At 35.9% G+C, this 72089-nt stretch overlaps 4 protein-coding genes across 4 annotated transcripts in view; all 4 read left to right on the top strand.

Moving 5' to 3' along the window:
• Positions 1-1938, top strand: part of LOC130214735 (urokinase plasminogen activator surface receptor-like) — a 5218-nt gene extending 3280 nt beyond the window's left edge. The window contains exons 3-5 of the mRNA XM_056446544.1: positions 517-648; positions 840-950; positions 1054-1938. Coding sequence (XP_056302519.1) covers positions 517-648; positions 840-950; positions 1054-1241 — 431 coding nt within the window. The 3' untranslated portion in view covers positions 1242-1938. The remainder of the gene's footprint in view (positions 1-516; positions 649-839; positions 951-1053) is intronic.
• A 19060-nt stretch (positions 1939-20998) lies between these two features.
• Positions 20999-22032, top strand: LOC130214740 (urokinase plasminogen activator surface receptor-like). Its single transcript, XM_056446549.1, has 3 exons — positions 20999-21219; positions 21387-21497; positions 21589-22032. The coding sequence occupies exons 1-3, from the start codon at positions 21105-21107 to the stop codon at positions 21777-21779; spliced, it is 417 nt and encodes a 138-aa protein (XP_056302524.1). The 5' UTR covers positions 20999-21104; the 3' UTR covers positions 21780-22032.
• Positions 22033-24906: 2874 nt separating this feature from the next.
• LOC130214741 (urokinase plasminogen activator surface receptor-like) lies at positions 24907-32075 on the top strand. The gene is made up of 4 exons (XM_056446550.1): positions 24907-25121; positions 31318-31449; positions 31634-31744; positions 31837-32075. Exons 1-4 carry the CDS (start codon positions 24977-24979, stop codon positions 32022-32024), a joined length of 576 nt encoding a protein of 191 aa, XP_056302525.1. The 5' UTR covers positions 24907-24976; the 3' UTR covers positions 32025-32075.
• Positions 32076-52585: 20510 nt separating this feature from the next.
• LOC130215204 (prostate stem cell antigen-like) lies at positions 52586-56924 on the top strand. Its single transcript, XM_056447112.1, has 5 exons — positions 52586-52634; positions 54006-54122; positions 56209-56346; positions 56511-56624; positions 56734-56924. Exons 1-5 carry the CDS (start codon positions 52586-52588, stop codon positions 56922-56924), a joined length of 609 nt encoding a protein of 202 aa, XP_056303087.1.
• The last annotated feature ends 15165 nt before the right edge of the window (positions 56925-72089 follow it).

Below are 72089 nucleotides of genomic sequence, written 5' to 3'. Positions count from 1 at the left end.
CTTCCATTCTCATTCTACAGTTAGTCACCATTTGCTAATCATGTGATTACACATGTGATCAATCATGTGATTGGCTTTTCATCTTTTATATGAATTTGGCCATTTTGGGAAGTGAGCATCAACAAACATTTACAGTGGAATGGAATCTGAGTCTGGGCATATTTTTACAGTCTACGGTACAAAAACCTGGTAATAAACCGCCAGTACTTTAATGTAATCTTACAGACTTACAGTACAGTAATAAATGTTTTGTGCCGATCATTATACAATATATTGTTTCTACTAAATTGTCAATAAAAAGTCACAGGAGAGTTAAATTTACAACATCAAAAGTCAGGAGAGCAGAGATCAAGATCCCATAACTCAATTCATAACTGTACATAAATTGAAAACAGTGTCGAAATGTATAAAAATGTAGATTTAATTTATTTTCTACCAGTCTATCACAGTTTCTAAAAAAAAACACTATGCTGTTTTAAAATAACCGCTCATTTCTGTATTATTCTTGTATTTTAGGTGGCTTTACCAGTAAAACATTGGCTAAAGATTGTGCTGCTGGTTGTGCAACTGGGTCCATGAACCTCGGCGTTTTAATGATGTCTTCTGAGTGCTGTAACAGTGACCGGTGTAATGTCAATGATGCTCCAGGTATTATACTTCACTGACTATATCCACATGACTGTCTTTTCAACAAGTCAACACTCATTTTACATTCAAAAGACACTCAATCCTAAAATAAAATGTAATGAAATGAAGTGCATTTTCAGTTGAGCACTTATTTAATACAACAGTTAAAGACGTTCAGAAAATAAACAGATACCTTTTCTTTCCGCCTAAAGATCCCAGCACTGGCGTTCCCAATGGAAAAACATGTTACACTTGTGATGAGAAGAGCTGCTCAAATGTACTGAAATGTTCAGGCACTGAAGATCGCTGCATTACAGCAAAAGGTGAGAATCTGGAAAAAGAAGAAATTCATTAAATCAGTTTTAACATTTGACACGGATCACAGTCTCGCTTTGATTAAGCTTTGTTTTGTTTTCTGTTCATCAGTGACTTCTGAAGGCCAGACCACAGTCGTAAAAGGCTGTGCTTCCAAATCTATTTGTGATGCCACATCAGTCAGTAGAGTTCAGCGCATCTCCTGTTGTTCAGGGAATCTGTGTAACGGAGCTAAAAGTGTCACTCAGAGCTTCCTGATCCTCTGTTTTCCTCTGATCGCCTTCATCCTGATGCCCTGAAGACACATTCAGTTTCTACAGTCTGACATGCTTTACAAACAATACTGTAAATCTACATCTCTCGAGCACTGATTTGAATTTTACATACATTTTTTGTGACATTCTGAAATGCTAAATCTTATTTTTTTGAAGGCTGCTGCATTACAAAAGGGATATATATATATATATATATATATATTTTTATAAAAAGCTAAATGAAAACAATACGTTTCATGAGTTTACATTACATTTATATAAATCAGAGGACCAATAAGAGTGGAATCACTTTCAGAAAAAACTATTTAGCACCTGCTCTAAATAAAAACACACTTAACATGAACCTGATTACCAGTTTTACAGCCTAAATGAAGAGAAGTTTCAGAATTATTTTAAGACATTGTAGTATTGCTGAAACACATTACAAAGTCTCTGAAGTATGTAGTACTGTGGAGTTAAACCGCTAATCACCTTTCCACCAATTCTGCTTTCAAGATTTTTTGGGTGGGGCTTAACCGGTGGCTTGATGATGCAATGGAGCCAACAAGTGTAGCCCCACCCCTAACACTAATAATAACTACAACGTCTTAATGTCAGTGGTTCTCCCTCTCAATCTTGCGTTACAATCCCCATTCATTACTACAGTCTACATATTGCTAGTTTTCAGATTTTGTAGTTTAAAAACTGGGAACGTACACAATAAAAACACTTGATAATGCAAGCTGTGTCATTTTCTCCTTTTTCAAAACGCACCAGAGATTGAGCTCTAATGGTGTCTAATGCTCGTCTTGAAGATTAGGAGGTTTCAACTCAATGCAGTGCTGATGGTTCAGTAAGTAAATTTTTTCTAGGATGGATTAGGTAAGTTTTATATCCTCATTTGCTACTCCATAAAATACCCCTAGAATCAAAAGGTCCATAATTGACCATATTTGGATTGGTTGCGAAAATTATTAAGCTCCTCTCGATGTGCAGCTCTCACAGACACACACACAAGGCAAGGCAAGGCAAGTTTATTTATATAGCACATTTCATACACAGTGGCAATTCAAAGTGCTTTACATAAACAGAAATAAAAGAAACAAGTATAAGAGAAATAAAAACAAATAATAAAAATGGTAAAAAGAAAAATAAAATAAATAAAATAAAAGCTTATAAAATGTGTTATAAAAGAATTAAAAAGAAGAGAAAAACATAGTAGTTCGATCTGTCGGACGTAGCACAGTGCTCATTCAGTAAAGGCACAGCTAAACAGATGTGTTTTCAGCATTATATACGATCAAAATTGGCAAAATAATCATACTTCATTTGTCAAAAAACTCTTAAAACAACGTAGATGCCTAGTTAAATCTTTTTAACTTAATAGGTGGAATTTTGCCTACAGTACATGGCTCCAGAGAGCTGTAGTGGATAAAGCCTATTCTAAATAAACTTAACAAAAGAGACAGATAGAGATGTATTGTGTTGTATTTGTATAATTACAGGAATTAATATCAACCTCTGCATGAACAAATGATGTTTAATAAGGCGTGTTTATTTAACTCCAGAAAAATGTCAGTAAGAGCTGTGATACGACACGATTCAGCATTCTACATGTGTTTGTTGAAACACACAGAGCAAATTTGACCATAAACATGATAAATTATCTAAAGATACAGTCTCTACTGTAAAAGTCTTTTACTTGTCTCTTTGGTAAAATAAACAATCAAGCAAACTTTATGCCTGTTCAAGGTGGAGCTGAATGTGAATATAATGGAGCTGAATGAATATAATCTGTATATCCTGCATTTTGCATCCTGACACACGTGAACAATAATATGAAGTCAGTTTGGTTTCTTTATTATTCAATCGAAATATTTAGTTCAAGGGCAAAACTAAAGATATTTTAGTAAAAAATAAAAGATTGCAGCTGGAAGGGCATCCGCTGTGTAAAATATATGCTGGATAAGTTGGCGGTTTATTACGCTGTGGAGACCCCTGATGAATAAAGGGACTAGGCCGAAAGAAATGAAAAAAAAAATTGCAAGTAAAAAGTTTCAACATAGGTTCATTGTGAAAACGTACCCCTGTATACATTTCTGGAGAGCGCGAATTATGTAGCCAGAGCTACGTATAGCTGGATTTCGTCTTTAAAATGAGCACTATGGGGCGGTATGATGGCGCCGATGGTTTATGTTTTTTTTTCTTGCAACCAGCTGAATGCTTCCCTCCACGTGGACAGCTTTTCCGTTGTCCCCAGTTTGCCCAGTAGCTCACCGCATACATCGGTGGACTTGAGACGCAAAGAGGAGTTGACCGAAATGAGGGAGTTTGAGTCAGCTGAAAAACGATTCCAGAAAGCAGGTAAAACAAAAACAAAATGCAAAGAATAAAATAAACAAGTAAATAACAAGGTGAGAATGTGGTAAGATCTGAAAGTGTGATAAAAAAAAAATCTGGCAGCAGCGAGGACTTTTCTTTTTCGGGATTACTTTGAAAACATTGTCGGTTAGGTTTAGGGAAGGGGGGGGTGGGGTAAATTGGTGCTTTTTGAAAACTTTATCGGTTGGGTTTAGGGAAGAAGATGGGGGGGCCAATCGGTCGGTCTTTCAGTCAGTCGACAGCGGCCTCTGGTGGATTTACGCAAGAACAGCAAGTGCGAATGCCACTCACGAGAGAAATATGAGATCTGAAAAAGCGTACACAGTGGCCTCTGGTGGATTCGCAAAAACAAAAACTGCAAAAAAAACGTAGCTCCTGGGACGTATTTCGCAATCTCCAGAAATGGATATAGGGGTACATATCAATAATGAGCCTGGGTTGAAAAGTTTTGTTAAAACTATTTTAATTTTGTAAATACTTTAATTGGTAATAAAATTCTTTGCATTTAAAAAAATCTCTTGCCTTTATATGAACTTAACACACATTTCATTATGCACCTGTGAAATTTACCCTTAGTTCTGCTGTCACATTTTGTGGATGAAAAAAAGTTTGCTTGCAAATACAAATTTTTTTTTTGCGAGTTGAATTTTTTTTTTACTTAAAAGGTTTTGAACCGAAAATGTACAGCAATACAGCGGGCATTGTCTACTTGATCTTTCCTTATTGGTCACTCACAGATTGGCTACACCCACTGTTTCCTGTGACTGCTGTAGTGACTGACTGACATTGTATTATGGCTCGTTTCCTCTGACTGGTACGGTACGATACGGTTCGGTTTGGTACGGGTCACCTTTATCAGGCTTGCGTTTCCACTAACAAAGGTACCCTTTTGGTGGGCATGGTGTATGACAGAAAGTTTCAGTTGACATTATTCTAGCTCGAGGAAATGTCTACAATAAAGCTGTACGAGTCACTTACATATCATATGAAACGTACTGTGGAATTCAACGGTTACATGTTTTCAGCTACGTCTCTTTTTTTCACTATCATCCACAGCAAAGCGAAAAACGAGTCTTTCCTAATGTCATCTTCAGCAAAGTACAATAAATACAATAGCATACTAGTGAAGTAATTGGCATACTGTGAAGAGTCACACTCTTTATACTCTTCCATTTGCCAAACTCTCAACCAGTGGTGATTTGTTTACTAAAAAATGGCATGGGTTTGGAATATCCCAAGCTGAAATTGTGTCACAGCCTGCCCCTGTTCACCAGGATTTTGCAAGCATCAGAATGAGGAAATAATTTGCGTTTCAGACTCACAATGTGTAATTCTGAATTCTGAAATAACTAAAAACCAATGATCTTTGTTATTGATATGTAAAAGTACTTGCATAGCAATCTTATGTGTATAGTTATGTATCTTATAGTACATGTAATTATGTATATATATATTTTAAATAGCTCTTATGTCAAGTGTTGTGTTTGTATTTATGATTAAATTCATGTAGCACCGTTGTCCTGCATGACACAACATTTCATCCCACTGTATATGTCCATATAGTGGAATGACAATAAAGCCTGACTTGATAAACTTTATAATACTGTATCTTGTGCCCGACTACTTTAGACTTGCCAGAAATATTTCCAGTTGCAGATCATAAAAACACGTGCAAACGATAAACTCATTCTGTTTCTCCTTTGCCGTGAAACCACAAATCACATGTTCTGAACTGTAGTGCCTGGTCAGCCATGATATTGATGTTTCAATGCACATCCTGCAATGTGACTATTGCATATGTGTCTATTGCAATGTCAAAGCTGAAATGATATATTGTGTAGCTCTAATTCAACTGAAACGTAGGCTTTTAAATTCTCACTGTATATACTAAGTACAAAAACAAGCCAGTCTGGATGGAATGTCCGATGCTATCTCAAGCCAATTCATAACTTTTCTTGTATCAATTTGTACAATCTGATTTGACATTTTAGTATGATTTGCTAATGCTAATGCGTTTAGAGCAGGGGTGTCCAAACTCGGTCCTGGAGGGCCAGTGTCCTGCAGATTTTAGCTCCAACTTGCCTCAACACACCTGCAAGGATGTTTCTAGAAAGCTTAGGAAGAGCTTGATTAGCTAGCTCAGGTGTGTCTGATTGGGGTTGGAACTAAACTTTGCAGGACACCGACCCTCCAGGACCGAGTTTGGACATGCCTGGTTTAGAGGCAGGGTTTTGTGCCATGCCTACTTTTAAAAATCGTACACATTTGTATGACTGAACTTGAACGACTGAATTAGCCACTAAAATGACACAACGTAAAATAGTTACGCTTCCTCTTGAGATCAGAAGATGTTTGAAGAACGATGTGGCAAAAACTATAATAAAATATTACAAATATTATATATAAAACAGTAACACATTTTTTAAAATATCAAGTTTCGCTTTTCACTGTACAACGAAAGCCATAGGTTTAAGTATTTTAAGTTAAATACATCTAGATTACTTGTAATTCCTAACAACCAATTAACATTAACTGCCAGATATATTACTTTAACTCAACATCACTTTCCATAGCTACAATTATGTGTTGAATTTGTTTTTGTATCACTTATTTGCACTGTGATAAACTGTGATAAACTAAATCATAATGATTTTGAACAGGCTTTCATTTCAGCATGAGAGGAAACAAGAATTGTGGGCAATGGTGTAGCGGAAACAGCCCGCCCGCAAGAGTGAACACATGATCAGAAACCATGTGTAGCAACTCGTGATTACATGTAATGCAAAAACTGCACATAATGTGATAATTATTATATCATTATAGTAATGAAATGTTGATAATGGAACAATTTTCTGTAAATGTAATAATATTTTGCTCTTATATGACAATTATTACTTTATGAGAAACGTGCATTAAACACTGCAAAAATATTGTCACATTGTCAGATCTGTAATAATCTTTTTAAACCTAAAATATGTTTGTTTAAACACTAGATTTAAATATGCATTTAGTAATAACTTCATATGTACAGTATGAAATACATTTTCTAGTAGCACATTGATTTCTTTGCTTCAGATTTGCCATCATACACCCTTTCTCTAGTTTATTTTGAATTAAAAGTATTGATTGCTGTAACAATTAATTTTCTTTCTTTTTTAACAAATAAAAATCGTGATTTATTTTTTTTGTTTCACCTTTAAAAATGTCCAAACTTTCAACAACCAGAATAAATAAAGCTAGAGCCTCAACTCTTGATGCGTGGAAAGCAGCGGCAGACAAACTGGCAGAAAGACTCACGGACAATAGAAATTAATGTGATACAACCTGAATCTTTAAATTTCTGATAGTCTGTTTGGATTTCTACTTACTTTATTTAGTTTACTACTATGTGTGTATGGATGTATATATATATGTGTGTGTGTGTGTGTGTGTGTGCGTGTGCGTGTGTGTGTGTGTGTGTACATGTATGTATATGTATGGGTAGGTATTTATGTATGGGTGTATTATTTTCTATAATATTATAGACTGTAAATAAACTCTGTATTTATTATGTTTGTGTTTAAGATATGTGTATATTATGTTTATATGTACAGTGGGTACAGAAAAGAATCACCCCCTTCAAAATAATTACATTTGAAGCTAATCTGCGCTGGTTGGTCCAATGACCCAGTCTGTTGCGATTGGTCGACAGCACTCAGCACGAGACAGAGAGAAAAGCCCACCACGGTTATGAAGTAGCAGCCAGAGAGTATATGAGAGCCCAATGCAGGAATGAAATATATACAGACCAGCATATTGCTCTACTCTTAAACCTAACCCCAAGCAAGAACAATGACAGACATTCAGTATTAATCCACACAGTGGCAAAAGTTGAACTATTTTAATAATTGACCGCGCCGTGTTTGTGTAGGAAAAGCTGATGGTGGCATTAGCTGTGTTGGAACAGCTTATGGTGGTATTAGCGACAAACAGCAGAGGATCGCCAGTTCAGAAACGCATTTAAATCGGTAAGGGAAGAAGCACACGTCACGTTTATAACGTGGTTTTGGATGCAATATGTGAACAGCCCCATACAGATTTAACCTGAGAGATACAGCACAAGCACTGATCTATAATAGATACGTGATTACAAGCGGTGCGGGGCCATTACAACTTCTAACACATAATTAAACACATATTTTGCAAACTAAAGAAAACGAGGCAACAATTTTAATGACACTTTCATGTTATGATCTGGAGGAAGAAGAAACTGGCCTGTATGAACTGTAAAAGTTACTGACAAAGTCTCTGCTGCTCCTTTAATAACAAACGGCCGATGAATCCCACGTTGCAGCGTAGGTTATTGTATCAATCATCTGAAAAATGACAGGAACAAACACAGCTCTAGGTTGGCTATACTGTGGTATTGTTGTGAAAATGAACTTTAACCCTTTATTCCCCGGAGCCAAATCTCCATCTGTCAGTGATCATCATCATTGCGTCATGATCAGTCCCGTGATCTTCCGCGCCTCTGCTAGTGTGTGGAGGGAAAGCACGTGCACATTTCATGGGAACTGGAAGTACATAGTGATGTACCGTATCGACGTTGATGCGATCAAACAAAAGATCCGAGCCCAACTTGATTCATTTATTCGACTCAGAGTCAACCATTTCACTAAAGAATCAATAGTTTTAAACATGCTGCACTTTTAGATTTAAACCTCAGCTGGATGTTTTCATTCACATTCATTTTCAAAAAACCCATAATAGGGGCTCTTTAAAAAGAACTTGCATTTAAATCACTGCAATATGACTGTGGATACACTATACAGTTGTTTATTGTCATATCGGCTTCAATAGCTATTTTATGGCAAAAAAAGCTTAAATTGACAAACATTTACTAAATAAAAAAATTCTATGAAGCAATAAAAATACATAAATAAATAAATAATAATAATTTAAAAAATTAAAACGTTTCTTTTAAAGATCTATCCATTTAGGAGAATGTGATCATTACTAGTACTACTACTAATTTGAATAATTACCCACCTTACTTTGATACTTGGCCGAATAAAAGTATGTACGACTGCATGGTATTGATATACGAAAGAACATTGTGTATTTAGGATACACACTGTTAAATTCACTTAGACAACATTTTTGCTTCTGCTTTGAAAACATTCAGTCTATTTGTCTTGCAAAGGAATTAAGCAAATAAAAGAAAAAGGAACCAATATAAATGATTTTTGCAATGCAAAGTCACGTGCAAAGATCAAGTCAAGGATAGTTGAAAGAGAAAGGATGAGACCTGGGGCATGATCTGTTCACAGCAATGATATTTACAGAGGAGCTAACACATTTAATGGATTTCTAAAATGTGCAGCTTCCTGTAGCTGATTATCGCACACACAAAAAGCTTAATAAAACAAATGTAAACATTAGAATTCTTATTTTTATATTGTATTTAAAACATGTCCTGCCTTTACACCACTAAAATAGCATGCTGTACAGTTTATATAAAAATGTTTATTTTTTAAATATAATTTTTAGTGTACATATTTAAGCTCTTATGATGGAATAATCAATGCTTGTTTAGATCTATTTATTTTTTCCCATTTTGTCCTCACTGAAATGTTGCTTATATACAGTATATCAAAATTATAAAAGCGTACGCTTCAAAAAAAAAAGATGTTTATTGTTTGTTCAAACTATTTATTTAAAATGAGCTAAACACAATGCTTGACTTTTTGGGCACACTACTTAATTGTTTTATGTTCAATCCACTTAAATTTGTAAAAACTAATAAGTTAACTAAATTACTTTAAATTGTCTCAACCCAAATCGATTGTGTGGACTCTAGCATTTTTATAGTGTGCTCTTAATTTACACATCTCGCTCATTTAAAACATAATTACTAAATTAATTTTGCTGGCCTGTTCCACATATCAATCTATTTCTAACATCAAAAAGTGGTTAATAGTAGAATGTCATGTCTTACAAAATCAAGACTTCCTGTCATCTATTATATCACTACAAAAGTTATTTGCATAAACTGCATATTAATGCTGCCTGCCATATCAGTCATTTACAACTGCTTCTGGTTGAACTGGATAAACTTATTCCCAGATATAATCTATATCGCACTATTAGATCCTTAATGCCATATACTGTATGACAACAGAGACTTCTTAAAAATCTACATGTGCAATGGACCAGCCAGGGCCCTGAACTAAATCCAATTAAGCATCTCTGGAGAGACCTAAAAATAGCTGTCCACCAACGTTTACCATCCAACCTGAGGATCCCTAAATCCCGGTGTGGAAAAACTTGTTGCATCTTTCAGAAAGACTCATGACTGTATTATATCAAAAAAGAGCTTCTACTAAATACTGAGCCTGAATACTTAGAACCATGTGATATTTCAGTTTTTCTTTTTTTAAAATCTGCAAAAATGTCCACAATTCTGTTTATTTCTGTCAATATGGGGTGCTGTGTGTGCATTAATGAGGACAAAGAAATGAACTTAATGATTTAATGGCTGCAATATAACAAAGAGTGAAACATTTAAGGGGATCTGAATACTTTCCGTACCCACTGTACATCAGCCGCAACAAACACAATGCCAATCACAGTGAAACTTGAATAGAAAAATTAACTAAATTTGTGATGTGTACGGAGCAAGTCAAAGCTGGTCCCAGGCCACAACTAACCGGGAAACACATTAGCTTGTAAAATCAAGGCATTAAATATACCAAATGTATGCAAATGTACATTTATACAACACAAACAGGCTGTATTTTCAGGTTTTTTTGCAAGTGATCAAGAATTTTACAAACCACAGATAGACAAAACTACAGTGCAAAAAGTAGTTGACTTTAAAAAGTGAGTAAACATGTTGCTCTTAAACTGTTTAGTTGACTTTACTTAAGAAAAGTGAGTAAACACGTTGCTCTTAAAGTGATTAGTTGATTTTACTTAAGTAAAGTAAGTAAACACGTTGCTTTAAAGTGATTAGTTGATTTTACTTAAGTAAAGTGAGTAAACAAGTTTCTCTTAAAGTGATTAGTTGATTTTACTTAAGTAAAGTGAGTAAACATGTTGCTTTAAAGTGATTAGTTGATTTTACTTAAGTAAAGTGAGTAAACATGTTGCTTTTAAAGTGATTAGTTGATTTTACTTAAGTAAAGTGAGTAAACATGTTGCTTTAAAGTGATTAGTTGATTTTACTTAAGTAAAGTGAGTTAACAAGTTTCTCTTAAAGTGATTAGTTGATTTTACTTAAGTAAAGTGAGTAAACATGTTGCTTTAAAGTGATTAGTTGATTTTACTTAAGAAAAGTGAGTAAACGTGTTTCTCTTAAAGTGATTAGTTGATTTTACTTAAGTAAAGTGAGTAAACGTGTTGCTTTTAAAGTAATTAGTTGATTTTACTTGAGAAAAGTGAGTAAACGTGTTGCTTTTAAAGTGATTAGTTGATTTTACTTAAGTAAAGTGAGTAAACAAGTTTCTCTTAAAGTGATTAGTTGATTTTACTTAAGTAAAGTGAGTAAACATGTTGCTTTAAAGTGATAAGTTGATTTTACTTAAGTAAACTGAGTAAACGTGTTACTCTTAAAGTGATTAGTTGATTTTACTTAAGTAAAGTGAGTAAACATGTTGCTCTTAAAGTGATTAGTTGATTTTACTTAAGTAAAGTGAGTAAACATGTTGCTTTTAAAGTGATTAGTTGATTTTACTTAAGTAAAGTGAGTAACCATGTTGCTCCTTAAGTGATTAGTTGATTTTACTTAAGTAAAGTGAGTAAACATGTTGCTTTTAAAGTGATTAGTTGATTTTACTTAAGTAAAGTGAGTAAACATGTTGCTTTTAAAGTGATTAGTTGATTTTACTTAAGTAAAGTGAGTAAACATGTTGCTTTTAAAGTGATTAATTGATTTTACTTAAGTAAAGTGAGTAAACATGTTGCTTTAAAGTGATTAGTTGATTTTACTTAAGTAAAGTAAGTAAACACGTTGCTTTAAAGTGATTAGTTGATTTTACTTAAGTAAAGTGAGTAAACAAGTTTCTCTTAAAGTGATTAGTTGATTTTACTTAAGTAAAGTGAGTAAACATGTTGCTTTAAAGTGATTAGTTGATTTTACTTAAGAAAAGTGAGTAAACGTGTTTCTCTTAAAGTGATTAGTTGATTTTACTTAAGTAAAGTGAGTAAACGTGTGCTTTTAAAGTAATTAGTTTGATTTTACTTGAGAAAAGTGAGTAAACGTGTTGCTTTAAAGTGATTAGTTGATTTTACTTAAGTAAAGTGAGTAAACATGTTTCTCTTAAAGTGATTAGTTGATTTTACTTAAGTAAAGTGAGTAAACATGTTGCTTTAAAGTGATAAGTTGATTTTACTTAAGTAAACTGAGTAAACGTGTTACTCTTAAAGTGATTAGTTGATTTTACTTAAGTAAAGTGAGTAAACATGTTGCTCTTAAAGTGATTAGTTGATTTTACTTAAGTAAAGTGAGTAAACATGTTGCTCTTAAAGTGATTAGTTGATTTTACTTAAGTAAGTGAGTAAACATGTTGCTTTTAAAGTGATTAGTTGATTTTACTTAAGTAAAGTGAGTAACCATGTTGCTCTTAAAGTGATTAGTTGATTTTACTTAAGTAAAGTGAGTAAACATGTTGCTTTTAAAGTGATTAGTTGATTTTACTTAAGTAAAGTGAGTAAACATGTTGCTTTTAAAGTGATTAGTTGATTTTACTTAAGTAAAGTGAGTAAACATGTTGCTTTTAAAGTGATTAATTGATTTTACTTAAGTAAAGTGAGTAAACATGTTGCTTTAAAGTGATTAGTTGATTTTACTTAAGAAAGTGAGTAAACGTGTTTCTCTTAAAGTGATTAGTTGATTTTACTTAAGTAAAGTGAGTAAACATGTTGCTTTTAAAGTGATTAGTTGATTTTACTTAAGTAAAGTGAGTAAACAAGTTTCTCTTAAAGTGATTAGTTGATTTTACTTAAGTAAAGTGAGTAAACATGTTGCTTTAAAGTGATTAGTTGATTTTACTTAAGAAAAGTGAGTAAACGTGTTCTCTTAAAGTGATTAGTTGATTTTACTTAAGTAAAGTGAGTAAACATGTTGCTTTAAAGTGATTAGTTGATTTTACTTAAGTAAAGTGAGTAAACAAGTTTCTCTTAAAGTGATTAGTTGATTTTACTTAAGTAAAGTGAGTAAACATGTTGCTTTTAAAGTGATTAGTTGATTTTACTTAAGTAAAGTGAGTTAACAAGTTTCTCTTAAAGTGATTAGTTGATTTTACTTAAGTAAAGTGAGTAAACATGTTGCTTTTAAAGTGATTAGTTGATTTTACTTAAGTAAAGTGAGTAAACATGTTGCTCTTAAAGTGATTAGTTGATTTTACTTAAGTAATGTGAGTAAACATGTTGCTTTTAAAGTGATTGGTTGATTTTACTAAAGAAAAGTGAGTAACCATGTTGCTCTTAAAGTGATTAGTTGATTTTACTTGAGAAAAGTGAGTAAACGTGTTTCTCTTAAAGTGATTAGTTGATTTTACTTAAGTAAAGTGAGTAAACATGTTGCTTTTAAAGTGATTAGTTGATTTTACTTAAGTAAAGTGAGTAAACATGTTGCTTTAAAGTGATTAGTTGATTTTACTTAAGTAAAGTGAGTAAACATGTTGCTTTAAAGTGATTAATTGATTTTACTTAAGTAAAGTGAGTAAACATGTTGCTCTTAAAGTGATTAGTTGATTTCACTTAAGTAAAGTGAGTAAACATGTTGCTTTTAAAGTGATTAGTTGATTTTACTTAAGTAAAGTGAGTAAACGTGTTACTCTTAAAGTGATTAGTTGATTTTACTTAAGTAAAGTGAGTAAACGTGTTGCTCTTAAAGTGATTAGTTGATTTTACTTAAGAAAAGTGAGCAAACATGTTGCCTTATTTTAATTTAAGTAAATGTGTATAATTATTAAAAATTAAGTCAACTTAACAATAAGTTACAGCAGGTTTAATCACTTTTTTAAAGTTAAGTCAACTTGACACTTTTAAGGCGACAGGTTTACTCACTTTAAGTAACAAATCACTTCTTACAATGTACATGTAATGAATGAAAGTCAAGTATTTAGGTTTACTTATTTATTTTGTAACTTATACATTTTTTGGTCAACATTTAAGATACATTTGGTTGCCGTGTGATATAATCTGCCCTAATAATGGAGTCTGGTTATATTTCTTTTTATTTACCAGTAGAATTAAAGTCCTTTTCTTGAATTTTGTGGTTTCATTTGTGTTTTTTTTTCTGGTTTCGTTCATTACACTTCGAAGCACCAGAAAACCAGAAAAAAACATTATTCTCTACAGTTGTCTCGTTTATTTATTTTTGGGCTTTTTTTGGGGGGGGGGGGGGGGGGGGGGGGGGGGGGCATTTAAAGATTATTTTGAAATATTCTGCCACATTTTTATTGACTGAACTAAAACCAAAGCATGATTTCTGCAGCTGAAAATGCATGTGAGGTACTGTTGTAATGGTGCATTGAAGTCATGTTTAAAAGATCCTATATAAAAGTTGAACTCACACAAACATCATGCAATTGCTTAAGGAAAACTCCGGATTTGAAATGTTTACCTGGGATTTAAAACAAATGCAAATGGTTTTTACTCTATCCACCTTATTTTGCAATGCAGATGGAAGCTGTTTTCTGTCAATGTGATACGATTCATTTGCCGCTATGGGTAAATTGCTAGGATTAACAAACAGAAGTAAATGGTCAAATTGATTGCAATACAAACCAGTGTGTTTAGGACTATAGCAGGGAAAATAAGTATTGAACCTGTCATGTTTTTTCCTGGTATTAATATTCTAAAGCAGCTGTTGACATGGAATTAAACCAGATTTTGGTGAAAAACCCAAACAATACAAACATAAAGATTAAACAAAACAAAAACAAAAATCTGAAAATAAGTTCTGTGTAAGAATGGAATGACACAAGGAGGAAGTGCTAAACTACTGAAATGTATTTAATACTTTATAAAAAAAAAAAAGGCTTTTTGGTGATGGCAGCTTAAAGACGCCTCAAATATGGAGAATGAAGTCACATGAATTGCTCAGGTGTGAGTTTTTCACAGATTTCAACAGTGTAAAAATCTTGATGGTTCTGTGAGTCTTGTCTATCAAATCTGATCTTTATTTTGTATTTTCTGTTGGATTCAAGTCAGGTGATTGGCTGGGCCATTCTACAGCTTGATTTTCTTTCTCTGAAAGCATTCAAGAGTTTGCTTGGCTGTGTTTTGGATCATTGTCTTGCTGAAATGTCCACCCTGGCTTCATCTTCATCATCCTGCTAATGTAGATGTTGGACTGAAGCAGCAAATATTAATTTACACTGATGAAGGGCGGAGGGTTGCTGAAGAACTACTGAGAGATTCACTGCCTTTCTACACTTTCCTTTCTTCACGTGTTCAATTTTTCCCTGAGTCATTTCATTTTATTACACATAACTTCATTTGTAAACAAATTAGCTTTGTTTTCTTTGTATATAAATGGATTTCTTTGGTTGTTATCAACATCTGGTTAAAATTCCAAGCCAACAGCACCTTTAGAAATATGTTTTCTGAGAAAAATGGTGACGGGTTCAGTACTTATTTTCTCCGCTGTATATTAAAAATGTAAAATTATAATGAAATCATGACCAGTTTGCATCATCATTCAGCATAACAAGCTGCTTTGAAAAGAATGGAAGTCGACCCATTTAATGGGATAGTTCACCCAAAAAGGTAACTTATCTCATAATTGTAACTTTTAGTGATTCAATGCTTTAAATAATAACTATAAAAAGGTAAAGCTGTCACAAAACCCAAATTAAAAAGCTGCATGGCTATAATAGTAGCTTCTGTGAGAGAGTGAACAGGTATAAAAAATAAATAAAATAATAAATAGATAAAAATCACAGCTTTCCTATTAGTCAGAGTTAGAGGAAGTTAGTTTAGTCTGATAGTTAACGGAATTAAAAAGTAATCTTTTTTTTGTTGTTTCATATTGCATATTGTACTCGTACTGCAACATGATGGGGTGTATCATATCGACTCAAGCTTCACACAGGTGAGTGGGCTTGACAAACCACCTGTAAAAGCATTCTTCTCTATACATACATACATATACACACACACACACACACACACACACACACACATATATATATATATATATATATATATATATATATATATATATATATATATATATATATATATATAAAACACTTCCCTCTCCCAAGTCTAGCACTTAATTATCTGAGCACAAACATTTCCTCTGTATAATTAGCACTTCTTGTTGAATCGCGGAATGCCTCCTCAACTTTAAGTCACTTTAGACTTAAGGGCGCCTGCTAAATGACTAAATGTAAAGTATCGGTAGCTGCTTCATATGCATCTTTAATGTACTGTATTGTTGGCTAAACATTTAGATGCGTATTACATTGGCCTCAGTTCTGAGATGCACATCCCTACTTTATACTGTAATGACAGAGAATTTATCTTCCAAAAAACATGTCATACATAATAAATACATGTCATACATAAATAATTCTATTTTAAAAACAAATACATCCCTAATTCAAGTACTTACAAATCTATTACAATATTTCATATAAAAAAACATTAGGTTTTAAAAGGGCACCCATGATGAAAATCCTCTTTTTGAAGCTGTTTGGACAGAACTGTGTGTATGTATAGTGTACACAGTCATATTGGGGCAATAGAAAGACAATAAGGCTCTTTTTTTTAAATTTCCTGACGTTAAAATAGGATCCAAATCCTTCCCTTTTTGAGGCCCACCGCAACCTGATGTAGGAGTGCGTTTTCCCCGCCCACCGAATTGATTGACAGCCGCGTATTAACATGTCTCCGTAGTAACGCGTATAATCAAATCAACAAGACAGAGCATGTGCAAAGCAACCAGGATTAAAAGATCTGTTCAGCTCTCTGTGATCATCAGTCATCATCAAATGTGATCAAGAATGAGTCTTACAAGTTTAAAATGTTTTTAAAACAGTGCATGTTTGTAATGAATTACAGTGATTTTACCGTCTTTATCAACACATCCATGTCTCAGTACAATTATAAAAGAAGACGCTTCTATCATGGTCTGTGGACGTTAAATCATGTTTATTTTCTACATTACCATAATGGATATCCATACAGCAGTGGATATTAACGTGTATCCTGCCACATTTAAAACTGTGCAAAGTTAAACATGCGCTGTGTGTGTGTGTGTGTCCGCTGTGTGTGTGTGTGTGCGTACGTGAACTTCTTAACGACATTGTGTGTGACTCGTTGCCAAAAAACTTGAATTAACTCCACAACAAATGCATCAAATAATCATTGGGACAGTTCTTACTGTAGTATTTCTCACAAACGTTACGTGAGACCTGCTTCCTTCATGTCTGTCACTGTGCTGTTTATCTGACACAGCCAGAGACTGAGACACACTCTGACAGGTACGTGAAAGAACTAGCATTAAAGGCACAGGCAACAAAAACAGCTACATGGTGTCCAGAGCAGAAGATCCCAATATTCTGAAAGTAATAAATAAATAATAAATAAATAATCTGAAGGGTGTTTTGAGCTGAAACTTTGCAGACACATTCTGAAGACACAAATAACTTGTATTAAATCTTGAGAAAGGGGGTAAAATAGGTGCCCTTTACATTTTTTTATTAAATTTCCAATAAATAAAAATAAATAAATGAAAATAAGCTAACACTTAATTGCTGAAATTGTCACAGTCCTTGCATGACCATGTCATAAAAATCCCTGTTCTTGAGAAAGGGAAATTTACAGTTGTGATTAAACAGCATGTATTATGTGAGGGTCATGTAAAGAATTACACTGAATTGATTTATAACACAGCATACTTATGTGCAAACAGAAACCAGTCTAGACTTGGCCTAACAAAGCTTTTACATTAAACTTCCACAGATTGTAAGGGACAGCTGAAACGTTTCTGTTCAAACAGAGGTATCTAAAACCTTTCTTTGCAAAACAAACGATCCAAACAAATTTCTTTCAGTTGAAGAACCAGAAACACACCCATTAAAACAAACAATGACTCTTGTTTCAAAGGTATCCACAGTAAATAAAGTCACAGGTTTAATTATTTTGCTTTAAATCTACAGATTAGGATTGGATTAACAGTAACTGCTGAATAAATATACCTGCGCTCACGTTTCTGATTTTAGAAATGCATTCAGATTCTGGTAAACTTTCATTTTCCTCCAAAGAGCCTCCCCTCTTTTGAATAGTTATAAAATGAGCTCTGCAGATGCGTTACTTCATTCTCCTCCTGATCAAAGATGGATCTGCAAATCTCACTCTTTCTTCTGCTCGCATTTGTCACCGCAGGTACAGTACAAAGACAACTAATGTTTATAATGTTAATAATTATAAATACAGATCACTGATGTGTCTTTGTTCCACCACTAAAGGACAATCTCTCAGCTGTTATGAGTGCTTGGGAAATAATTGTGACAATCAGACACCAACAACTTGTCAGAGTGGATCCTCTGAGTGTCAGAGTATAACAGTGGAAACAAACATAGGTAAGTCCATTGAATTTGACTGTTATTTTTGACTGATGGAGATGCTGATAATATTTATAAATGATATTTTTCACAGACCTGCTGTCAATTTCTGGTATGCTAACACTACAATTAGTATATTTAAAAAAAGCACACACATTAAAATAAAATTAAGCTTTTTAGATATTAGTTTCCATCTGTTAGTTTTAAAAAGCCCCTAGTATGCATTTAAAAAGGTCATATTTTAGTTTTGGGGGTCTCCAACAACATGCATGCAAGTTTAAAAACACTTTCATTGCCTTATAATATGCATTTATTTTTACCTATCCCATATGATTTGTTCCCAAACCCATCCTTTGCGTGAGGCTAATCTGCCGTGCTTGGTCCAGTCTGCTGTGATTGGTCGACTGCGTTCAGCATGAGATGGAGAGAAATGCCCACCACGGTTATGAAGTAGCACAGAGTATATGTGTGAGCCTAATGCAGGAATTTATTAAAGAAATGCAGTTATACACCAGCATATACTCTATTCTTAACAATAACCCCAAGTAATAACAACGACACACATTCAGTATTAAATCCACACAGTGGCAAAGTTGAACTATTTCTAAAACTGACTTCGCCACGCGTGTGAGGGACAGCTAATGATGGCCATAACAATGACAAACAGCAGAAGATTGTGAGCACAAATTGCATTTAAATCGGTCAAGGAAGAAGCATCGTGTTTTCAATGTAGTTTTGGACGCAATATGTGAGCAGCCTCAAAGATTTAACCTGAGAAATACATTACAAGCACTGATCTATAATATATAAGTGTCTACAAGCCATGCAGAGCGATTACAAGTTACAACAAATACATATTTTTCAAACTACAGAAAACGAGGCAACATTTTTAATCACACTTACAGGTTCTGTAGGAAGGAGAAACACTTACAGGATCTGGAGGAAGAAGAAACAGGTCCATATCAATTGTGTAACAGTTACTGACAAAGTCCCATATAGTAGTCTTTGTTGATCCTTCCTTTGATAACAAACAGCTAACGAATCCCGCGCTGCAGGGTCAGTTATTGTATCAATCATCAGAAAAATGACAGGAACAAACACAGCATATGGTATGCTATGAACTGTAAATGAACTGTAACCCTTAATTCCCCACAGCTGCATGTCTGGGAATCTCAGTGAAGTTAATCTCGTCATGATCAATCCCCAGTTCAAGTTTTACCGGATCCGGCACTTCATATTTGGCGATGTCATGTATCTATGTCAATGCGTTGCTAGGCCTATTTTAGGGGGGCTGTGGCCCATCTATATTTCTACTCAGCCCCCCTAAAACTTTTGTGATTAGTTCATAAACTGTACTCTAAATATCGTCTCAGTCCCCTTTAAATTTGATATGAAAACAGCGGAAGAATTCGGCTCCTCCCTGTCTTTTGTTTTTCAGTTGATCAGCAAACCACAGCCATGCAGAGTGAGAGCACAAGGTGTGTGTTTATCGATAGATTGTTATAATATCTGCTTATTTGCAGTTCTTTGCTATAGACACACTTGTATCACTTGTGCCCCAATGTCAAGGAGGAGCAATCGGGTTTCCCATCTACAGTTTCATTGGTGCTCACCTCATAATCACAGCTGTTTCCTTGAAAAAGTAGCTCTTATCGAACAGTTCGCTATTTTAATTTAAAAAAGTATCTACCAATACAAAACACGTTTTGTGTTAGTGCATGTGGCATTAACTATACCATACAGTCTTGCACAGAAAGGATTAAAAACAGTGACAGAACCGCTTAGTGAATATGCTCGTTTTATCTGTCACAGTCACTGACAAAGATAGAAACATCATGTGTTGTCTTGAATTTAAAAATAAATTGAATTTATTATTTTGATTCAGATCATAAAATAAGTGAATTAGCCTGTAAGTTTAAAAATATATATTTAAATTTGCCGTTTAATTAGAAAAGTGGCAGTTTTATTTATTTAATACATGTACTTGAATATAGAAAGTGTTTTTTACTACGCTAAACAGGTGTGTTGAGCCTATTTGGCTCATTCAGAACTCAAATCTCTGTTTTTGCAGTTCAGTGGAATACTGCTAGTTTAGCATACAACCCTACCATATTAAACATTTGAACTTATATTCATTTAGTACTATTAAATAACTACTTATAAATGTCCAAATATACCAATATACCTTATACCATATATATATATATATATATATATATATATATATATATATATATATATATATATATATATATATATATATATATATATATATATATATATATAATTTATTTTTACCTCAGGAGCTGAGCCCCCCCTAAAATAAAAACCTTAAAATTGTGCCTGCATGTGACTCTGAGTTGACTCAAAAGAATCAGTAGTATTAAACAAGTTGCACTTTCAGATTTAAACCTCAGCTGGATGTGTCCATTCACTTAGAGCTGTGTTACACACTGCATGGATGGTCATTTTCAAAAACCCATAACAGGGGCACTTTAAGGATATCTATACGCTTGTGAGCTCCAAAACCGTGACACAATTCATGTTCAGAAAATATAAAACTGATATCAACATCCAAACCTTGTAGTTTGTCACTTCAACGTTGATCAACGTTTTTTTTTTTCACGTCACCTCATACTTCAGTTTCTCATCAAATCTTGACCAATCAAACGCTCTCTAGTATCTGGCATGCCCCACCCGCTTCAAGACACTTCTCATTTGCTTGTCATTTGATGCGCTTGAGCTCAACTACTCTCATTGGCAGAGCTGTGATAAAACAAAACGCTACTGGCTGTTTTTTACAGGGGAGGAGCTACTCTGTGTCCCACCCTCTCTTCATTTCTCAATAGAGATTACGTCAAACATCGAATAAAAAATGCTCATTTCCAAGCACTTTGAAAAGAATATGTAGCTGAATTAACCATCTCTTTATGATTCTTGTTTTTCAGCTGGCATTAGCTCTGAAATGAAGTTTAAAGATTGCTCTGCTGGTTGTTCAAACGGGTCCATCAACCTCGGCATTGTAAAGACATCTTCTATGTGCTGTAACAGTGACCAGTGTAACGCACAAGATGCTCCAGGTATTGTACTACACTGATTACTTAAATCTTTTAATTCATGACACAGTAAATGAAGGGTGCCTGTTGGTTACAACATGATTGCAAGCAGCTGAAGAAGTGTAGCTTCATTTGATTTTATATTATGTGCATGATATAAAGGGATACCCTTTATTGTTCTTCTCCTGTAGATCCCAGCACTGGAGCTCCCAATGGAAACAGGTGTTACTCTTGTGATGAGAAGGGCTGCTCAAATGAACTGAAATGTTCAGGGAGGGAAGATCGCTGCATTAAAGCAACAGGTGAGAATCTGGAAAAAGCAGAAGTCATTAATTAAATTGGTTTTTGAGCATTTGACACAGATCACACACAGTCTCCCTTTCTCTTCACCAGGGACTTTCGGAGGCCTGAAAATGACTCTAAAAGGCTGTGTTTCAAAATCTATGTGTGTTGCCCAACCATCAGGTAGTGCTTTAGAGAGCATCTCCTGTTGTTCAGGGAATCTGTGTAACGGAGCTGAAAGTGTCACTCAGAGCTTCCTGATCCTCTGTTTTTCTCTGATTGCCTTCATCCTGATGCTCTGAATTCAGTTTCTACAATCTGAATATAACTTTCATTCTCTCTGTAACATCTCTGATTTGACTGTGTTTGCTGTGACATTCTGTTGCAGCATTTTATGAAAAAGCTTTATAGAAACCTTTCTATAAATAGCTTATTTTATGTGAGTAACAAGCTAAACATTATAGTGTAACTGCTATTCATCCTACGGTGAAGGACGGGTGATAGCTTTTGATAACAATGTCAGTTTCAGTCTTTAATTTTTCAACTAACGCTGTAAAGGGCTCTCTTTCATTTCACTATAATATTTTAAAAACATTCTTAATTTAAATTGTATAGTTTTATAATATAATTTCTATTTATGTGTTTGATAGTTACATTAGGCAACAACAAATTGTCAGATAGTTCACATCTAAATAAACATGGAGCTACTTTAGAGTCACGTCTTCTTGCTTTAATAGGTGAGATGACTGAGAAAAAGGAGACCAATGTTGGCAATGGTTTGTGTTCAGGTTAAACAATGTCAACACAAACTTTAATAAACAAGTGTCTCTGGGACTCGTCTCTGATTTACTGATGTTGATGATTTTTTATTTCAGTATTGAAATTAATGAACAGAGTTATACACTTAAGGACCATCACTACAAAGTTCAAAATTAAGCGAGTTTTTCCCTTAAAACAAGCAAAATAACCTGCCAATGGGTAAGCAAGATAATGTAGTTTTCACTTTGATACAAGCATATTTTTCTCATCCCAACGGCAGATTATTTTGCTTGTTTTATGGAAAAACTCACTTCATTTTGCCATTTTATTTCTAAAAACAAGACAATATTTTTACATGTTAAGAAATTCCTTCTTGATTTAGGAACTGTTAGATATTTAGACTAGAAACAAGACAAAAACTCTTTTTGAAAAGCATTTTTTTTTGCAGTGTAGTCGAGTCAAAATGATTGCATACAGAGCCTTTAAACAAGTGTTCAGTTGCTTCTTTGTTGAGTGATTGTAATAGAGTGACGCCTGGTGGAGAAGAATGGTAAAACAGGACTCTCAGGTAAAAATCTAAAACTTTTTGTTTAGTTTTTTTGTCATTTTGATAGTGGTTTTGATTTTTGTTTTTGTTTTTTGTTTTCTATTTGGAATTTTTGCAAAATGCCACATCTTTTACATTTACATTCAGTAATTTAGCAGATGCTTTTTGTCCAAAGAGACTTAGAATTTTGGAGGTATTCAGTGATTCCACAAGAGGCGGCAATACACACAAGGAATGCTAATTATACAAAGTAACTGTGCCCAGAAGTGCTCAGAAAATTAAGTGCTAAAGTAAAGTGTTTTTAATAGAGAGAAGATGTTTTTCAAGCCCACTTACCTGTGTGAGGCACACTTTTAGAATTGTAAACACACTAAGATAAACATGAATAAGGAGAGAAATAAGATAATTGTTGTAATCTCACTAGAACACTTTCTGGCCAATCAAACGCAGCCTGGGGCATACATATTAAGGATCCCGTGTGCTGGTGACTTGGATGGGCAGTGAAAGTTTTTTTTCTAATACAGCATGACTTAACAGAATTGTCACAATATTTTCTGGCTGCTTAATATGCATTTATTAAATGTATAATGGGCGATGCGTTGGTGCAGCGGGTAGCGCTGTCGCCTCACAGCAAGAAGGTCGCTGGTTCGATTCTTGGCTGGGTCAGTTGACATTTCTGTGTGGAGTTTGCATGTCTGTGTTTGTGTGGGTTTCCTCCAGGTGCTCCAAAGACATGCACTATAGGTGAATTGGGTAAGCTAAATTGTCTGTAGTGTATGTATGTGAATGAGAGTGTATGGTGTTTCCCAGTGCTGGTTGCAGCTGGAAGGGCATCCGTTGCATAAAACATATAAGTGGTTAAGTTGGCGGTTCATTCCGCTGTGGCGACCCCAGTTTAATAAAGTGACTAAGCTGAAAAGAAAATGAATGAATGAACATATGTAAGAGGCTGAATTATCATATGATTTTGTTTATATGACAAAACATGTCTTTTTGACTCAAGAAGGTCCATACTGACTCCAACGGCAGATACTGATAAGATCAGGGCCTGGTGTGTGGACTTTGGGAGTTATACGATGTGGTTACATGTTGATTGGTCAGTTTGAATGTCTCAGTATTTGGGCTTTAGTCACATGGTCAAGAAAGATACAAAATAGGTGGTAAAACGCTGCTCTGCCTCTTTTCCTGGCCTGTCTTTTCCTGGTCTGCTTTCCTCCTCTGCTCCTCTCCTCCTCTGGAGTCTATCTTCTCTGACTCTACTGCAATCAGGTTAACTTCTGGGCCTGCTCTCTTTGTCTCTCTCTCCCTCCCCCTGTGTCTCTCCTTCTACCTCTGGTAACTTTAATTTTACATTTAAGCTGGGTACAATTTATATCATATGCTTTATCATTTCATATTTGATCATTTTAATTATTTTGTAATTAATTCAGTTGTAACCATACAGAACTATTGTCATTAAATCATTTCATTTTCAAGTATTTGTGAATTACTTTTGATTTAACATCAACACTTAACTGTTCCATACTGCAATACAATACTATCACCTAATATCAATGCTCTCCCACATTTATAGCTATTAATACTGCCCATTCGGCAATACTGCTGTGGTTTTAAAACCCATTCTTACACACACACACACACACACATATATATATATATATATATATATATATATATATATATATATATATATATATATATATATATATATATATATATATATATATATATATATAATCTGATTCTCTTTCAATTCTGGTATGTTAGTTTTAGTTTTTATATGATGAAAAATTCCCACAAAGCTGACAAAACAACAATGCCAGATTTTTCTGAATATTATCTTTCTGTGTTCTACAGTACAAAGAAAAGTCATAGGTTTAATTATTTTGGTTTAAACACATTTTTAGATTCATTGTAATTTCTAACAAACATTTGCTACTTGCTATAATATTAATTACTAATGCTCATTTTTATGATTATAGAAATGCATTCAGCTTCTGTTAAACTTCCATTTTCTCCCTAAGACCCTCCCCCTTTTTGAATAGTTATAAAATGAGCTCTGCAGAGATACGTTACTTCATTCTCCTCCTGATCAAAGATGGATCTACAAATTTCACTCTTTCTTCTGCTCGCATTTGTCACCGCAGGTACAGTACAAAGACAACTAATGTTAATTATAAATACAGATCACTGATGTATCTCTGTTTTATCACTAAAGGACGCTCTCTCAGCTGTTATCAGTGCACAGGAGTGACTGGATCTTGTGCAGGTCAGACAGCAACAACATGTCAGAGTGGATTGTCCATGTGTGAGAGTCTAACAGTGGTAACAAAAATTGGTAAGTCCAATAATATGGATTTTTACTGTTGTATTTGATTGATGGAGATGCTGGTGTTATTTACTGCTGCTGCAGTGGAAATGTAACTTCTCAACAAAAAAAAAAAAACGTCTGTGTGATTTCCTAGAAGAATTTATTTTATCAGTAACAAAATAATGTACAGTAAATATAGACTGTAAAAGTATATTCAATTTAACTCAAGTTCCTTGAGTTTGAGACCTTGATCTTTCCTCCAACAACTTTTGTTGTTGAAAAAGTGACTTTTATTTACATTTGTAATATTTTGAAGTGATTTAATGTCTGGATTTCTGTTGTAAATTATGATATAAAACCCATGCTTTTTATGTTAGGAACTTAGGAAATATTTATATATTATTTATCACACACTATATTGTATAAAAAGACTAAAATCTCAATAAAGTCACTCAATTAAACCACAGATTTGTATTTTTAACATCAAATGTCAGCAGGGCAGAGATCAAGATCCCATAATGCAATTTGTAATAGCAAATAAATGAAAAACACCCATGAATCAAAAAACACAGTAACTACAGGAAATGCAGGATTTGTTTACAATGTGAAAATCTGTGTGAATGGGTGTGAATCTGTGTGAATGGGTGAGCAGTTGTTCAAATCTATATTTGCTGACAGACAGTTTGGGCTACTTATCAGAATTATGGGAAACATCAATATTTAATTAGATGAAAATTTTTTTCTTATGCCTTACCCAGAATATAAAAAACACTGTAAAAAATGGCCGTGATTTCAACGGTAAAAAACTGTAAAAATGCTACAGCGAAAATCCGTAACCTGGTTAACAGTGTGTTTCCTTAGTATATACAGCGAATAACCGTAAATTGACTTTCCTGGAATTCCCTACATGGCACATCACTTTTTATGCTTTTTGCTGACGCTATTATGGATCTTTTTAGTTGTTTCCCCATCAGTGATGTACATTAGAGATTTATGCTACATCTAATGCTGATAAACAATGTTTATTTAAAGACTTTAATTTTATATGTGTTACCGTACTGGTGTTTACTAGCTGTGTGAATGACACTGAGCACCTTCTGTACACTGACACTCTTTTCTGCTTGTGGGAAAAGTTGTTAGTGATGAGCATTGGTTCATTATGTAACTTTCTCATCACCGCCTGCATATGGCTGTGTTAATGTGTCTAACTGTGTAACAAAAGATGTGTAGATGTTGGTAATTCAAAATACAGACATATTACAGGTATAAATTACTGAAATGCGGTAGTTTACTGTAAAAATTAGACATTACTTTTACGGTATGTCCCATATTTTTTACGGTAAAATACTGGCAACCACACCTGGCGTTTTTTTTTGCCATAAATTTTATGGATTTAGTTTTTACAGTGTACAAATATATACATTTAGATCATTTCCTTTAATCACTACTATTGGAATGTGAAGAGACTTTCAGTTACATCTTTCAGATGTAAAATTATTCACTGACAGTCAAGTTGATTCAAAGTTCCCAGATAAGCCTGTGTTATTTAGCGGTTTTTAACTGGGAATTGCTAGTATTCCGTCACGTGACCTGTGGCGGGCAAAAAACTGATGTGCCTACACAGGGATCTCCATAGAAATGCAGCACAAACCGCTCATATTTCAATCTATTTCAAGCTACGAATATTTGGATCACAGATCAACAGAACAGAACCAAGATATGATTACAAACTGTAAATTGTGGGCACTTGTGATCCATATCCTGCACCCGCAGCCATTTTTTAGTCGTTTAAAGATGCCATGTCCTTGTCAGAGCTCCAACGGGGTATATGCACACAGATTTTTAATTTCAGTCAGCAGCCGATGGCTTCCGGTTAATTGTAATCCCATACAAAATTGCTGCATTAAAGATCGGATTTCTTTAAAAAAAAAAAAAACAGCGATCTTTACTGCCTGGCTGAGATAAAATATAAAGTGGGTATCAGAGCAAACAAGAAGCACTGCATTAAATTATATTTTTCCATGCGACGTCTTTAAAATATGGAAATTAATTTTACCCCAGTATTTCAATAGAGTTTCCAGCTGCAGCTAATGACGGTGCCTGCGTTTAAATGGTTTTAGATTGCAACTATGTAGTTTATTTATAAGTATAGTGCCTTTTTTAAATATTCATACTTTCGGAGATTGAGCACGTTCACCTGTCATACTTAGCATGGTTGATGTTCCACCACAAGATGGCGACAAAGACAGCATAATAAGTCAGCATCCCATACAAAATTGCCGCATTAAAGATCTGATTTCTTAAAAAAAAACAGCTATCTTTACTGCCTGGCTAAGATACAATACAAAGTGGGTATCAGACCAAACAAGAAGCACTGCATTAAATTATATTTTTCCATGTCATGTCTTTAAAATTTGGAAATTAATTTTACCCCAGTATTTTCAATGGAGTTTCCAGCTGCTGCTAATGACGGTGCCTGCGTTTAAATGGTTTTTCGTCTCTTTTTATGCTTTGACAACCAAATGGATGCTTAAGTCTATTTAACTGATTATATATGAATTATATTACAACATCGATGCTGTAAGAGCAACCTTATGAAATTGAAAATAGTCACATAAAGCTTTTACCGCAAGTTTGTCATTGGCTGAAAAACACTAGATGTGCATACAGCCCATTCTTAAATTTAACATTATTTTTAGGATATTCCTCAGGGACTTAATCATTAGTGATGGCGTTATAGCATGCAAGTGTTTGCTTTTATATTTGGTGTCGGTTTATTTTACTAAGATTAATATTTGCTGGTAGGGAAAATCTATCCGCTTGTTAGGTGTGACGTCACGTGAAGCGGTTTATGGGTCTAAACCATAGACTGTAAAATATATGGACGTAGCATCCGTGACGTCACCCATAGGTTTCTGAAGAGCGCAAAAGAAGCCACAAGTAGGCGCGGCCAACCGCCGCCATTTTGTTCGCGCGTCATCGCTCCCACGGCAGGATACCAAACAAGGGCAAAGAGGCGGAGAGTGGGCGGAGCTACAGACACCTGCTGGCCCTTTGCTTAGACCTGGCAGACAGACTTTACTTTGGGAGAAACGCTTGATACTTTATTACCTGCGACTCGTTTGTGTTCTGACCACATGTGCTTGACTGTACACTATATCAATAAAGTGTTTAGACTTTTAAGAACAGTGTTGTAATACATTGAGCCACTAAACATTGTTCTTATGACGTTTTTCTACAGGAGGTAAACGCGAATTACATCCAAACACTTCAGATGTGTGTGTGTGTTAGTAAATGCAAGACTATTGATAAAATCCAGTACAACACTGTATGACAACGCTTCAGATGACTGTTCTAGAACCTACAGCTAATCAATCTGTCACATTCTGGAGTGCTTTACGGGTCTAAAGAAAAATATTAATGATAAATGATCTTAAATAAAACAAATACATTTATAGAGATGGTATACAAGTATATAACTTTACTCACATGGGAAACGGAGGCCACGTGAACGGTTTGTGAGCACAATTAAATGCACACAGCATCCCATATCATCTGATAATTGTAAGAAATAAGTCCAAAAGGCAGCTGACTGTGTAAAGCCACATAAAACAAAACAAAAATACGATGAATATGCCGAGATCAGTGGCTAATCTGCCGGATTCAGCTGAGGTGAAGTGATGGCGACCAGCGAGACCTAGCTGTCACTCAAGTGGCCACGCCCTTAATTATGCAAACTTAATATAACCTAAAATAAAGGAAATGGATGAGTTATAAAAAAATTCATCCCCCTCACAGTTGTCATGGATTGTAATAATAGCTATATGAACCTAAATCGTTCTTTGTACCAGGCTGTAAACACCTTTTTTTCTGCTGTAAAGTTGGCCATTCTAACAGTGGGCTCAATTGCACTTTGCTCTATTATGGAGCCAGGACTAGCGGAATTTTGATGAATTGCAGTTTCAGTTACTTCCGTATTGGCCTCCCGAGGGAGAGCGGGAGGTTGCCGCTTGGTTTAGACCTGGTACAGCCTGGTACAAAGAACGATTTTGGTTCATATAGCTATTATTACCCTTCATGACAACTGTGAGGGGGGTGAATTTTTTTATAACTCATCCATTTCCTTTATATTAGGTTATTTTAAGTTTGCATAATTAAGGGCGTGGCCACTTGAGTGACAGCTAGGTCTCGCTGGTCGCCGTCACTTCACCTCAGCTGAATTCGGCAGATTAGCTACTGATCTCGGCATATTCATCGTATTTTTGTGTTGTTTTATGTGGCTTTACACAGTCAGCTGCCTTTTGGACTTATTTCTTACAATTATCAGATGATATGGTATGCTGTGTGCACTTAATTGTGCTCACAAACCATTCATGTGGCCTCGTTTCCCATGTGAGTAAAGTTATATACTTATATACCATCTCTATAAATGTAATAGTTTTATTTAAGATCATTTATCATTAATATTTTTCTTTAGACCCGTAAAGCACTCCAGAATGTGACAGATTGATTAGCTGTAGGCTCTAGATCAGTGATTTGAAGCGTTGTCATACAGTGTTGTGCTGGATTTTATCAATAGTCTTGCATTTACTAACACACACACACATCTGAAGTGTTTGGAAGTAATTCGCGTTTACCTCCTGTAGAAAAACGTCATAAGAGCAATGTTTAGTGGCTCAATGTATTACAACAGTGTTTTTAAAAGTCTAAACACTTTATTGATATAGTGTACAGCCAAGCACATGTGATCAGAACACAAACGAGTCGCAGGTAATAGAGTATTAAGCGTTTCTCCCAAAGTAAAATCTGCCAGAGAGTAATACATTTTTTATAAATTGTTAAAATATTGGTGTCAGTGATGCAAGTCAAGAGACTGTCATGTACACCATGATTTTATATAAAATTCATTTTAATGTGTGATATGACTAAAAAGTGATCATAAACAAATATTTTTTTTAATTCAAATAAATAGCGGACCCAGAAACAGTACTCCATACATCACCACTTAACAAGTGGATTCATTCATTTCTGCTATTTATACTTTAATTGCACTTGACCTTCAAATTAGAATAGAAACTGTATAAAAAGTATACAAACGCACTGTCAGTTATAGGTACCATGGATTGTTATGGGTCGATGATACCATTCAACACAGATCCATAAATTTCGCCTTTCTGGCTGATCTTTCTCTGAAGGAATTCTACAGAAGCACAGCTTAGGTTTCTAAGGTATCTTTGTCTGATAGCCATCCGATATTCCCGTAATAACAGCACTTGCACAGCCTCTTCACCCTTGTGTATTACTCCGCCCACATAGAGTGACAGCAGATCAATAAACTCACTACAGTTGGACAAATATTGCTGCTGTTGGACAACATAATGTACTTCTGAGCCTTTTTTAGGTGAGAATATAGTTATTTAGATTGCAACTATGTAGTTTATTTATAAGTATAGTACCTATTTTAAAATATTAATAATTTTGGAGATTAAGCATGTTCGCCTGTCTTACTTAGCATGGTTGATGTTCCGCCACAAGATGGCGACAAAGACAGCATAATAAGTCCTTAGGGGAGAAAAACTCCATGTAAATCTCAAACCACAGCTGATCAAATCATTTTAAAACAGGTAAGTGACTTCCTATGTCGATTTCTCTCTTTTGTATGTTGTAGTGCTGTATTTATACCATAGTAATCTGGTAGTGTTTGCTTTGCTTTGGCTTTTACGGGGTTAATTATTGTGATCTCCCGATTGCAACAGAGAAATATAAGAATTCTCTGTAGACTGATGACATTTCAACACTTAAAATGTGAGCAAAATCACCCGTTTTGTCATCACTTTAGACATTACGCTAGAGAATCATTCAAATACTAGCTCTAAAGTGACGTTGGTAAATTATTATCGATTTCTGCTGTTCTGACGTCAGCTGTGATGTGAATGAAAGGCGGAAGAGAGTAGTTTTTCTTACAAAAGAGTTTTTGAGACTCTCCATGTTTGATTTACTCTTTTAAATACAGGATTATGTCATCAAACTGTTGTATAAACACAATATCACACCCGTAGCAGTGCGATATGGCTGTATATCAGCACTTGTGGGACACCAAGGCACTCGGCCTGCAGCCACGAGCCAACATACACCTTCCACCAGTGCCTTTATACAGCTATATCACACTGCTACTCGTGTGATATTGCTCATTTATGATATCTGTATCATTCTTGACTTTTAGTTGGCATTACTTCTAAAGTGAAGGCTAAAGATTGTGCTGCTGGTTGCTCAAGTGGGTCCATGAACTTCGGCATTATAAAGATGTCTTCAGACTGCTGTAACAGTGACCTGTGTAACGTCCAGGATGCTCCAGGTATCATACTTCACTGACTATATCCACATGACTGGCTTCTCAATAAGTCAACACTCATTTTACTTTCAAAAACACTCAATCATAAAATAAAATAAATGGTGTGACTTTTTGGATGTGCTTTTATATAATGCAACAGTTAAAGGAGTTCAGAAAATAAACAGACCTTTCTTTTCTCCTCCTGTAGATCCCAGCGCTGGCACTCCCAATGGAAACACATGTTACACTTGTAATGGGAAGAGCTGCTCAAAGGTTCTGAGATGTACAGGGACTGAAGATCACTGCATTTCAGCAACAGGTGAGAATCTGGAAAAAGAGGTCATGCATTAAATCTCTGTTTTTGATCACATACAGTCTTTGATTAAGCTTTGTATTCTTTCTGTTCGCCAGGAAGTTTCGCAGGCCAGACAGCAGTCGTAAAAGGCTGTGTCTCCAAATCCATTTGTGATGCTGCGTCAGTCAGTAGTGTTAAGGGCATCTCTTGTTGTTCAGGGAATCTGTGTAATGGAGCTAAAAGTGTCACTCAGAGCTTCCTGATCCTCTGTTTTCCTCTGATCGCCTTTATCATCATGCTCTGAATACACATTCAGTTTCTACAATCTGACATGCTCTACACACAATACCATTAACACTAAAGATTTCTGATTAGCACTGATGAATTTTTTTACATATATATATATATATATATATATATATATATATATATATATATATATATATATATATATATATATATATATATATATATATATATATGTATATATAGATTTTTATTATTTTTTAATTATTATTATTATTATTATTTATATATATATAGGATATATAAAAGGATATATTAAAAAGGAAAGAGATGACTGAGAAAAGAAACCATTTTGGAATTGGTTTGTGGTCAGTTTAAACAGTGTCATAAACATAATCCATCCACATGAGTGAATGAATTATCAAAATCAGTCTGTAGAGTGCCCCTTTACTGTATAGTTTATTTTGCATTGAAAGAATTGACTGCTATAACTTTTTTTAATGAGAATACACTGAGATCATGCTTTTTTGGTAAAAGATTTCAATAAGCATTTCACGTTTAAAGGTATCCATAACAAACCCTTTTTTCAAGCATTTTTCAAGTGTGTTGACAGTGCTGAGAACATCAAGTCTGAAAAGCCTTTCCTGGCCAAAAAAAGTCTTTGAAAGAAACAAAGTGAAATTGAATGGTAGCTGAACAATGAATGATTTTATCATTAAGCATTTAGTTCTGTGTGAGAAAAGACACTGCAATAGAACAAAGATCAGCAGCAGGAGTCAGATTTCATTGATTATGTTAGGTACAAAAAATGTATACAAAAGCAACAATACCAAAGCTTTAAAAGTATCAAATTTATGCACTTGAAAAACATAATGTGACATGCTAAGTGATGGTCTTGTAAGAAAATAAATATGATACTTTTGGAGCTTTGCTGTTGTCACCTTAATTTTTTTTTGTACTTTTTGTTTTGTTGAGCACTGATCTGAAATACATGCTTGCTTTTGTGTGTTTATTATGTGAGGATAATAAGTTGAGTTGAATGACAGGTCACTTCAGATGGGATAGGTGGGAAGAGGTGGAATCAATGGTCAACTAAAGCTTTCGGGTTTGAAGGAGCAGCAATCATGTCAGGTGGGAAAACTAGTGATAGCGCACTATTTTATTTCATGTTTTATACTTTGAGGTTGACTTTAAAGGGATAGTTCACCCAAAAATGATAATTTACACTGTTTACTCACCCCTTTATAATATTTATTGAAATATTTTCTATTTTGAATAAGTAAATGATGACAGAATCTTTAGTTTTAGGTGAACTATGTCTTTAAAATAGACATGGCGAAAAAATTTATAAAACCCTAAACATCACAGTATTTTGTTTTAAGAAATATATTTTCCCTGATAAACAGTTTAAAATAATAAATCTGTTAATTATCTTAGCAAAAATTTATATATAGAAGTAATGTTCATAAATAAAAAACATTGGTCTTCAAATAAACTATAAAACTAATTATAATATGATATATACGGTGGCTGAGAGAGCTTTACACACTGCAACTTAAGAAAACACATGCATGCAAATAGAAAAATACCCGCATATTAAGATAACGTGTTAGACGGCACACGTTGAAAATTCTCGCAACGCAAACACAAATAGAAAACGCGCTCCAAATCCTCACAACACATGCAAAGACACAGAATGGAAATGCTTCAATGGGGTGAACTGAAAACAGTGACGGATTTGCTTATTTGCAGTGATTATAGCTCAGTGAAGTTGTAGGTGACCTCAAAGGTGAGTTGTTTTTCTTTATTTTAACACCCTGATTACAAGATTCGTTTGTCTTTTGCATATTATTAGCCTAAATAAACTGACACAATCAGAATTATCTTAAAATCCTCAACTTAATAGAATTTCAAAGTTAATGAAAATAAATTCGAAATGCCTCCTTTATTATTGAAACAAAGTCAAATTAAATTGTAGATTAAATATTTAAAGAATTACTCAGGCCTGCTAGTAGGTTAATGATGGAAAGGACAACATAATGCAAATACAACCAGCTAATGTTATTCAACTTGTTTTTAGTTTTTTAGATCAAAATACGCATGAGTCGTGAGGGTTTGTGGTAATTTTTATTGATTTACAACACTTCTGCTGTCAAACTAATGAAGATGTTTTCTTAATTTGCTGGTGTTTTTTTTCTATATGCATGTTTTCTTAAGTTTCAGCACATTGAGATTTTTCCATTATTATTTATATATACATTGATATATGTGCTCATATTATATATTTTGTTTTTGAACTGCCTTATATGCTTGAAATGCGTTCCATTTTCCTGTGTTTGTCTAATGCTTTTCTGTAATGAAAGTGAAAAAATAAAAAAGTGGATTCAATGTGTACTTCAGGACCATGCACTTAGGGTTCATGAAGTCACCAAGATTTTCTTTGAAATGAACAACATGATATCAATACAGAGTATTAAGAGTCGAACATACCTTTTATTAAGGTGATTAAACTGGAGTAAAACAATTATGTAAACACCAGTGAATTTCATTTTTCTATATCTCTACAAACATGTTACAGTATTTTAGGCTCTAGTACAGTAAAACCTTTAAACAAGTGTTCAACTGCGTTGAGTAGTAAAAATTGCCAGTGCAATTGAAAGTAAAACACAAAGACAACTAAATAAAATGTATTCATTCATTTTCCTTCGGCTTAGTCTTTTTATTCATCAAGGGTTGCAACAGTAGAATGAACCGCCAACTTATCCAGCATATGTTTTACACAGCAGATACCCTTAGAGCTGCAACCGAGTACTGGGAAACATCCATTTATACATACACTACAGCCAATTTAGTTTACCCAATTCACCTATAGCGTATGTGTTTGGACTGTGCGGGAACCCGGAGCAACCAGAGGAAACCCTCGCCAACACTCGGAGAACATGCAAACTCCACACGTAAATGCCAACTGAAGCAGAGACTCAAACCAGCAACCTTCTTGCTGTGAGGTGACAGTGCTAACCACTGAGCCACCATGTTGCTCATGAAATGAATTTAATGAGAATTAAACAGAAAGCACATGCCAGTATAGAAGATATGGAATTTCAGATTTTGCCATCAAAAAGACGTTTTAGGCAACCTCAAGTAAAGAAAAATGTGTATCGAATGGCCTTCGTTCCGACTGCCATTAGAATTGGTATTACTGGGTTTTAGGTATGAATAGGGTTTAATGTGATTTATGTGATGATATTGAATGTATTTGTGTGGCCTGTTTTCTGTGTGTGATATGTGTGATGTGAACGCTGATGTGGTTGTGTAGTGAAGATCAATTTTCACTTGTGAACAATAAAGTAAAGTTCAACTGCTTCTTTGAGCAGTGTAAGTAATAGACTGACATCTGGAGGAGTAGATTGGTAAAACTGGATTCTCGGGCGGGGGGGGTTGGGGGGGGGGTCCTCAATATGAACATGTTTTCATTGTTTTTATCATTTTGATGTTGATTCTGATTCATTTATTTCTATTTGGAAATTCAGCAAAATGCTATTTTAAGATTTAAACTGAATGTAGCATCACTGATCAGCAGGTGGCAGAACATGATGGTAATGTTAGTAAAACACTTGTACATTTGCTGCTGCTGCAGTATTAAAGTTCCCATGAACCGGAAACTGCGACCGCTTTCACCAGGGATTTTTTATTTCGTATTGTGACACGATTCCTTTGGGAAGAGTTATTACAACCTAATAGACTCCTCCTCCTCCTCACCAATTCTGTTTGTTTCTCTCAAAACAGAGCTGGAGGGATGTGGTTATATAAGTTAGTCATGCTCATGTCCTAAGATATACATAATCTGACAATTTAACTGAAAACAAACAGGAAGTGCATTTTCAGATTTTAATTAAAGATTAGAAAGGCAAACTTTTTTTTCTCTGTTTTCCTCTGATCGCCTTCATCCTGATGCTCTGAATACATATTCAGTTTTACACACAATACTGTACACACTATAGTTTGCATTCTTTCTGTGACATCTCTAGAGCACTGGATTGATTTTTTTTATTTTTGCTGAGACATTCTGATGAAACATTTGATGTGATTAACATTTTATATTTGCTCTTCAGTGTTTGGACTTTCAGCAGTGAAAATTAAACCACACTGAACTGAACTTCAACTTTAAAAACTGGACTGACACAGTTTCAGTTTACTATAATATTAGACGAGAAGCTGCTTTGACACAATCTACATTGTAAAAGCGCTAGAGAAATAACATGAATAGAATTAAATAATAAATCTTCTTTTTCCAGTGGTCATATTTAATAATACATGTCAGTTCTTCTATGCGAGCAACCAGCAAAAGAGCTACACAATGCAACTGTTAATTATAATGTACTAGTTATTAATCTGGTAAACGCCAGTTTTAGTGTTTAATCATTCAGCTAATGCTATACTGTTAAGGCAACCCTCTTATTTGGTACATTAATGTTAAAAATTAACATCACAATCCACATTATTAGATCAAATGGCTATTATTTTAATTTTGTTTTTATATTTTGTCAGGCAACAGAGTGGCTCAGTGGTTAGCACTGTTGCCTCACAGCTAGAAGGTCACTGGTTAAAGCCACGGTTGGGTCAGTTGGTGTTTCTCTTTGGAGTTTGCATGTTCTCCCCGTATTGGCGTGGGTTTCCTCTGGATGCTTCGGTTTCCCCCGCAGTACAAACACATGCGCTATAGGTGAATTGAATAAATTAAATTGGCCACAATGTATGCGTGTGTGCATGAGTGTGTATGGATGTTTTCCAGTGCTGGGTTGCAACTGGAAGGGCATTTGCTGTGTAAAACATATGCTAGATAAGTTGGCGGTTCATTCTGCTGTGGCGACCCCTGATGAACAGGGCCAGACGGAATCTGCGGGCGTTTTTTGCTATTTCTGCAGACAATTTTGGTAAAAATCTGCGGATATCTGCGGAATTATTTTGAGAGTATCATAACTAAAACCTTAATATGTGAAATAAAAAATAATATCTTTGTAACTTTTATTTAATGTTTAAAATGCAAATTAATTTAAAATGCAATTAGATTCACTTCATTTGGTAAATGTTACGACTTTATAGTTTGCTCTAGGGTTTAAGGGGTAACATTTAAAGGTGGTTAAAATTTGTGGTGAGTTGGTGGCAAAATTTCAACAACCAAAATACTGCAAAAAATAAGTGAACAAAAAAAAAACAATAAATCAACGTATATTGAATGTAAATTATATCAAAGCAATATAACAAAACGCCCAAATCTAGCTAATATAACCCTCTAAATTATCTATTAGAAAATAAACAAACAGAACATCTTCAGCGTTTTCAAGCTATAAATATACCTACTCTACTATTCAAAAATGTTGAGAAAACTTACAGTGGGTGGCGCTCACTTCTAAACTAGTGTGTTTAAGCAGTGGGGTTCTCTATACGTGATGTAAGATGTATGTCACGTGACATCTAATCTCCTCGTATCCCAGAGCCAGGCTGACGCCAGAGATCAGGGGATTTCCACAAGCACACATACAAGACGGTAACAACTATGAACACACGAACAAGACCAAAATCAAAACTCTAAATCAACATCACATCACATAACAACAAGCCAAAACACACACAAAAGCAAGCAAGACAGAGCAAAAGCAGAACGAGCTTTCTCGCTCATCGTCCCTTTAAACTGTGAGCTCCTATTCTGATTGGTAGCGATGTCGATAACGTCACAGGGTGGAATAGAGATTGACATCTTCACGGACGAATGGGAAACTGGAATGGGCGTACCTGAGAATTGACACAGAGAGAGAGAGAGAGAGAGAGAGAGAGGGAGGGAGCGAGGCGGAGGAGAGAAAGAGAGAGAGAGAGAGAGAGAGAGAGAGAGAGAGAGAGAGAGAGAGAGAGAGAGAGAGAGAGAGAGAGAGAGAGAGAGCGCGCACACACACAAGCAAAACATACAGGCATATACATATGACTGTAACAGTAAACAAAGCAAGTCTCTCATATAATATATCTACTAAAAGAAAATATTACTGTACAAACTGCATTGTACATAAATCAGATGAACAATTTCATATTAGTTAATAATATTACTGTAATTAATAAAAAAACTGAATAAATTTAGATTTACATACATTTACTCAAGTAAATAAACAAAATTAATGATGGACCAAAAAAATCTGTGGAAATCTGTGGAATTCTGTGGAAAATCTGCAGAATTCTGCGCGCGCAGATTCTGTGTGGGCCTACTGATGAATAAAGGAACTAGGCCAAATGAATTGTGATGTCTATCTACTGTATATATAATTACATTATAGTAAATACTTTTTTATTTATTTTTTATTTCCCCATTAATTAACCAGGAAGTCTCACTGAGATTTAAAATCTCTTTTACAAGTGAGACCTGGCCAAGGTAACAGCCATACAGTAAAGCAATTTTAAAATACATAAACACCACATAACAACATTTCATCAGTCCTCTCAACAAAAGCAATCACTTGCTTCCAATACCACGCTCTTTATAAAGCATTTAAATTCACAGAAAGACAATTTTTTGCAAGTGATTCCATGCTCAATGTGCACTGCTTTTGTCAGATTGCTCAAATCTAAATAAACATGGGACTACTTTAGAGTCATTTCTTAATGCTTTAATCCACCAAAGAGTAGAGAAGACTGAGAAAATGAATAAAAACTCATATTTTGGCAATGGGTTGAGGTCGTTTTTAACAATGTTGACACCCTCCACAAGGACCACAATAGCACCACACAGCCAATAAAAATGCTCAGCACAGACACGCTGTGTCATATCAGAACAGCTTCAAGACTCAAGGATAATCTCCTGGAAAATAACCAGTAAAGCCAGGACAACATTTCAGCACACAATAACACAACTTTAGTCATCAGACACGTTATCAATCTCTCCAAAATGCTCCTCCTAAATTTCTCTGAGAAAATGGGAAAACTTGTGTTTGCTGGAGACAAACAATCCCTCTCTGTTACTGCAAGATGCACTGTAAAAATCTATTAGTTGCTTTTTCTTTAAAAAGGTGAGTAAACAAGTTGCTTTTAAAGCAACAAGTTGAATTGAAGGGAGTAAACTCCTTGCCTTAAAATGATTTAAGGGCGCTTTTTACACATGTGGTTGAGTTCATTTAATGGTATGCTCAGATTTGTCCAGTTCATTTGGTTCAGACCAAGTGCAACAAATAATATTTTATGGTAAAATACAATTCAAGTCTATTAGTTGTCTATGAAGTCTATACAGTTGAAGTTTTTTAGCCCCCCTTGAATTTTTTTGTTCTTTTTTAAATATTTCCCAAATGATGTTTAACAGAGCAAGGAAATTTTCACAGTATGTCTGATAATATTTTTTCTTCTGGAGAAAGTCTTATTTGTTTTATTTCAGCTAAAATAAAAGCAGTTTTTAATTTTTTAAAATCCATTTTAAGGTCAATATTATTAGCCCCTTCAAGCTATTTATTTTTCAATAGTCAACAGAACAAACCATCATTATACAATAACTTGCTTAATTACCCTAACCTGCCTAGTTAACCTAATTAACCTAGTTAAGCCTTTAAATGTCACTTTAAGCTGAATACTTGTGTCTTGAAAAATATCTAGTCAAATATTATTTGTCATTATGGAAAAGATAAAATAAATCAGTTATTAGAAATGAGTTATTAAAACTATTATGATTAGAAATGTGTCTCTCCGTTGAACAGAAATTAAGGCAAAAAATAAACAGGGGGGCTAATAATTTTGATTTCTACTGTATGGTTTCTTTTCTCACCAAGTCATCATAGTGGTCATAGTTTGTTAAACTTCGAGAGCAGTGAATGAAAGACAAGTTTATATATTTTTGCATTCTTATCTTCTCAAATAACAAGTGTTATCATGACTTTCAGAAAAAGTAAAAAAATAAAGGCAGCCAGAAGAGAAAACAATGTCAAATTTACGGTCCAATCCGTTGAAGCTTCGTTAGAAACTCATCACAAAAGCATTAACTTTTTATAATTTGATGCAAAGATGATATAATACAAAATAAAGCTTTATAAATGTACATAGGCATAGGCGGAGCGTGTGTTAGGCTGGGGAAGGCTTAGCCTGCCCCTGGCCAGAGACTACGGAGATAGCAGCAAAGAAAAAAATGCATTGAAAACATGTAACAGGTGTAAGGCGTAATATGAATGTAATTTAATGTTGATGATTAACACAACACTTTAGCTATTGTAAGTTTGTCAATCAAATTTAAAGTCCCCCTCCGCACAAAAATGAAACTGTCCAACCCCGCACGTTGCACTGATGAGCGCTGTTTATTACTGGAGTTAGCAGCAGCTCTGAAAACCAAACCAAAAGTACTGGCCAGCGGACTGTTTTGCTGGTCAAGGACATAAGTAATAAAACGACACATGAGTATTACGAGAGAGGTATAATAATATATTATTCTGGTTTAATTTGTTTTCAGCATTAAATTGGTAGTTTCACTGTAACGTAGTCTAGCCTATAGTGTAGTAATCTTGTTTAGGCAATCGTTTGGAGTTTTATATTTTAAAGGTCAAATATTTATTGCTGAATTACATGTTCAGTTTTTGATTGGCCTCGTGAAAAAGAGAATGATTTTATATTCTCAGGGCCGGCGCATCCAGAGGCAGCAGAATAGTGAGGGCTGCGTCCGCGATGATGAATTTTCAGCTTTATTACTTCTGTCTTCAGAGTCACACAATCCTTCAGAAATCACTCTATTATAATAATAATAATTATTATTATTATTATTATTGGTAACAGTAATAAAAGCAACAAGGAGTACTAATTTCATTTGAAACTGCATACAGTAAGTAATAAATATTTAATAAATAAGTATTTAAATTTTTTTTTATATTTAATAAATGCCGCCTTGATGAACAGAATAATTTTAATTAGATTTTTAAATAAAAAAAATAAAAAATAAAAAATAAATAAACTGACCCCAAACTTTTGACCGGTAGTGTAGATCAGTGGGTGAGTTTAATAAAATAATTTATTGTGCGTGTTGAATATAATAGACGTTTGTTGATAGGCGGTGCTTTTGTTAAAACCTCTCCTTGGTCGGTCGCAAGTCTTTTTAAATGCATTAAAGGGCAGCGCATATATTAGCCTTACCCTGGAGTTTGTTTACACTCCGCCTATGTACATAGGTTTAAAAAAAATCTAAATCTAAACTTGAGGATTTAAAAACTGATGAATCCAGTCATAGGAATGTCATTGAATGTATTTCAAAATTGGTTTTCGATCAGTCAGTATTAACATTAACAAATATACACAATGACAGAATGAAAAGGGGTATATATTAGGTCCCCTTTAATAATATGTTATTATTAATACTGCAGCAACAGCAAATGCACAGGTATTATACAACACAACACTTGTTAGTATTGAGAGATGACTGCACTAGCTGACAGTATTCCTGCTCATCGTATATTATTTAGTGTGTTTGCATCACTTCAGACAAACTAAAATTGTAAAAATATGAATGCAGCTTGAAAACAATGTTTTATGCAATGCATTTGGTAAATGCGTGAAATCACCCTATAAACGAAAAGTAAACAGTAAAGAGTAGTGTTGGGTGTAACACGTTCCACCGAAATGTGTTACTATTCTAATTACATTTTTGAGGAACGCAGTTGTAGATGCATATATTTTGGTCGTTGGTTCTGACGCGTTTGTTGCATGAACGGGTTAATAATAAAGTGAAACGTCCATACCTTTGTAAATAAAGTTGGATATTCCAATCCATTTATTGTCCATTTTGTCAAAATTAAAGAAGTAAACATCAAAACATATATAAACCCGTTCTCACAGCCATGACGGTCAAAAAGTTTGTTTGACCTTCTTCTACACTCCTCAGCTCCACGTGAGGAGAGCATAAATACCATTTACAGCCTCTAGTGGCGTGAAAGAAAATTGCAACCCATAAAATGGCTCCAACACACCAGCCCCTAATTGTTTATGAATAGGAGTAAGATAAACAATTAAATTAACATATTTCTATAAGGAGCCATGAGTCTCAAAAAGAAAACACATTACATTTTCTATATTTCCCTTTAAACACAACCTTACATTTTTAAATTATCAACTAAACAACATAACAAGCAGCTCTGCTTATGTTTTCATGATTTCTTCAAAGCTTTTATGTTTCTAATAAAAGACACAATTTTGTTACTGGTCTCGTTATAACATTCATTTTAGTTTGGATTTTAGCAGATCTAACTAAACCCCTTTGATCTGGAAATGTTTCGAGCACCTTTCCAAGCAACCAAGAATTGCGAGGAGCTACATTGTCTGCAATAAGAACAATGTCACCTGGTTGAAAATTACGTTTTTCCATGGTCCATTTTTGTCGTTCTTGGAGTAGAGGTAAGTACTCTTTTATCCACCTCTTCCAAAAGAGGTCAGAGAGATATTGCACCTGCCTCCATCTCCTTCTTGCATACTGGTCCTTTTCATTAAACAGTCCAGGAGGAAGAATTGGTGTTCTTCTCATGGTAAGTAGATGGTTTGGTGTAAGTGGCTCTAAATCATTTGGATCATCAGATATGCTGGTGAGAGGTCGATCATTTAGGATAGCTTCAATTTCACAAAGAAAGGTATGTAATCCTTCATCATCCAATGTTTGTTGATGTAGAACGGAAGATAATACCTTTCTTACCATTCTTATGATACGCTCCCATGTACCTCCGTAGTGTGAAGCCGCTGGTGGATTGAAACTCCATTTGATGCCTTTGTATGCCATAGTTTTCTGAATCTTGTTTTGATTCAAGTCTGCGAGGGCCTTTCTCAGTTCTCCTTCTGAGCCAATGAAATTGGTTCCATTATCAGATCTTAAATGAGACACTTGCCCTCTTCTACAAATAAACCTACGCAGTGCATTAATGCAAGAGTCAGTGTCTAGAGAATAGGCGACCTCCAAATGGACTGCCCTACTGGCCATACAGGTAAAGATCACACCATAACGTTTTACAAGAGAGCGACCTCTTCTTACTTCAACCGGACCAAAGTAATCCACTCCTGTATTCGTAAATGGAGGAAGATCTACAGTTAATCTTTCCCCAGGTAGATCTGCCATCATTTGCTCACCTAATTTTGCTTTCTGTCGCCTGCAAAAGACACAACTTGAAAGGATTTTTCTGGCAGCTGAATTGGCATGGGTGATCCAGTACTTCCTTCTTAATGTAGAAAGAATATGGTTCCTTCCACCATGACCAATTTGCTCATGGATGTTCTTAAGAATAAGTTTTGAAACATGCTGGTCTTTAGAGAGAATTACAGGATGTTTTATTTCTTCTGGCATTGCAATCTTACAAAGCCGACCACCAACTCTCAACAGTCCATCTTGTAGAACAGGGTTCAGCTTGTAAATAGCACTATCCTTTCTGATTTTAGATCTTCCAGATTCCAACGAAGCAATTTCCTTGCTGAATTTCTCTCGTTGACAGAATTGAATGACAGCTTTCTCTGCCTTTAAAAGATCATCTGAAGTCAAACATTGACCTGAAGTTTTAATTTTTTGTCTTTTGCGTTTCACATTTCTCAGGTCATCTGATGGTATGCTTGCCTGCTTTCTTTGGCAGCTCAGTTCCCGCAAAATGTCCTTTAGTCTCAGCAGCCAAGCTACTGACACTTTGAGTCGTCTCCAATCAGAAAAGTATGCGATTAGTGTATGAGTGGGATTGCTGACATCTTCTACAGCTCCAAGATTTGTTGTGAGCTCCCTTTTAACTTCTGGATCATCACTATCATCAGAAATGTCCATCTCAATGCCGTTATCTGACCATTCTTCTTTCGGTTTCCACAGAAACTCTGGGCCATTTAACCACCTCTTACTGGTTATGAGCTTCTGAACGGTCATTCCTCTAGATACATCGTCAGCTGGATTGAGAGAAGTGTGGATGTACTTCCACTGGGTAACTTCTGAAGCTTCTCTGATAACAGAAACTCTGTTTGCCACAAAGGTACGAAACCTTTTGTTCTCATTTTTAATATATTTCAGCACAGATGTGCTATCAGTCCAAAAACATGATTCCATTAAATCTAGCTGAATCTCCCTTCTGAGCATTTTATCAATGCGAGCGGCTAGAACAGCAGCAGTTAGCTCTAGTCGAGGGATTGTGACTGGTTTAAGAGGTGTCACTCTAGACTTGCCAAGAAGAAAGGAGACATGAGTGGCATTATCACTATTCTGTAGTCTAAGATAAGTCACGGAGCCATATCCCTTTTCACTGGCATCTGAAAAGTGGTGTAGCTGACCTTGAATTGGTTCTCCAAACCCATGTGGCTTCAAACATCGATCAACCTTAAAGGCACTCAGATAATTCAGACTGGTAATCCATTTGGACCATTGCTGGTCAAGAACTGGTGGAATCTCATCATCCCAGCTATAGTTTGTCCTGCATAACTCCTGTAGAATGAGCTTGACTGGAAGTATCATTGGTGACAAGTATCCCAAAGGATCATAGATTGAGCTGATCACCGACAAAATTCCACGTCTGCTGTGCATTCGTTCTTTGCAGGCAGTCTTGAAATTGAACGAGTCTGTCTGCACACACCATTGGAGACCTAGAACTCTTTCTACTGGTAAGTGATCACAGTCCAAATTAAGCTCAACAAGACTTTTGGATCTATCTTGCTCTGGAATGGATTGCAAAACCTTACGACTGTTGCTGACCCATTGTGTGAGATGGAACCCACCTTTATGACAGAGCGCAGAAAGATCCTTGGCCATCTGGATTGCCTCTTCCTCAGATGCTAGACTCTTCAGACAGTCATCCATATAGAAATTCTTATAGACTGTGTCAATTACCTCTGAATCAAAACTGTTTTGATTATCTTCTGCGTTCACTCTTAGAGCATAGCATGCACAGCTAGGTGAAGAAACTGCTCCAAATAGATGGACAGTCATTCGAAGTTCAATGATGTCTTGTGTTACATCACCATTAGACCACCACAGAAAACGAAGGAAGTCTTTATCCTCATCAGTAACTTTTACTTGGTAAAACATTGCCTGAACGTCAGTCATAAAGGCAATTGGTTCCTGCCTAAACCTTAAAAGAACTCCAATTAATGAGCTAGTTAAGTTAGGGCCCTGCAGTAACTGACTGTTTAAAGAAGTTCCTTTGAATTCTGCTCCACAGTCAAAAACAACCCGCAACTTTTCCTTACGGGGGTGGTACACTCCATGATGGGGAATGTACCAAACCTTTCCATCATTTTGCTTAAGCTCCTGTTCTGGTACTTCTTCAGCATAACCCTGGTCAACCATGTTATTAATAAAGTCTGTATATTTCTGCTGAAATTCCTTGTTTCTTTCAAATTTTTTCCTTATTCCAAGGAGACGTTGCTTGGCAACGGAGAGATTGTTAGGCATATTAACATTCTTGCTTTTGAAAGGAAGTTTCAAACTGTAGTGTCCTTCTTTGAGGCTTACAGACTCTTTCATGATCTCAATGAACTTAGCATCCTCTCTAGACATACCTTCTTGGTCTTCAAATAAGTTCTCATTGAAGTCATGTTGATATTGCTTCTCCAATAGCAATTCCAATTTTTTAACATCAATTCTGTTCACTGTAGCAGTGCAACGTTCATTTTGACAACTACCAATTGAACCATTTATAACCCACCCCAGTAGGGTTCGAATAGCATACGGCCCGTCTCCATGACTATTCACAACTTCCCAGGGCTCAAGTAACTTAGAGGCATTGGTACCAATCAACAACTCTATGTCAGCTTGAATGTGTGGAATGTGTACAGAATCAAGATATGGCCACTCAGCTAAGTCCTCTTTCTTAACAATGTTAGCTGGGCTTACAGGCATCTTACTTTGTGTGTAAACTTCTGGTAGCCTGTAAAAGTTTTCACCAGAGAGGCTTGCAATCTCCAAATTGTTTACAACATAGCTTGTGACTGTAGATTTGGGACTCATTGTGAGAAGTGAAATCTTTGTCTTACGTCCATTTATATTTAACCTCCTCATTAAACTCTCTGAGCAAAATGTAGAAGTACTGCCGGTATCCAAAAAAGCATAAGTCTGGATGACTTTATTGCCCAAAGCAGACTTAACTTGTACTGGAAGTATAGGAAGAATGCCTTTGCTGTTCCCAGCCCCTGTATGATTACAAGCCTGTGTACATACAAGTGCATTGTTTACTGTTGGTGTAGTTGTTTCTATAGGGAGACTGTCATCAGTGTTAACAGCAGTATCAATTTTCTGTTTGAAGTGTATGTGCATAACAGTAGGATGTCTTTGATGGCATGTTTTGCAAATTAAACGTTTTGCACAATGCTTACTGCGATGTCCAGTGTACAGGCAGCCAAAGCAAACCGCCTTTTCCTTTAAAAAGCTCACCTTTTCCCTGTGCTTTGTTTTCTCAAACTGTTTACATTGTTCTAAACAGTGATTTTGAGAACAAAACAAACAAGTGACAGGATTACTCACTCTGGCTTTGAACTGGCAGTTCGAATCTTTAGTCTTTACCTTTGTTTCCTTGGCTGTGTGTCCATCAACATCAGTAACACTGGTGGCAAAGCTGTTGCCTTTAAATTTAGACTTTGATATAAACTGTGGACTACGTTTGTCCACCTCCTTCGGCCTACTGATCATTCCTTTGTCCACATTCTGAATACATCCAAATATTGGATCAGAAAGGATTTTAACCTGTCGCTCAATAAATGAGACAAGATCATTAAAGGATGCTCTGCGATCACGATGATCTAGAAAATCATATGCTGCAGTTCTCCATTTCTCTTTTAGCTTAAATGGAAGCTTTGAAACCACGGTTCTCAAATTGGCTGGCATATTGAGTTCTTGTAAGTACTGTACCTCTGACATTGCAATACAGCAACCTCGTAGAAAAACCGCATAATCTTGAAGAGCTGTAATGTCTTCTCCTTTGACTGCTGGCCACTGAAGCACCTTTTCCATGTAGGCAGCAGATACAAGATGATCATTTCCAAAATGCTCCTTAAGCATAGCTACAGCTGCTTGATAACCCCTTTCAGGCCTCATGTTCATGCAGCTACGAACAATTTCCTTTGGACGTCCCTTTGTATATTGCTCTAAAAAATACAAGCAATCTCCTTCGCTGTTTGTTTTGTCTTCAACACAATACTGGAAAGTTTTCATAAATGAATTAAATTGTAAAGGATCTCCTTCAAATATTGGAATTTCACGTGGAGGAAGGTAGCTAGCCTTTTGCTGCTGAATTAACAACTCTGTCATTCGTTGCTGTTTTTTCAGCACACTCAATACTGTATGCGATTGATCCACAGCATTTGAAGAAGCCTGATGTCCTATGGTGGGTCTACTTGGCCGTGTACTGTGTGTTGCAACCCCTTTGTGCACTGGAACAGAAGTTTGAGCATGTGGCTGCTGCACACTTTTCGATGTTGGTGATAATGATAGACCATCATAGTTGTAAGTAGTGGCCACTGTTGATTTAACAGGAAGGTGAACTGAAGCTGCTGCTTTTGGCTTTGCTCCTTTGGTAAGGTATGATTCCATCCCATCGGACACCATACTTCCACTGGTTTGATGCTCAAATGTTTTGAGAACTGATAACTTTGCAGTCGAAGCTGCTATCTCAGCATCAAGATCCAATTGCTCCCTTTGCTTCCTCAATTTTTCTACTTGCTCCTCAATAACATGTCTTTCTTTTAAAGATTCTGCACGAGCAACAAGAGCAGCTCTTTCAGCCTCCGCCTGAATGCGTGCTTGTTGGACAGATGACTTGGATTTAGAGCTGGATCTACTATGTCGACTCGACCTGCTACTGCTCACCCGGGTTTCAACATTGGAAACACTATCATTGGGATTTATTTCACTATCAGCACACTGCATTTCAAGTTGACGCTGATCCATCCATTTATTCACAACAGCACAAAATTCTTCAACCCACAGCAATTTTGCTTTAAACCATGTTTCATGTTTCTCTCTTTCTTCAATGGGTAATAAAACCAATAAAGACTCATGTGCTTCCCTTGCCTCTTTGACTTGAGATTGAAATGTTTCAAATGTGCTTTTAACCTGCCTTTCATTGTCAGGGTTAGTCATAAGATCATTTAGTGTCCTTTTGAGATTTGCTGCTTTTTCAAATTTAGATTTTCTAAGATTTTGCAACATATCAACTTTATGCAAAAACCCTTTTTTAGTAAGCTTAATCTCACGTTTTTGAACCAATTGGTCATGTTTACCATTACCCTCTACAACCTGTGTTTGATCCTCGTCAGGATCGGTCAAGTTTGAAACAGCAGTTTCACTTTTATCAGCCATTTGAACCGTAAAACATTCACTGATTATTTACATCATATACACAGCACATGCTTAACACAAACTCATTGTAAACACTGACAAACCATAACAAACAAACAGACAGACCCTTTTTTTTTACTGTGTGTGCACACCCTCTTTTTCTTTTAAATGGCCATGTAAAATGTCAAGTCAGTTTGATGGTAGCTCGAGCTTTAAAAATGTCACATCTCATACCTTCATAATCCAATGCTTGTGTAGATCAGGACTGAAGAAACAATGGAGTCCTCGTGCACTGCTCCTTAGCCAAACGCGTAGCTCCTTTGTTGCTTTACCAGTTGGACAAACACAGCGGTAATGCTCATCGAATCCCAGGAACAGCCTTTCCAATCCAGCCGCCACTTTACACAAGCAATCAATGCGCCCCTCTTCTTCCTGCGGATCGGATCATTCGACTTTTCCTGTAGTCTGCAGCATGATCCGGTTCAGTCTTTTGTTATAAACTTTGCAAATAAAGCTCTTTATCAAAACCAGCTCCAAACAGCGGTCAAACTTTTTGACTTTAAGTGTAGATGCATATATTTTGGTCGTTGGTTCTGACGCGTTTGTTGCATGAACGGGTTAATAATAAAGTGAAACGTCCATACCTTTGTAAATAAAGTTGGATATTCCAATCCATTTATTGTCCATTTTGTCAAAATTAAAGAAGTAAACATCAAAACATATATAAACCCGTTCTCACAGCCATGACGGTCAAAAAGTTTGTTTGACCTTCTTCTACACTCCTCAGCTCCACGTGAGGAGAGCATAAATACCATTTACAGCCTCTAGTGGCGTGAAAGAAAATTGCAACCCATAAAATGGCTCCAACAGCAGTAATTTAACGAATTACAATTTAAATTTGTGTAATTTGATTACAGTTACTGAAGTCATTGTAATTGTGTTACTTGCATTACAAATATAATTTTTTAGAAGGAAAAAAGTGCTTCTTTTACTGAAGAACGTGAGCTGAAATGGTGAGATAGATGCTGACGAGTGTGTTTTATTCTTCAAGTTGAAATACAGACATTACTTTGATTTCATTGAGCGTAAAAACTAAAATATTACTATAAAAGCAGTCTATGTCCAGTCTCTAAAGAACTTTTAGAAAAGAACTCAACTGCTTTTAACTCTACCAGTAACTTGAACAAAAGGCATTTTATAACAATACTTGTCACCAAGAAGGCCACTGGCGCCCAAAAACACGGCGGACCAACTCACCCTAAATAGGCTACATTGGATTATTGTGCAGGATCAGGAGTAAAGGTATCTTCTGAATGTGAAGAGAAGTGTAGCTGCTTGTGGGGACGTTATTACGTCTTTTGTGAGCACAAGTTCATTACTTCCACTGGAGGTGAATAGCTTGTGCGTGCATATTGGGAGTGCAAATTGCACACGCTCGCACTTTCCTGGCACTCCCAACTGAAAACCGAGAGTCACGAGATAAGAACTGACAGATCAGTTTCGTACTTTGTATAGAATAGACACATTTTGGTAGACTAATTACTTCAGACAAATAACACACTAACGCCCGGTGCTTTTTCATACTATGGATGTCAATGGTTACAGGTATCCAGTTTTCGTCATGTCTTCTTTTGTTAAAAATAAAACAAACAAACAGATTTGGAACAAGTAAATGATGAGAGAATTTTAAGTTTTGGGGTGGACTCTCTATTTAAGTCTTTTGAATATGTCAAGCTGCTGTGATCAACCCATTGTCAATATTAAATTACTGAAAGAGCTGCAGTTTATTTGGTATTTTTACAGGTTTTATGTTTTGAAAGTAACTTCAATAATTAATAATCTGATTACTTTTTACATTAAGTAATTAGTAATGTAATCAAATTACAATTTTCCAATAGTAGTCAATAATTTGTAATCTATTACTTTTTCAAAGTAACTTACCCAACACTGATAAACAGTTTCTAAGTAAACTTGTCACTTTTAAGGCAATGGGTTTACTCACTTTTTTTTTTTTAGTAAAGTAACTAATAACTTTTTACAGTGTAACTACCAAAAAGCAGTGAGCGCCACAACCACCTTTAGGCCTCTAGGAATAAATGTATTCATTTTCAAAATGGGGTGTACTCAATTATGCTGAGCACTATCACTTAGTTGAAGTCAATCAGATCAGAATCTGTTAGAAAGATCTGTCCGAATGAGAACACTAGTGTGCAGTTCATGAAGGCAATATCTCAACACCTAGCACACAGGTACCTGCAGACTCTGTTGATGTTCTCTTTGATTTGTTTAACCCAAAAGTTGAGAACACATGAGATTTGTGAAGTCACTGCAGTGTTTAACCATAACAGAGTGAAAGTCCATCCTTTGCATGTGTCTGTAAGAGAGCTTAAAGCATTTCATGAAAGTTTTAAACAATATGCAGTGTTATTTAACACTTGAATATTCACTTGTACCTGAATACTGTTTGACTCCTCAGAAAACCATAACGCACTGTTTATATCACTTTTATCTTTGCTCTGTTGTATTAATCTATGCTTGTACATTGATTTTATATTTTATGTACAATTTACCTTCCTACAAAATCATCCCAATGATAATCTATGAATTCTTTCCAAATAGAGCTACTGAATTCAAGCCATCTGGTGAAATTGCATTCAAATTGAAATTGTTGCGGCCTAATGAACATGGGAAAATATGGGTCCCATGGCCAAACCACATGAGAACCACTAAAGAATAACAGAATTAAACAATTCCATTATATTTTCCGCAGTACAAATGTCATTGAAAGCCAAGCAATTATTCCATTATACACTACCTGGCAAAAATCTTGTCGTCTATCCAAGTTTTAGGAACAAAAAAATAATAACCTGACTTCTAGTAGAACATTTGATATCAGAAGTGGCTTATATGAAAGGCAAAGACCTCTAGATTACGCTTATTTTACCCAAATAAAATATGATTATGTCTTGATTTTTAACTGTTTAATTAGGACAGTAAGGTCTGACTTTGCTCAGACAAAAGTCTTGTCACTTAACAGAAATAATGTCCAGTATAGAATATAAAGTTCAAGGTTCAGTGGAAAAGCATTAATATTGTGTGTGACTCCCATGAGCTTGTAGGACTGCATCCATACATCTCTGCAGTGAATCAAATCACTTATTTAAAAAAGTCATCTGGAATGGCAAAGAAAGCGTTCTTGCAGGACTCCCGGAGTTCATCAAGATTCTTTGGATTCATCTTCAATCCCTCCTCCTTCAACTTACATGCTTAATAATATTCAACTCTGGTGACTGGGCTGGCCAATCCTGGAGCACCTTGACCTTCTTTGCTTTCAGGAATTTTGATGTGGAGGCTGAAGTATGAGAAGGAGCGCTATCCTGCTGGAGAATTTGCCCTCTCCTGTGGTTTGTAATGTAATTGGCAGCACAAATGTCTTGATACCTCAGGCTGTTGATGTTGCCATCCACCCTGCAGATCTCTCGCACACCCCCAGTCCATGCAGGTTCCAGTAGGTCTTATGCTGTATTTGTGATGACTGGGATGCAGTTCAACAGATGATTCATCTTCTGCCACTTTTCCAAATGATCAACTAGAAGTCAAGTTATTATTTGTTGCTCTTACAACTGGGATCGCTGACAAATCTTTTGTCAGGGAGTGTATATTTTTCATATATATATACACAGTATATATTTAAAAAACCAACTAGTTAATGCATAACACTGTAGTTCATTTATATAAGTCAGGATAGCAGAATAAAGTATGATATATTGTGCCATAAAAAATTTCATACAGTGAATAAAAACCAGCCTAAATTGGATAAGCTGCTGCGGCGAGTCTGTGAAAATATTGTTTTGAATAAGTTCTGATTTACATGAACATGGTTGACCGCAGCCCAAGTGACAACAGGATGTCATTTAGGCTGAGGGTGAGCCAACAAACGATTGATGATTGTGTAAATATTGTCAGGTACTAAGAGTACCTTTCTATCAACGTTATCTAACATTACTGAGATGAAATTGTTCTGGCAGTTTAACTTAAGAGTTAATCATATTTCATTACAGTTCTCTAAACTATAGTGTATATACTGTGATAATATGAGAAATGTTCAAGATGTCTGACTTTTTTTTATTGTCGTTGTTTTTTTAAAGGCTATAGATGCCTTGCACTTCCTAACACATATTTAACATTACTAAATTTAAACTCCGATTTCTGATGCCAGAAGTCCAAAAAAGTTTCTGCCACTTTCATTTTGTCATCAAGACCCTCCCCTTTTGAAAACGTATATGAGCTCTGCATACAGTTGGTGTGTTTTCTCATTCACCTCCTGATCAAAGATGGATAAGCAAATCACAGTTTTTCTTCTGTTGGTTCTTTTCACCACAGGTACAGTACAAAGACAAATAATTAGTTTTAAAAAAGTTAAATCTTATTTCTAGTGCAAAAAATCTTATTGATCTTGTTTTAAAAATAAAATATCATGCAATATCAAGTCCTGTAATATTATATGAGTATATATAGATAATTTATTGTTCATGAAGCTTAAATCTAGGTATTTTAACTGCAAATTTAGTTTAATTACAATCAAAGACATAATGTCAGACCAGCTTTATATTTAAAGACTTTATTTTAGTTGCTTTTTAGTTGTATTTTAAGCACTTTATAATTGCTTGTTTTTTAAGTTTAAAAAGGTTCAATAATCGCACTTATTTTCATTTTAGGTGTTGTAACCGGTTTTAGGCTTGCCAATGTAAAAATCTCAATTATACATACTCATTCTTTAGTGACAAAATATGTTTCGTTATTTTTTTGTAATAAGCTTTGGTATATTTTGAGAAGCAACAAGTGATCATTTTGCATTGTAACTTGATTTAAAACACGGTGGACAATATGCATGCGATATTGATTTATTTCATACAATAATCTTGCCTTAAGTTTAAATGCTTTGGCTCATTTGAGACAGAATATACAGTGCTCAGCATAATTGAGAAACTCCATTTTGAAAATGAATATTTTTATCCATTTCTCGGTGAATATAGGCAATGTATTTATGTGCATTGAAACAAAACAGAGTTATTTAACAGATATATTTATTAAAATAATATTTTAGTAACTGAACATCTTTAGAAATTATTATCGAAATTAAAATTTAGAAAGGATAATACAATTAAATTCAAGCTAAATTTCGCAAAAAATTACAACCTACAAAATTCTCTTTTTAAAATTAGTATTTACTATTTTTCTTTAACATAAATTTGATTGGACTAGTTTTAGGACCGTTATCGTAAGTTATTTTGTTAGATTAGCTCCAGATTTGGCTTCTGTACGGACTAATCTAATGTATATGCACAAATATAATATTGATAATATTGTTTAGCTTCCTATTAAAAATATGAATTTAAAAGAAAGATTTGTGAGGGGTGCACTCATATGCTGTGCATTGTATAATGACAATTCTTAAATGAAGAGGAATTCTCCTGTTTAACTTTAGTTGGAGTTTCAAACAGTTTAAAAAGCTCTTCACAAGCTAGTTTTAAGATTATTTAAATACATTGCTTGGAAAAAGTTTTATCATGCTCAGTAAAAAGTACTAAAAGTACTCACTAAAAAGTATTCTGTATTGTTGCACTAGCAGATGATTTGACTTGTTTCTGGTCAGAATCTTCTTAAATAATACATTTTTTGTGTTTAGATGGCTATATTTTGTGATGTACAGACTGATGTCTCTCTCTCTCTCTCTGTGTTTTATCATTAAAGCACACTCTCTCAGCTGTTACCAGTGTGACAGTCTTTTGGGTTCTTGTGTAAATCAGACAGTAACATGTCCAGGTGGAACTTCTATGTGCGAGAGTACAACAACAATAACACAGTTTGGTAAGTCCATATTGTTATCTATCAAAACTTCTTCTTCTTCTTCTTCTTCTTCTGAGACTAATTTCTAAGTGTATCTCCTCCTAGGCCTTTCAAGCTACATACTTCAAACTTTCGTCAAACCTTCAAACTGGTCTGACTCGGGTTGCTATATCTTTTCTAACTGATCCGACCTTGGGTTTTCCGAAAAACGACCCAGAAAAATCCCAAAAGTCCCATTGACTTAACATTGGGTCAAACTTTGTGAGCTCATAACTCTGAATCAGACTGTCCTACAGACTTCTAACTGGACTCATTTAACTCAGTCTAGCCAGCAGCCAATAACTGATGACTTCTTAACTTACTAGCCACTCCCTAGCAACCACTTACAGCACCCTAGCAACTGTCCCATAGACTTCCATTGTAAAAGACTCCCATTTACTTAACATTGGATCAACCTTTGTGAGCTCATAACTCTGCATCAGACTGTCCTACAGACTAGAGTCTGGCCTCATTCAACTCAGTCTAGCCAGCAGCCAATCACTGATTACCTTTAAACTTACTAGCCACTCCCTAGCAACCATTTTCAGCACCCTAGCAACTGTCCCAGAGACTGTGACTAGCTATTCTAACACACGCTAACAGTTTTAACATCCCACTGACATGCTAATCTTGCTAGAAAGGTGCTAGCAACACGATAGTGACATGCTAGTCATGCTAGTAACATGCTAATTCATGCTAACAACATGCTAATTCATGCTAGAAACAAGCTGATTCATGCTAGAATCATGCTAGTAACATACTAATATCATGCTAGTTACATGCTAATATCATGCTAGTTACATGCTAATTCAGGCTAGAATCATGCTAGTAACCTGCTAATTCATGCTAGTAACATGCTGGTAACATGCTAATTCATACTAGATTCATGCTAACAACATGCTAATTCATGCTAGAAACATGCTAGTAACATGCTAATTCATGTTAGTAACATGCTAATTCATGTTAGTAACATGCTAATTCATGCTAGAATCATGCTAATTCATTCTAGAAACATGTTAATTCATGCTAGAACCATGCTAATAACATGCTAATTCATGCAAGAAACATGTTAGTAACATGCTAATTCATGCTAGAAATACGCTAACAACATGCTAATTCATGCTAGAATCATGCTAACAACATGCTAATTCATGCTAGAATCATGCTAGTAACATGCTAGAATCATGCTAGTAACATGCTAATTTATGCTAGTAACATGCTAATTCATGCTAGAATCATGCTAATTCATGTTAGGATCATGCTAGTAACATGCTAGTTCATGCTAGAATCATGCTAGTAACATGCTAATTCATGCTAGAATCATGCTAGTAACATGCTAATTCATGCTAGAATCGTGCTAATAACATGCTAATTCGTGCTAGAATCATGCTAGTAACATGCTAATTCATGCTAGAATTATGCTAGAAACATGCTAGTTCATGCTAGAAACATGCTAATCCATGCTATAATCTTGCTAGTTACATGCTAACTCATGCTAGAATCATGCTAATTCATGCTAGAATAATGCTAGTTACATGCTAATTCATGCTAGACGCATGCTAATTCATAGTAGAATCATGCTAGTTACATGCCAATTCATGTTAGAATCATGGTAGTTACTTGCTAATTCATGCTAGAATCATGCTAGTAACATGCTAATTCATGCTAGAAACATGCTAGTAACATGCTAATTAATGCTAGAATCATGCTAATTTATGTTAGCAACTGCCTAGCAACCACTCAGAATACTTTAGCAACCGCCTAGCAACAACCCAGAAACATGCTAACATATATGTACTTATCTATGCCGACTGTTTCAAACTTCATAAAAACTGCTTCAGTTATTTACACTTTAAAACGACTTCAAACTTTTAGACTCGGCTTTTCAAGCCACCATAAAGTTTGTCCTCAAACTTTAATATCTAGTTGAATTATACTGTTGCATTTGAATGAAGGTGCTAGTATTGTGTGTTACAAACAGGTTTCCAGCAGTTATGCTAACAGTTCAAATAGCTTTAAGAAAATGTATGAAATGTACTAAAATAATGTGTTGTTGAATTGTTTTTAGGTGGCATTGTAGTAGGTTCTATTGAGAACCTTAAAGGTTGTGCTGATGATTGTGGAAATGGCTCTGTCAATTTCGGCATTTTAATGATATCTTCTGAGTGCTGTACCAGTGACCGGTGTAACATCCAAGATGCACAAGGTATTACACTACACTGATTATTCTCTGTAAGACACCACTCATTACACTGGAAAATTAAGGGTGTCTGTTGGTTTTGAATTGATTAAATGGTGCAGCTAAAGGAGTGTTGCTTCACTAGAATTGTACCGAAAAGAAAGGAATACCTTTTGTTTCCCCTCCTGTAGATCCCAGCACTGACACTCCCAATGGAAACACGTGTTACTCTTGTGATGAGAGTAATAACTGCTCAAATGTACTGAACTGTTCAGGAAGTGAAGATCTCTGCATTACAGCAACAGGTGAGAATCTGGAAAAAGAAGAAGCAATTATTTTTTTCTCTCTCTCGTGTTTAAAAAATTGACACAGATCCCAGCTTAGGTTAAATCATGTTTTCTTTCTGTTCAACAGGGATGTTCTTACCTCAAACAATGACTCTAAAAGGCTGTGTTTCAAAATCTATTTGTGATTCTGTAACATCAATTAGTGGTGCTCAGAACATCTCCTGTTGTTCGGGGAATCTGTGTAACAGAGCTAAAAGTGTCACTCAGAGTTTCCTATTGCTCTGTTTTCCTCTGATCGCCTTCATCCTGATGCTCTGAATATATATTCAGTCTCTACAATCTGATGCTCCACACACAATACAGTATACTGTATAGCTTGCGTTATCTCTGTAACATTTCTAACATGCTTGTCATTTGTGACCCTGGACCACAAAACCAGTGATAAGTGTAAAAAAGCTGAATAAACCATCTTTATATTGATGTATGGTTGGTTAGGATGACAGAATATTTGTTTGAGATACAGCTATGTGAAAATCTGTAATCTGAGAGGTCAAAAAAATCTAAATTATAGTAGCACAATCGCCTCACAGCAAGAAGGTCGCTGGTTTGAGCCTCGGCTGGGTCAGTTGGCATTTTTGTGTGGAGATTGCATGTTCTCCTCGTGTTCACGTGGGGTTCCTCCAGGTCCTCCGGTTTCCCCCACAAGTCCAAACACATGCGCTATAGGTGAATTAAGTAAGCTAAATTGTCCGTAATGTGTGTGCGTGAATGATTGTATGGATGTCTCCCAGTGATGGGTTGCAGCTGAGTAAAACATATGCTGGATAAGTTGGCGGGTCATGCCGCGGTGGTGAGCCCAGATTAATAAAGGGACTAAGCCGAAAAGAAAATGAATGAATGAATATTTGTGTTAGGAAATTCACAAAATGTCTTCATGGACATAAAAGAAAAATTGACCCAGTCAGTGTATTTTTGGCTATGGACCCTTTTCACAAGACTGTTATGATGCATTTAACGGTCATCATAATCTTAAATTATTACAAGTTTTTAATATTTAGATTTTTTTTATTAAATGCATGAACATTTCTATGCATTTATGAATGTATTATATCATCTTTGATTCAAATTATAAAAAACAAATTACCGCTTGTGCAAGGTGTGTCTAATGCAGCATCTATGGAGGCAGAACAGTAAATCCGATGTTATTCTCTCCTCTGGCTGCCGATATCAGTCTCGCACTATTTTTTTTTTCTTTTTCTGAACGTCTTGATAACACCATTTTGCCATTTTTCCTTTATTATTTCAGCTAATAGGGTTATTTATTATTTATTGTACTCTCCCATTCACTGTGCTCTAAGGTTATCCAACTATAATGACTTCTGCTGTGGAGAAACCCGGAAATGTGAAAAGGGTCTATTGCCAAAAAACATACCAGCATGATATGTACGATTTTGTGGTCCGGTGTCACAATTCTTCTAATTCTTCCAAAGTGTAACTTATTGATCACGATGAGTGCTGGTTATTGATAACAATCTTCAAATAGTCTTTCAGCAAATACTGTAAACCAGTGGTTCTCAACCACGTTCCTGGAGGACGACCAGCACTACACATTTTGCATGTTTCCGAAGTCTGTCACACCCTTTTAGGGTCTTTCAGTCTCTGCTAATGATCTGAATCAGGTGTATTTGTTTAAGGAGACATGGGCAGTGCTGGTGGACCCCCAGGAGCAGGGTTGAACCCTGCTGTAACCTTACCTATTTTAATTCTTTACTGTTTTAGCTAGTAGCAAAAAGTATCTCAATAACTTCCCATCATTACCACAAAACAGGTTCTGTGTTGCAATTTTACATAAACATGACTGTCAGCCACTAAGGTTTATACTGTATACAGTACAATTATATTTATCATGCTTTGACCTGCATCGGTTATCTCTGTCCTTGTGGCCAAAACTATCAACCATCAGATCAAATTGCTATTCATTTTATAGACAATTCTTACTCAAACAAAAATAGTATAGTTTTTATATTGTAATTTCTATATGTTTGATACCTGTAATTACATTATTATAAAAAGTTATTCAGACATTTGCTGACGTCTAAATAAACACTTTAGAGTCACTTCTTAATGCTTTAATCCAGAAAAGAAACCATAAACTCATATGTTGTTGATGGTTTTGGGATCAGTTTAAACATTGTAAACATAAACAGTAATAAATAAGGACTCGTCTATGATTTACTGACATTGAGAAAATGGAGTAGATTTTTCAATAGATTTTATAGATGTGTAAGCGTTCAAAATGTGTTTAAAAAAGTTAGATCCTACTCTCGCGATATCTAGTGTACGGAGGCGAAAGGGAAAAAGGAAGAAAAAGAAAAAAGAAACGAGAAGTGAAGAGAGCGAGATGCACGAGAGAGACGCACGAGAGTAGTCTGTGAATTCATTCAGAGATTATGCTGAGTAACGCTTTGAAAATAAACCATACGTTCCAAGCACAGAAGTCCAGTTGGACCCTTCTATCTAGTGGCCTTAACAGACCGGCTTATAGCCAAGAACCCACGGATAAAACTCAGTAAGCACAAATTTTATAAAGCCCCATGCAGAATAATTCCGTTTTTGGCATTAAAACTGTTCCCCTGTTCCCCTCACCTTTCTGACATCTATAATCATAAAGCAGCTATTCTTACCTTTTGTTGGTATCCTTTAAAAAAAGTAGTTCTTTTGGTGTTTATGTTGTCTTCTTTCAACATCCAGTGATGCCAACTATTTTAAAAGTAGCTAAGATCTGCTCAAAAAGTCACCAAATTTGCTTATTATTTTGACATAATCACATCCTATTTGTACCTCTGCATTCCTTGTTAAATAAAGTGTTTTTTATATTTGCACATGTTTTATATATGCATGTCAGTTTAATTGTTGTAATTGTAAAGGTAGGGCTGTGCAATTAATCGAAAATTTGGTTTGATTTCGATTTTGGCTTCTAACGATTTTGAAAAAACATTATAATAACGATTATTGAATCACACCGCCCCTTTCCAGTTCAATTCAATTCAATTCACCTTTATTTGTATAGCGCTTATACAATGTAGATTGTGTCAAAGCAGCTTCACATAAAAGGTCACAGTAAATAGGAACAGTGTAGTTCAGTTTGTAGTGTTTAAGTTCAGTTCAGTTGAGCTCAGTTCAGTGTGGTTTAATAATCACTACTGAGAGTCCAAACACTGAAGAGCAAATCCAACGATGCGCAGCTCTACAGATCCCGAACCATGCAAGCCAGTGGCGACAGCGGAGAGGGAAAAAAAACTTCACTAAAGGCGGAAGTGAAGAAAAAAAAACCTTGAGAGAAACCAGGCTCAGTTGGGCACGATCATTTTAATTTCTCCGCTGGCCAAACGTCTTGTGTTGTTTACATTTGTTGCTCTGCAAAACTCAGTTTCATGTGAAAATGACTAAAAAGCATGTACTGTAATGTAACTTTTGCAGCACGACATGTGCATCATTCATTGATGTACATTCAAATCATTCATGTTTTTAAAAGCAGGAAAGAGAGCGCATGCTGTTGTGTGTGTGCACTCTCAGCGTCAGAGACGAGCAGAGCACACGCTTCTAAAGTCATCTTGATGTGAACGCTTTAATGGTTAAATACATGCAAATTTGTGTCAAAACGCGGTGTTTAGTGATTATTCATATTAACCCTCATTTATGTAATAAACAAACGAGTTGAGAATCAAAATGTGAAAGAGAAACCATAGCTGAACCGCACTGCTCTTAAAGTGACAGCACGCAATATTCCTGCTGTTAACTGTTTTTATCATTAGTCAAACAACAAAAGGACAAAATCAAAATGTTAAAAGCAAGAAGGTCGCTGGTTCGAGCCTCAGCTGGGTCAGTTGGCGTTTCTGTGTGGAGTTTGCATGTTCTCCCTGCGTTTGCGTGGGTTTCCTCCGGGTGCTCCGGTTTCCCCCACAGTCCAAAGACATGCGGTACAGGTGAATTGGGTAGGCTAAATTGTCTGTAGTGCATGTGTGTGTGAATAAGTGTGTATGTGTTTCCCAGTGATGGGTTGCAGCTGGAAGGGCATCCGCTGCATAAAACAAATGCTGGATAAGTTGGCGGTTCATTCTGCTGTGGCAACCCCAGATGAATAAAGGGACTAAGCCGAAAAGAAAATGAATGTATTTATTTCCCTTTTCCTTTTTACAGGGAGGAAATTAACTGCATATTTACAGTTGAAGTCAGAATTAGAATTAGCCCTCCTGAATTATTAGCGACCCTTTCCCCTAATTTCTGTTTAACGGAGAGAAGATTTTTCAACCCATTTCTAAACATAATAGATTTAATAACTCATTTCTAATAACTGATTTCTTTTATCTTTGCTATGATGACAGTAAATAATCTTTCACTAGATTTTTTTAAAGATACAAGCATTCAAATTAAAGTGTGATTCAAAGGCTTAATTAGTGTAATTAGGCAAGTCATTGAATAACAGTAGTTTCTTCTGCTGACAATTAAAAATATATATTGCTTAAAGGGGCTAACACTAACAATCTTAAAATAGGTTTCAAAATATTTATGCCTGCTTTTATTCTAGCCAAAATAAAACAAATAAGTCTTTCTTAGGAAGAAAAAATATTATAGGAAATGCTGTGAAAAATTCTTTGCTCTGTTAAACATCATTCGGGAAATATTAACATTAAAAAAATAATTTCACAGGAGGGCTAATAATTCTGACTTCAACTGTATTTCGTTTTGAGTAATCGTGATTACAATTATGACAAAAATAATTGTGATTATGATTTTTTTTCATAATTGAGCAGCCCTACTCTAAAGCGAGTCGCACACCGGATGTGCCGCTCAGCACCACGACACGGCTTGCATATGACAGTTGACAGTATTGCACACCAGACACGTACATGCGCAGGTTAAGTTTTAATGAAAGTATTCAGATGTCGCTCTGTGGCGCGGCAGAAATATGAACAGTGTCCTGAGTTGTGGCTGGGCGCCGTGGACAACCGCCGACTTGCAGCACTGGTGTGTGTACAGAGACAGAAACCTATGTTTAGAATTCTAAAAATCATGTCGCCGAGCGGCGCTTCTGGTGTGCGAAACCCCTTAAGCCATGTAAACTATCTCAGAAACAGCTAAGTCACTAAAAATAGAGAAGAACAACCAAACTGTTTTTAAATCAATAAATAATTTGAAACAAAGGAGAAACAAAATTGTTTATGTTTTAATGCCATATGAGCAGGATTGACTATATTCAAGGCAACACTTATTGTAAATTTTCTATTTATATATTCACCGGCCACTTTATTAGGTACACCTTACTAGTACCAGGTTGGACCTCCTTTTGCCTTCAGAACTGCTCTAATCCTTCGTGGCATAGATTCAACAAGGTACTGGAAATATTCCTCAGAGACTGTGGTCCAAATTGACATGATAGCATCACATAGTTGCTGCAGATTTGTCGGTTGCACATCCATAATGCAAATCTCCTGTTCCACAACATCCCAAAGGTGCTCTATTGGATTGAGATCTGGTGACTGTGCAGGCTATTTGAGTACAGTGAACTCATTGCCATGTTCAAGAAACCAGTCTGAGATGATTTGTGCTTTATGACATGGCGCTTTATGACACTGTGGTCATAAAGAGATGGACATGGTCAGCAATAATACTCAGGTAGGCTGTGGTGTTGACACGATGCTCAACTGGTACTAATGGGCCCAAAGTGTGCCAAGAAAATATCCCCCACACCATTACACCACCACCAGCAGCCTAAACCATTGATACAAGGCAGGATGGATCCATGCTTTCATGTTGTTGATGCCAAATTCTGACCTGACCATCCGAATGTCGCAGCAGAAATCGAGACTCATCAGACCAGGCAACGTTTCTCCAATCTTCTATTGTCCAATTTTGGTCAGCCTGTGTGAATTGTAGCCTCAGTGTCCTGTTCTTAGCTGACCCGGTGTGGTCTTCTGCTGCTGTAGCCCATCCGCCTCAAGGCTGGACGTGTTGTGCATTCAGAGATGCTCTTCTGCAGACCTCGGTTGTATCTAGTGGTTATTTGAGTTACTGTTGCCTTTCTATCAGCTGGAATCAGTCTGGCCATTCTCCTCTGACCGCTGGCATCAACAAGGTATTTGTACTCACAGAATTGCCGCTCACTGGATATTTTATCTATTTTGGACCATTCTCTGTAAACCCTAGAGATGGTTGTGCATGAAAATCTCAGTAGATCAGCAGTTTCTGAAATACTCAGACAAGCCCGTCTGGCACCAACAACCATGCCACATTTAAAGTCCCTTAAATCCCCTTTCTTCCCTATTCTGATGCTCGGTTTGAACTGCCTACAACTGTCTACATGCCTAAATACATTGAGTTGCTGCCATGTGATTGGCTAATTAGACAGGTGTACCTTATAAAGTGGCCGGTGAGTGTAATTTAGAATCAAAACAGTTACTTATTCATTCATTCATTGTACAAAAAAGCATACAAATAACAACAACACTGACAAAAAGTCATTTACAGTTGTTATGCAAGTTGTTTTAATGTTATTAATGATAGATTCCTCCAGAAGACGTTGGCATTATACTTGCACTATGTCCACAAGAGGGCGCTAATGCTAAAAGTTTTTTTTTGGGGGGGTGGACCTGTATCCATTACGTTTTGAAAAGTATTTTATATTGTATTTATTGTTAATGTTTTTATATCTACATTATAATCAAACGTTTGCCCTGAGGTTCTAGAACTAAACACATACAGTACAGCACACATTCATATAGTCTTTCACATTTCAGGCCATAAGTCTGGAGAGTGACTGTATGATGTTACATTACGTTTTACTTACTAAGTTTGCCAGTCAGCTAATCAAAAAGAGGTCCACATAAGTCTAACACACACAGGACAGTCCAACAACATCCAAGCATGTCTATGAAAAGTAAACAAAATTTTTTAACTTAGAATCCTGGAAAATATCACTCTCCCCAAAAATTCTCATTTGACCCAATTCAGTGTCATTCACTTCAAATCTTTTATAATTTTCATACTTTGTTGTGCCAGTTTTTTTAAAAGATGTTGATGGCTTTTATATTCATTCATTCATTTTCTTTTCAGCTTAGTCCTTTTATTAATCTGGGGTCGCCACAGCGGAATGAACCGCCAACTTATCCAGCATGTTTTACGCAGCGAATGCCCTTCCAGCCACAACCCATCACCAGGAATAATCCATACACACTCACTCACACACATACACTATGGAAAATTTAGCCTACCCAATTCACCTGTACCACATGTCTTTGGACTTGTGGGGGGAAAAGAAAAATGAAAATCCTACAGCTGTGGAACAAATATCAACATTTTTCACAGCAAAGTACCATTGTGATTGAAAGATGAATGAAAAAAAATGTCCTAACACTTTTCCATTAGCTTTCTTTTAATTACAGACATCACAATTTAGCATGTCTTTTTCCACAAGCCTGATTTCTCAATAATTTCCAACCCAGGCTCATTCTGAAAACGTATCTCTCTATACATTTCTGGAGTCCGCGAAATACATCCCAGGGGTAAACTTTTTTTGTAGTTTTTGTTTTCGCGAATTCCACGAGAGGCCGCTGTGTATGCTTTTTCAGATCTCAAATTTCTCTTGGGAGTGCCATTCACTCCTGCTGTTTTCGTGTAAACCCACCAGAGGTCGCTGTTGACTGACTGTTTGACTGACCAATCGACTGACCCACCTTCCTCCTTTCCTAAACCCAACCAATTTTATTGATTGACCCGCCCAGCCACTTCCCTAAACCCAACTAACAAATTTCAAAAGCAATCCAGTAAAAGAAAAGCCCTCGTCTGACTTTTACCACGTTTTCAGATTTTACCACCCTGTTATTTACTTGTTTTTTTTTTAAATATTTTGGATTCTGGTTTTGTCTTACCTGCTTTCTGGAATCGTTCTTGACCGGACTCGAACCTCATCGTCGTTGTCAACTCCTCTCTGCGTCTCAAGTCCGCCGACGTACATGGTGAGCTGACGGGACAAACTGGTTACAGCGGGAAAGCTGTCCATGTGAATGTAAGCAGTCGGCTGGTAAGCGCGAAAAGTAATGGCGTCATACCGTCCCATAGCGTTCATTTAAAAATTAAATGCCAATTAAAAATGTATTAAAATTAAATACCTCTGGCTACATAACTGGCGGTCTCCAAAACTTATATAAGGCTACGCTTTCAGAATGAGCCTATGTTGATAATTATGGAATAATTTTTGTGCCAATAAGAATGAACGTAACTTTATAAAACTGAACGTAACTTTCCAAGAAACGATCAAAAATATGCCACTGCAAAAGAAGAAAAACACAATGAAAACCAAAAAATTTTCTCAGTCGCAGGAATTTAACATGCTCTTCAAATATGCTTCATTCTTTGTTAATGATTTTCAAAGAATCGTTTTCGCGAATCATGGATTTTGAATGCGTTGCCACAGTTTTCGCTTACGCTTCGTAAATTTTCGTTTGCTGTTTTGGCACAAACTTCTCGTAGGGGCGGGCTTAACAGCGATCTACACTGATTGGCTAATGAGCTTTTGATGGACAGTTGCTCTCTGACCTGGAAGCACAGACGGTGACGTCAGTGCACTGCAAACTTGTGAATAACAACAATAACCCGCAAAATAACTGTTGCGCACTGTACATGAATAAAACTTTTATTGATGTTATTGATAAACGTTACTTTAGCAACACGAACTTACTTCAAGCTGCCCTGAGGGACAAGCCGAGGTGGAAGATGATGGCACCGCTCCGTGACTCTCCCGGGAGGTCATCTTTAGAAACTAAGAGACGACCGTAGGTAAAATACAAACATTAATACTTAACATAAAGCACGACGTATTGCACACCGCAACAACTTTCCGATATGCGCGCCACTGACGTCACCGTCTGTGCTTCCAGGTCAGAGAGCAACTGTCCATCAAAAGCTCATTAGCCAATCAGTGTAGATCGCTGTTAAGCCCGCCCCCACGAGAAGTTTGTGCCAAAACAGCAAACGAAAATTTACGAAGCGTAAGCGAAATCTGTGGCAACGCATTCAAAATCCATGATTCGCAAAAACGATTCTTTGAAAATCATTAACAAAGAATGAAGCATATTTGAAGAGCATGTTAAATTCGTGCGACTGAGTTCATTTTTTTGTTTTGATTGTGTTTTTCTTCTTTTGCAGTGGCATATTTTTGATCGTTTCTTGGAAAGTTACGTTCAGTTTTATAAAGTTACGTTCATTCTTATTGGCACAAAAATCATTCAATAGATAATTTCCCATGACGGCCTCCCGAACTTAATCCACACCTTAAGCATTCTTATGCAAGTGTCTAATTGTCAAGTACACTGATTTATAGTGTAAAGGTGTACAGTAATTAAAATGTTTTGTAATGTCCTCTTAGTCATCTTTGACATGCTCCATTTCCGGCTAAAGGGCATTGTTGGTGGTTATTGGACGGAATTCAAGGACAGATTTTAATTCAAACCATAAACATAAAAGGTGCAGAGCATGAGTTTGTGGTTTAAACAAATAGGTCAACTGAACACATGTACTCACCCGCATGTTGTTGCAAACACGACTGTCTTTCTTATGGTGCAGTGAATCTGTTGAAAAAAAAAAACATTTTACCAAGCTTTTTTATTTGACTTTGGTTGTCAGCTGTGCAATATGACAATAAACAGCATAGGAAAATAAGTATAGTTTTTTTCCTGGGAATAATATTTCTAAAGGAGCTGTTGACATGGAATTGAAACAGATTTGGTAAAAACCAAAACAATACAAACATAAAAATAAAACAAAACCAAAAAAAAATCTGAAAAATGAGTTATGTGTAATAACAATGGATTGGCACAAGAAGAAAGTGCTGGACTACTGAAATGTATTTGATAGATAAACACGCTTTTTTTTTTTTGATGACAGCTTAAAGACGCCTCTCATATGAAGAATGAAGTCACATGCATAGCTCAGGTGTGATTTTTTTTCCCCAGACTTCAACTGAGTGTAAAAATCTTGGCTCTCGTCGATCAAATCTGATCTTTTTTATTTTCTACTGGATTCAAGTCAGGTGATTGGCTGGGCAATTCTACAACTTGATTTTCTTTTTCTGAAAGCATTTGAGAGTTTGCGTGTCTGTGTTTTGGATCATTGTCTTGCTAAAATGTCCACCCTAGTTTCATCTTCATCATCCTACTACAGAACTACTAAGAGATTTCAGCTGCTGTCTAGGCTTTCACTGCCTTTCTACACCTCCCTTTCTTCATGTGTTCAATACTTTGTCATTTCATTTTATTACACAGAACTTTATTTGTAAACTAATTAATTTTGTTTTCTTTACATATATGGGTTTCTTTGGTTCTTATCAACATCCGGTGAAAAATTCAAGTCACCAGCAACTACAGAAATATGTTTTCTGAAAGAAAATGGTGGCACGTTCAATACTTATTTCCCTCACTGTACACTGTTAGACCTTACCAGGCTTTTTTACAGTAGAAAACTGGCAACACTGTTGCCAGCAACTAACTGTAATGTTTTGGTTACAGTGAGTAACTGGCAACAGTGTTGCCAGTGAATTACTGTAACCAAACCATTACAGTGACTAACTGGCAACAGTGTTGCCAGTTAATTACTGTAATAGAGCAGTAGCGGTAACTAACTGGAAACTGCTTACAGTTACTCACTGTACTGTAGTGTTACAACTGACAGCATTATACTGCATCCACATTAATAGTATGTAATTTATAGTTACATATACATATACATATATATATATATACATATATATATACATATATATACATACATATATATACAGTACATACATATATATACATACATACATATACATATATATACATACATATATATACATACATATATATACATACATATATATATATATATATATATATATATACACATACATATATATATATATATGTAACGAAATAAATATATACCATGTTAATAGTTTATTATTAAATCCTGCTTTAATGGAAGTGCAGTTCCTGCTAGTTCGCCGGTGGCGCTATTGCGCACAGAGTCTGTGTAGACTGCAGCAGAGTTAGGGAGAACTGCTGTGGGTGAGTCGGGTTATGTGTTAGCTCCACACTAAAATATAAAAATATCATTTAAATGATTGATTGGATGCAGCTTTAAAAGTCTAGCACACTTTATATACATTTATTGATCGATAGAGTGCGTTTTCTTTTCATATTTGTTTGATTTTGATACTTTTAATCTCATCTTGATGTTTTCCCCCATGTGCTTATACAGCAAGTGCTAATGAAGTATATGTGTTTTAGATGTGGATGCTAAAGTTAAACCGTGTTGATCTCACTGTTACTGCTCTGTGTGCAGGTAATTTTCTATTATATTTTGTGTTTCTATCTTTGTTTTGTATAGTGATGATCTAGACTTTCAAGATAGACTGCAGCAGAGTTAGGGAGAACTGCTGTGGATGTGGATGCTAAAGTTATACCGTGTTGATCTCACTGTTACTGCTCTGTGTGCAGGGCAAAATAAAATCCTCCTCATCCGAGTCCAGTGTCTGTGTATTGCTGAAGGGTGAATGAAGTGGGTTCGGGAGAGAAGTGTAAAGGTCACATTGGTGCCGTGACTCAGGACTTCAATCAAGGTGGTCGAAGATCATCCAAACATCGAACCGGTGGGCCAGTCTTCATCCTTCACTGCACAAGCCCAGCAGCTAAGCTTTTATTAGTTATTCCAGGACTTTATATCAAGGACTTTAAACAACAAACGTCGGAAAAAAAAAAAAAAATACTGATAGATGGACTATCTGTTAAGTTTACACCAAGAAGTGGTTTGGTATAATTGAAACTTTATAGCATATCAATTTTGATTTTTTTACTTTCTTTTTCACACTGAATGCACTAATTAATTGCTTATGGAGCACGCAAAGTTGACTAAATCCCATTATGTGGGCACTCCTGTTGGTATTCGTCGAGGAAGAGGTTTATTAGCAACACCAATTCCCTTCCCGGACATTAGCCCTAGTCCTACTATGTGTGGTGTAAACAATAATGTTGGGTTAGAAGCGAATGTAATTCATTGTCAGGATTCTAATGTGGACCCTATTTATGTGAATTATACTAGTTCTGACAGTGCCCAGCCAATTAACACATCAACTCCAGTCTCTGCCAATGACATGATGAGTCAGATGGGTAACATAGTACAGCTAGTAGGTCAACAGTTAGCGGATAGCGTACTTACACACTTGAATTTGCACAGTCAAACAGAAGGGGCATCAAGGCATACTCAAACTGATCATGGTAGTAAATACACACCTGAGCAAAAGTCCATGTTAAATGCATCACAGATCCAAGTAGTGCGACAAAGGGAAATTAGAGACCCTCCGATTTTCAGAGGCGACAAGACAGACACTGTTACGGTCGAAGAGTGGGTGGAGCTCATGAAAAACTTTATAAGGAAGGGAGTTTTGCCTATTGATGAACAGGGGGAGGAAATTTTGATACATTTGAGGGGCAAAGCCAAAGATGTTGTTAAAGTGGGGATGCTGTCAAGCAGTTTGGATATCAAATCAAATCCTGATGCAGTTTACACTCTATTACGAAAGCATTTCAGTTGCCAACAGTATTCTCCTATTCCGTTACAAGATTTCTACACTACACTTCCAGAACCTCAGGAGGATCCCTTCGATTACTGGCTGCGTTTAAACCGTGCTGCAGATATCACAGCTGAGTGTCTAAAACAACAAGGAAAGGTGCTAGACGATCAATTAATCGAAGTCACACGCATGTTCATTCGGAATTGTCCAAATTCAGACCTTGCACTGTCATTTCGCTCAAAAACCATCGACAAATGGACAGCTCATGAAGTGCATGAGATTCTGAATGAGTATCATTTGGAAAAAAACTTCAGAGCTTCAGGAAAAGCACACGGGCCTTCTCAATGTGAAAAGAAATTTTCTGTGAATGAGATGCATGTTAGTCCTAGCTCTTGCACAGTAAAAGTTGAACAGGATTCACTTCAGTCTAAACCATCTGAAAACATGGCTCTAGAAAAGGTGATTGATATGCTGGAAAGAGTACTGATGAATAATAGTAGCAATGCACAGGCTACTAAGCAGAATTGGAAAAAAAGCAACATGCCCAGAATTCCAGGTTTGAATGATTCACCATGCCTAGTGTGCAAAGACCCCTCACATTCTGCTTTTACTCACTGTAGAGATAACAGGCTGTGCTTTCAGTGCTTCTCATCTGGCCATGCCAGAAACAAGTGTCCAAAGGAAAGGAGAAATTCTACCTCAGTTAATCAGCAGGCAAACTAAATGATCTACGTGTGAGGGAGGATCCCGTAGATCTTAAGAGTGAATCTCCCATAACTGATTTTGATGATGTAATGGATTATGAGTCTTTATGCCAAATGATCAGTGAAACATCTCCACATAAAACTGTTATATTCCAGGGGGTGCAGAAAGTTCCAAGAGCTGATAGTTTGTTCCACACGTTTCAGTTGAAAAAGATCTCATCCTTAAATCTTTAATCGATAGCGGATCAATGGCGTGTACTATTAGCGAGTCCACTGAAAAAAGGCTACTGGAAAGCAACCCAACAATAACCAGTCAGTCAGCACAAGACATTGTTATAGTTGGTTGTGGTGGTCACCATATTACCCCTACCGCGGTTTATGATCTCAAAGTTACAGTGTACGGCTGCCCCATGTTAATTCCTGCTATGGTTGTGCCTGGACAAACTGAAGAGATGATTTTGGGCACAAATGTCATAAAGGGACTTCTGATGCAGTTGAGAGAAACTAATGGCTACTGGAGGCTCATGTCTAAGTCAAATGACAATGAGAGTGATGAGTGCTCTATGTTTCTATCTCTTCTCTCTAATACGGAAAGATGGAGAGGAGAATCCATACCAAACAAAGTTGGTACTGTAAAGTTACACAGGAGTGTTGTTTTAGAGCCACAGACTGAACATCTGGTTTGGGGTAAGCTGCCGCAGTCTACTGTCTTGTCAGTTGGCAGTACTGTTGTTGTAGAGCCGACAATGTTCAGATCAAGACCGAGAAACATACTGGTCGGGAGGATCATAACACCACTATGGGGAGATGGTTCTATCCCCTTAAAAGTCATCAACCCCACTAATCGCAGAGTTGTGTTGAAGAGAAATGCAAAAATAGCTGATGTGTCACCTTGTGTTGCAGTTCAAGATTTACCACTGCCAAGACAGATTCACTCAAATTTGCAGTGTACTAAAAAACCCTTACCGGTTAGGTCAGATGATGAGATGAAGCAGGTCTTGAGTGACTTGAATCTTGGGGACCTTGATTTGGAGTCATGTGAAGTGTCAGCTCGCTGGAAAGACAATTTGTTGAGCATTGTTGAGAGGTATGAGTCTGTTTTCTCTAGAGACAAAATGGATTGTGGAGAGGCAAAAGGTTTTGTCCATCGAATTAACCTCACTGATGAAAAGCCTTTTCGTTTTCCATACAGACGTGTACCACCAAGCCAGTATGCCAAACTGAGAACAGCATTAAACGAAATGGAGGAAAAAGGAATCATTCGCAAGTCGCATAGCGACTATGCGTCCCCTCTCGTACTCGTTTGGAAAAAAAACGGCGATCTCAGGATCTGCACTGACTTTAGGTGGTTAAATGCAAGGACTGTTAGAGATGCCTACCCGTTACCTCATCAGTCTGATGTGTTGGCTGCTTTGGGTGGCAACTCATTCTTCTCAACAATGGATCTCACCTCGGGGTATTATAATGTTCCACTGGAAGAAGGACACAAAAAGTACACTGCTTTCTCTTCCCCATTTGGACTCCACGAGTATAATAGGCTTCCTCAGGGTCTCTCTAATAGCCCTGCCACTTTTATGAGAATGATGATGTCAGTCTTTGGAGATGAGAATTTCAGCAGTGTTCTTTGTTACCTTGATGATTTAATGGTGTTTGCCCCTTCCGAGTCTGTGGCCCTTCAACGTCTTGAAATGGTTCTCTCACGGTTGTCCCATCACAATCTGAAACTCTCTCCAAAGAAATGTTGTTTTCTGAGACGCTCTGTTAAATTCCTTGGACACATCATTAGTGAGGAAGGAATTAAGACTGACCCAGGGAAAGTCGAGGCTATTAACATGATTCAAGCTTCTGATTTAATGGAACCTGATGGAAAAACACCCTGTCAAAAAAAAATCAGATCCTTTCTCGGAATGGTGTTATATTATCAACATTTCATTGAAGGATGTTCAGCAAAAGCTAAGCCTCTATTCAAGTTGACATCAGGCACAGTCAAACAGACTCCTGTCATGAAAGGACGCAGACCAAAAAAGAAAGTTACTTACCTCAAACTTTCCCCAGCTGACTGGACAGCAGAATGTGAAGAGGCTTTACAGACTCTGAAAGTAGACTTGACAAAAAATGTAACATTGGCTCACCCAGATTTTGACCAACCTTTTATCTTGGCTGTCGATGCAT

Source organism: Danio aesculapii, chromosome 21 (genome assembly GCF_903798145.1).
Source record: "Danio aesculapii chromosome 21, fDanAes4.1, whole genome shotgun sequence".
NCBI lineage: Eukaryota > Metazoa > Chordata > Actinopteri > Cypriniformes > Danionidae > Danio > Danio aesculapii.
This window is presented reverse-complemented; position numbering and strand designations above follow the sequence as displayed.

Bases quoted from the DNA above. Each gene is read 5' to 3' on its own strand.
- LOC130214740 (XM_056446549.1), top strand. From the start codon at position 21,105: ATGAAGTTTAAAGATTGCTCTGCTGGTTGTTCAAACGGGTCCATCAAC. The intron at 21,220-21,386 runs GTATTGTACTAC...CTTCTCCTGTAG, and splicing joins TAACGCACAAGATGCTCCAG to ATCCCAGCACTGGAGCTCCC. The intron at 21,498-21,588 runs GTGAGAATCTGG...TCTCTTCACCAG, and splicing joins TCGCTGCATTAAAGCAACAG to GGACTTTCGGAGGCCTGAAA.
- LOC130214741 (XM_056446550.1), top strand. From the start codon at position 24,977: ATGTATCTCTGTTTTATCACTAAAGGACGCTCTCTCAGCTGTTATCAG. The intron at 31,450-31,633 runs GTATCATACTTC...CTCCTCCTGTAG, and splicing joins TAACGTCCAGGATGCTCCAG to ATCCCAGCGCTGGCACTCCC. The intron at 31,745-31,836 runs GTGAGAATCTGG...TCTGTTCGCCAG, and splicing joins TCACTGCATTTCAGCAACAG to GAAGTTTCGCAGGCCAGACA.
- LOC130215204 (XM_056447112.1), top strand. From the start codon at position 52,586: ATGGATAAGCAAATCACAGTTTTTCTTCTGTTGGTTCTTTTCACCACA. The intron at 54,123-56,208 runs GTAAGTCCATAT...AATTGTTTTTAG, and splicing joins AACAACAATAACACAGTTTG to GTGGCATTGTAGTAGGTTCT. The intron at 56,625-56,733 runs GTGAGAATCTGG...TCTGTTCAACAG, and splicing joins TCTCTGCATTACAGCAACAG to GGATGTTCTTACCTCAAACA.